Source organism: Lucilia cuprina, chromosome 5 (assembly GCF_022045245.1).
Source record: "Lucilia cuprina isolate Lc7/37 chromosome 5, ASM2204524v1, whole genome shotgun sequence".
Taxonomy (NCBI): domain Eukaryota; kingdom Metazoa; phylum Arthropoda; class Insecta; order Diptera; family Calliphoridae; genus Lucilia; species Lucilia cuprina.
The window spans coordinates 28,769,373-28,832,795 of NC_060953.1; the positions used below are offsets into that span (position 1 = coordinate 28,769,373).

The 63,423-nt window shown below is 32.3% G+C and overlaps 1 protein-coding gene across 1 annotated transcript; it reads right to left on the minus strand.

The window, feature by feature from the left end:
- Positions 1-43,250: 43,250 nt before the first annotated feature.
- Positions 43,251-44,647, minus strand: LOC124420167. The gene is made up of 2 exons (XM_046952311.1): positions 43,706-44,647; positions 43,251-43,638 (listed from the first exon to the last, which is right to left on the minus strand). The coding sequence occupies exons 1-2, from the start codon at positions 44,031-44,033 to the stop codon at positions 43,376-43,378; spliced, it is 591 nt and encodes a 196-aa protein (XP_046808267.1). The 5' UTR covers positions 44,034-44,647; the 3' UTR covers positions 43,251-43,375.
- Between the last annotated feature and the right edge of the window lie 18,776 nt (positions 44,648-63,423).

A 63,423-nucleotide genomic window follows, 5' to 3' on the forward strand; every position in this document is an offset into this window, starting at 1 on the left:
GTACAACTCTGTCAATACAACAGCTGTTTTTAAAACAGAGATGTTGAAATACAGATCGCAGTAGTATGTGTGTATACATGTGATCTCACACTGGTATAAAAAGCATTATTAAAAAACATATGTTGAGTTTTGCGGAAGCAAGATTAGAGGTAAGAACCGAATATGTTCCAAACAACAAATAAATTAATAGGTAATGTGATCTCACGCAGGTATAAAAGGCAGACAGAAATAAAACATATGTTGAGTTTTGCGGAGGCAAGATTTGAGGTAAGAACCGAATAGATTCCAAACAACAAATAAATTAATATACGTGGGCATATCAATAATTATATTTGATTGTTTGATCTCTAATCCAAATAGTTAAGTGTTCGTGTATTGTTAAATTTTGTATTCCCGGTTAATTAAATGTAATAAATAAAGACAATTTATACCGTTTAGAAAAATATTAATTATGTCATATTTAATTTATAAATGTTTGTGGCGGATCCTGGACTCGATTGAGCATACCCCAGCTAAGAGTAGGAATACATTTAACAGAATTAAAAACTGCTTAAAATACATTACTGATCAGAATTGGAATGTAAATATTTTAATTAGATTACCACTTAGGTACAATGGATGGTAATTTCTAAATGTGTTCTTGGGAATCAAATTGTAAATATTTCTAATTTAAATTTCATTGCATTTACTAGTTTTAATTATTTTTAAAAACATTTTCATTTATCATCATTTATACTAATGTGAAACCACATGGTTGATCCTAGTTCGTATATATTGAGTTATTCGTCACCAACGAACTCTTCGTAAACGAGAATAAAAACAGTGGTCACTTAAATGTACCCTACGTAAACGAGTGAGGGGACACTAAAAAATTGTTTTTGTTCATTGTACTTCATAATTTGGGCATTTTACACATCTATTAAAGACACGATTGTTATTTTTCACTATAGTCTAACCTGCTGGTAGTACCTTATTTAAATGTTTTTGGTCATTCATCACGAATGTATTCTTCTTATAAGGGAGCGAAGACAGTCGCCACTTTACTGTACACCAAGTAAGCAGTAGTCAACTAACAGTCCCCCGTGTAAACGATTGAAGGTGCAATGAAAAAGATCAAAGCATAATCTGTTTTATCTGAGTTCAAAGACAATGAACAGATATACTATTTACAGTTATATATATGGTTATTCAAGAGACATTTTGACCACATCAAATGATCAACACTTTCGATTAAGTATGAAACAAAACATACATATATTCTACTTCTAATCCTTAGCTTATACGGTTATTTTTGTGCAAAATTAGAAATGTTCACGACTGAATAATTGTGGAGCCAGTTAGCCCATTTAAACAAATAAGTGAGATTCGTGAAATAAATAAGTTTGTCATTCCGTTTGTAATTTCTATAATATAATTTTCCGACCCTATAAAGTAGATATTCTGGATCCTTATAGATAGCACAGTCGATTTAGCCATGTCCGTATGTCTGTCTGTATGTATGTTGAATTCAGTCTTCAGAACACCCCAGATATCTACGAGATCCGAGTTTTCAATCGGAAATACGATCGAAGAATCGCTCCATTAATAATGGAGATATGAGCAAAAATCAGAGACAAACTCAGAAAATTGAATCAAAAAATGAGATGTTTTTTTCATGCTCAGACAGTAATTGCAAATAAACAAAACTTGTTTATAACAAGTAATAGTTCTATATTCGGCTGTGCCGAATCCTTTATACCGTTCAATATGATGTTTTAAAAACAGTCAGTAAGAATTTTATTACAAAAAATAAAAAAATACCAATTGTAAAACGGTAAGGTACCAAAAAGTCCCCTTTTATGGGTTCTACACTCCTAATTTATTATTTCTAGCTTCAATATTATAGAAAATTCAAAAAGTACCCTTTGAAGAACGACAAAATGTCAACCCAGAAACCACTACTCTAATAGACAACCCTGACAATATGTATATGTACAACCCTGTTAATTTTACGTCTCTGAATTTTTGAATATAACCGCTAAAGTGTTAGGCGAGGCACGCAACATCTTGTCGTCGACGCATGAACAACACGAGTTGAACTAAGAGTATTTTTAATGTATTAGAGAATTATTTTAAGTTTTGGAAAATAAAGAAAGTTTTGTTTTAATTGAATAAACGTGCATCGGAAAATTATTTTAAATCAGTCAATCAATCAGTTGACAATTATTCAGAAGTGGGATCTGAATTCCAAAAGAAAGTGATCTGAATTCCGAGAAGACGCGATGGAAAACTTACGAACATTTACTGTGAAGAAGCTTCAAAAGTCACGATCTATTCCGACGGATTTGGACCAACATGTCCTACAACTGGAGGATCTTATGGCGAATATGCGAACACACACTGACGTTACCGAACATCCGATTTTGATCCAACAGAAGCTTCCTCGCCCCAACAAACATTTATGACGCCTGAGGAATCATCACCTCAACCGACAACTAATTTGTTTCATGGTGTACAAACGACATCTTCGTCTGATTGTCCTCAAGTACACATGATTCCGTAAACCTCGTCGCAGACAACGTCAACTGCTAATTTGTTTCATGGTGTACCAACGACATCTTCGTTCGATGTTCCACGGGTACAAATGATTCCGTCTTATACATCGTATCCGTATCCATTGGTCTCGATTGATGCAGCACCTCGATCTGTGTACAGCCATCAATCAGTTGAGTAACTGCTGGAGAACGTCGCTCAGCAGTGACAATGAATAATGTACCATCGTATCATAACGTTATACCCTACGTTCAGGGTATTCTACCACCTTTCAATTTCGTACAACAGGTCTCTACACCTACAACTTATCAGAACATATCCCGCAACACGTCTGGTCAACAAGTAACCATGGAAAATGCATTTGTCACACACGCGTCACATACTATGTCATATGTTCGTCAACGGTATACTTCGACAAGTGACTCGAACGTAATGCCACAAAATTTTCAGCCAACTCAACCGTTTTTTCGGCCCAGTGTTGGTACAGGCAACCCCTATTGCCACGTAAGGGAAATTATTTCCCTATTGCCCGATTTCAACCCCATTACAGAAGAAGATTGAAAAGGAAAATTTCCAACGAATACGCAACATGCAACAAGTTCCTGGGTGATATTAATTGCTATTGCAGCTACAACGATATAAGAACACAACCAGTTATTGCACACAAACCCAAAAGGAACGACAATGCCGTATAATCTAGTACAACATCTGTCAAAAACGAGAACAGCAATCCGATGGGTAAGATAAAATGCTACAATTGCCATGCCTATGGACATTATTCGGTAAAATATCCCGAGCCGCAGAAGAAGGATCGTTGTGGAAATTGTAATCGCACTTCTCATAAAACTGCTGAATGTAAATTGGCGAAAAGACAAACCGCAGATGTAAACAAAATTGATGATATAACTTCAAAGTCGGTTGAGCTTTGTAAAGCCGTCAAAATAAATGGTGTTGACATCTTAGCGTGTATTGATTCAGGCAGCGAACGCAGTTTGATGAGAAAGTCGTTCTCAGATAAAATTGGTAAAACGGCTTAATGCAAAATTATATTGAAAGGGTTTGCAGGCGGTGTGTTGGTGAAGTGATCGCACTCGTATTGATTGGTGACACTACCACAGAGGACGAGTTTTTTATAGTTGGAGACGATATGATAACGGACGTGCTTATTGGTCGTAATCTACTGTGTCAAAAGGGCAAACGTACAATTATACAGGGTGATGAGTGTTGAGTGCAGAACATAAAGAAAATTGATTTTCCGGAAAATTTTACGTCTGATGAAGGTGAACGACTTCAGATGATACTTGAGGATAATAGAACCTGTTTTTCAAAGAATATCGAAGAATTGGGAAAATGCAATTTGGTGAAAATGAACATTGCGGTAAATAAGACCGAACCGATATGCACGAAACCGTACGGAATTCCATTTGCAAAACGTCCAATAGTATCGGCCATGGTGCAGAAACTTCTTGATAACGAAATTATACGAAAATCTGATTCACCCTTTGCATCTGGTGTAGTGCTAGTGAAGAAGAAAAATAGAGAGCACCGGTTATGCATTGACTACCGACAACTGAATAAAGTCACTGTTAAGATAAATAAATGCCCCTGCGATGTTCCAGGCGGTGATGAATCGCATTGTTGGTTTAATGGAACCAGGAGAAGTACTCGCATATATGGACGATGTAATAATACCATGTAAGACCATAGATGAAGAAATAGATCGGCTTGATCGATTTCTGAAAATTTTTAAGGACAGTGGACTAACTTCACGTTGGGATAAGTGTAAATTTTTGACCGAGGAGATCTCTTTTTTGGGGCACAAGGTGAATATATCAGGTATTACGCCTGGAAACGAGAAAGTAAGTGCCATTAAAAACTTTAAAAGACCAACAAACATTACCGAGGTACGCCGATTTCTGGGGTTAACAGGATTCTTCAGGAAATTTGTTGAGAACTATTCGGAGATTTCGAAACCACTTACAGTCCTGTTAAAGAAAAATGAGGCGAACAATTTTCTATGGGACAAGCCTCAACAACAAGCATTTAACAAATTGGTGGAAGTACTTTGTGGAAAACCCGTACTGGCAATTTACGATATAAAGGCCAAGCATGAGGTACATACGGATGCCAGCAGTTTAGGGCTAGCAGGAGTTCTTCTTCTGTCAAGTGAAAATGGTAAATGGCATCCAGTATTTTATTTTAGCCGACATTGTTCCGTGACCGAGGCGAAGTATCACAATTATGAATTAGAGTTATTGGCCGTGGTGGAAACCCTAGAACGTTTTCGCATTTACTTGCGAGGCAAACCGTTTCGCGTGGTGACTGACTGTGCAACAATCACAAGAGTGAAATCGAACAAAGAACTCCAGCCGAAAGTATCTCGATGGTTATTGAAATTGTTAGAATTCGATTGTGAATTTATACACCGTGAAGGCTGCAGAATGGCCCATGTCGATGCTATGAGCAGATCACCGGATTTACCTTCAGTAGAACCAGAGCCAGCCGGTTTTGTTATGAACGTGAATGTGGATAGTGAAGATTGGTTATACACTATGCTGTTAAAGGATGAAAAGCTAAATCAAATAATAGGCGTTTTACGTGGCAATATAAAATCCGACCCACACAAACAAATTAAGACCGATTTTGTTTTACGGAATAATCGTCTTTATCGCAAAACAAGGCTGTTCGTTGGCTTATAGCCAAATATTCACATGATGGCGTGGGACATTATGGTCTCGATAAAACCCTAGAGAGGGTTAGGCAATAATTTTGGTTTTCCCGCATGGGAAAATACCTACGAGAGTATATATCCGAATGCACCGAGTGTTGCTACAACAAAGTAAAAGGAGTTAAGCCCGAGGGTTGAGCGAGTCAACCAAACTGTTTTATAATTCTTACGTACGAAGTTATGGGATACATCGTTACACATACTGCAGTGGTCGATTAATTCGCAGAAGAATGCAACTTCTGGGTTCAGCCCTAATGAACTAATCTTTGATTACAAGCCCATCTATTTAGTGCAGAATCGAATAATAGCTGCCGTACAGGACGATACAATTGATGAATCAACGTCTTCGACCCATGAGAATCGAACGATAGCTGTGGAGATTATCGAGCGTGAACGTGAAAAAATGGAAAAAAAGATTTGATTTGACAGCCGACCTACTATTTATGATGAAGGTGATTTGATTCTAATACGACACGAGCCTTAAGCAACGGGTGAGTCGAGAAAACTTGAACCTAAATATAAGGGTCCGAACATGCTTTCACGAATCCTTGGGAACGATCGCTACTTGATAGAGGATGTCCCTGGTTTGCAAATAAGCTCTCGTAAGTTTTGTTCCGTGTTTAACTCAGACAAGATGAGAAAATGGTGCGATGGTTCTCCTGAGCTTGATGATGTAGATGAAGAGGAAGTCGAGGACGACTTGGAATCAGGATTGGCCGAGCTGTCAACCCAGAGTGTTAAGCGAGGCACGCAACACCTTGTCTTCGACGCATGAACAACACGAGTTGAACTAAGAGTATTTTTAATGTATTAGAGAATTAATTTAAGTTTTGGAAAATAAAGAAAGTTTTGTTTTAATTAAATAAACGTGCATCGGAAAACTATTTTAATTCAGTCTACAAAAGTATCAAAAAGGACCCTTTAATAAGTTCTCACATGATCCAGGATCTACATACAATTTTATGTTTCTAAGTTCAATATTATAGAAATTTCAAAACGTACCTTTTGGAGAACGAAAAAGTACCAAAAAATCCCCTTTTATGTGTTCTCGCCTAATCCGGACTATACGTACTTAATTCATATTTCTAGGTTCAATATAATAGAAAATTCAGAAAGAACCTTTTGTAGAAAGAAGTAGCAAAAACCCCCTTTAACCCTCCGTCATGCGCATGTATCTGGCCAGATATTTTACGAATTTAACTGTGATTTTAATATATTTCTAATTTGGTTAGGGGTTTGAGTTTCCGTACCCTCTACAAATATTGTTAGATATCGTAATATTGTTACTAAAATGGCATATTTTTTATATAAATGTACTGAAATACATAGTGTATCTCGCCAGATACATGCGCTACGTACGTGACTATCGGAACATGTGCATGACGGAGGGTTAATGTGTTCTCGCCTAATCCAGGCTTTACATACTTAATTTTATGTTTCTAGCCAATAACCAACGTAACGTAACGTGATGTTTATTCTTTTCTTGGTGTTTATAAATAAGAAATCACAAAAACAAGAAAATTTGCTGCTTGATACTGTGTTTTGTTTTTGTTTATTGTTTTGTATAAGTATGTACAAAAATATAATTTTTCATAAAATGTTCAGAGGTGGCAAAATGTTTATACCCTTCTTACGAAGGTGAAGGGTAAAAAAAACAAAGCAGAGCAGAGCAAGAGCGGCACTAGTGTGTTGTTATAAGCTAGAAACATGAATTCATTATGTATGTGAATTCTGGTTAAGTTAGAACCCATAAAAGAAAACTTCTTGGTTATGTAAAGCCCAGATTAGGCAAGAACACATAAATGGTAACTTTTTGGTACTTTTTTGTTGTACAAAAGGTACTTTTAGAATTTTCTAAAATATTGAAACTAGTAACATGAAATTAAGTAGATAAAGCCCAGATAAAGTGAGAACTCATAAAAGGGGCCGGATTAGGTAAGAACCCATAAAGGGAATTTTTTGATAAAATTTCCGTTTTTCAAAAATGTACAATAGATCCAATGGTTTCAACTTTACAAGAAAAAGAAAAAAGACGTAAGTAAACATTAATGAATTTTGTAACAGCAGGTGTCGGTTACGTCTAAATTTTCTTTTAAAATATATAAAATTTGTAGAAAAATTTGAACAAATTAACGTATTAAATTTGTTTGTGAATGAAATGCCATTGCTATGCCATTGCAATTTATGTGCTAAAATTCTTAATTTTCTATAATTTTTTATGAATTTCGTTCATTCTAATTACTAATTACATTGCATTTATGTTATTTCCATTTAACCAACTCTTATATTTGGTTTTAATTTGTGGATTTCGGAAGGCGGACCTATATATGGACTCTTAATGAATCAATAGTCCCAGAATTTACTTATTTATTCGATATAACCGACCGATATAACCGACTTCTGCAAAATTTTATAGCGATTGCCACATAAACAATATATTTATTAATGTTTTAACTATTTCCCGGGAGGTACTTGTATTGGGGCTAAATGAAATCATGAGCCGATTTTGCCCATTATTAACACAAAACAATATTTGTCATCAAAAAGCATCTTTAGAGAATTTCATCACTCTAGCTCATAACGTTCGGAACCTATCCGGTTTTCAACAAAAAGACTGACTTACAGACATCGCTTGATGATCTTAAAATCTTATAAAAAAGTATTTATTACACTCTTAAATTTCAAATTTATACAAATTATATAAATCATTTTTTAAATAGAGAATTTATATCACAAAAATTTGTCTCGGCAAAAAAGACGCAAGCGACAAAAAATCGGATGTAGCGTCAATATCAAATCGAAACAAACTGCATTCCATATTTTAGATTTAATAGTATTTATTAACGGAGTTTTGGAGTAATGCTTTGTCCTACTTCGAAGATAATTACAAAAAAAACTCTCCTGTAAAATTTTGTTTTTGTCGGTTACGTCTTTTGTGCGATATATTTTCGGACATTAAATGTCTTTCTTGAAAAAAAAAAATATTTTAAATAAATTTTATTTTTCAATACCAAAATTTATATCGTCTGTGAAGAGAGGGAATGTTATTGTTGTAAAACAATGTCATAGTCTAACTTCTTATTATTCTTTGCTAAAGTTGCATAATAACCAAAATATTGAAAATCAACTGAATCCACGTTGGGGGAAATAGTCCTTAAAGTATTATTTTGGTTTTACGTTTTGGAATCCCTTATTAATTTGGTACAAACATCCAAAATCATACAAAAATGTCGTTCACCAAATATCATTGTCTCCGGCTTAAATGGAAGAACTGCAAATTCTGTTAAGACTGAGTTTATAAAACTATGTACGGATGTACTAAATGTCAATGTTCACATAGTAACAACTCGTTTGTTCTCCGAGGGGAGATCAGTTTGTTTCACATTAGAGACTAGTTTACAAGTGTACAATATAATTGCCGCCAAATCTAAATTATCTGGCCAAAGTATATTCATACATAAGGATTATACTGAGGATGAACAAAATCTACGTTATAACTTAGAACAGTTAATCAGAAATATTACAAACAGGATTAATTCGGTCAAAGTAAGACAGGGTGAATTTTGTATTTTCATAGACGATCGAAAGTATATATGGTCTGGTGGAAAGATAATGGCCTCCACAAAGATTAATGCTGAATTTTTAGAAAAAATATTGTCAGAAATCAATTATTCTGTAACGATTTCTGTCAGGGAGGATACACCTATGCAAGCCCCATCAACTCAACAGCAATTTAGTAAATGTAGTATAATGTAGCTAATTTAGCGAATTTAATAAAATTCGCTAATTTTATGCGAGAATTTCTGATGAACAATTTGTGAATGAACATTTTTTACAAAAATTTTCCAATATTCGAGAATATAGATGCTCTAAAGACAAAGTATATAATACTCAGGGTAAAAAACTTATGGATTTTGTGGAAAACGTAGGTGGTGTAATACTTAACGGTAGGACTGGTGGCGATGCAGATGGAGAGTAAAGTTTTTGCGGTGAATTGGGAAATTCTGTCATTGATTACTTTATATGCTCACATAGTTTTCTCCAATATGTTGATGACTTTGTTATTTCACATGCCTTTATGTTTGAAAATAAAATGTCCTATTAATAATATAAATAATGTAAAATTCACTATAAATAAATTACGCTTGTGAAGCAGTACCATGCACACGTGCCGCAGTACCATGCACACGGTAACTTCTAAACGTTTTGAATTTGGACCTTATTGGCCAACCAGGGGCCCGGCGGTGGGTCCTCAAATTAGGACATCTTGGCTATCCGATTTAAAAAAAAATCGTATATAGAATCTCCTCATCGAGCACTGTCGTGCATTTGAAAATTAAAATTTTAAAATTTTTACCGTCCTTACTTTAGTTTTTTGATAACAGCGGGTCCAAATATTCCCGATTTTCGCCATTTTTTTATTCGCTTAACAACAAGTTTATATATCAAGCAGTGAAAGAATTATGTAAAAATCATGACTGAGTCCAAAGTTATAGGCATTTTAATTTAAAAAAATTAAAAAAGCGATTTTTTGCCATTTTTTTAACTTTTTAAGTTAACATAAAAGTTTCTAAGAAGATGTATATAGAATTTATGCTTTTTGGAAAGCTGACTTTACATAAAATACGATAAAAGAAACAAAACCTAAAAATTTTTGATTCCGAGGGGACCAGGTCCATCCAAAAAACCCTATTTTTATGGAAAATTCAATTTTGAGCAAAAATTCTCAACTCGCATAGTCGATATCAAATTATAGTGACCTGTTTTATATGACCCAATCATTTTGTAACGGGCTTCGATAACCCCGCCCTGGTATGGATATAATAGGCAAAAAATAAAAAAAAAAACATTTTTGGGATTTTTTAAAACTTTTTTGGAAATTCCGGGATTTTTGATAAGAAAATTCGAAATTTTTATTTAATTTTGGATTTTGATTAAAAAAATCTACCTAACTGTAAAATTTCATCAAAAAATATTCATAAATAAATTTTTTATTGCAATTTGAAAAATTTGTATCTTCGCAAAAACTGAATAAAAAACATTTTTTAATTTTTTTTAAGTATTCCGCGAATTTTTTAATTTTCAAAAATTATGGACAAAATTACCTTTCCATTGATATATAACATGCCTACCTAATTTTTTAGGTGGCAAATTAATTAGGGAAAACACAACATCTTTTAGAAAATTTACCTAAATATTTTTAATTTTTTAAATTAAAATGCCTATAACTTTGGACTCAGTCAAATTTACCTAAATTTTTTTAATATTTTAAATTAAAATGCCTATAACTTTGGACTCAGTCATGATTTTTACATAATTCTTCCACTGCTTGATATATAAACTTGTTGTTAAGTGAATAAAAAACTAAAGTAAGGACGGTAAAAATTTAAAAATTTTAATTTTCAAATGCGAATATCTCCTAAACTATAAGAGAAATTTACTGCTACGACGATATTTTTTATAGTGCTCGATGAGGAGATTCTATATTTTTTTAATCGGAACTTAAATGATGAAATAGGATCGTTTAAAAAATTTAACATAGCCGAGGTGTCCTAATTTGAGGACTCGACAACACCTCCTCTTTGTGCATACCAAATTTCATTAAAATCGGATTAACCGTTTAGAAGTTACCGAATTATTTCCCTCTTTTTTTTCCTATACCACTGTGTGTCTCTGGTATCTTCTTGCCCAGAAAGCAAGGTTCAGTATACGTAAAAATTTTTTTCTTTCTTGTGAAAAGACAGATTTCCGTTTTTGCCGGGTTAACATTGAGGCCTCTCGGTTGAGCCCAGCTCAAGGCCGTATTCAGAGCCACCTCAGCTCTTCTACACAAGTAATTTGGATCCTTTTCCTTTAAAACTATTATGACGTCGTCTGCATAGCAGACAGCCTTTCTCAGTTAGGGTCCTTAGGAGGCTATCAATCGTGGTAACCCAGAGTAAAGGTCACAAAATGCCACCCTGTGGTATACCGCGAAATACCTTTTTCCTGATAGTTATATCGTACATCTCGCAGCTTATCCATCTGTTCCTTAGCATGTGGTTGATCCAGTTACGGAACACCCGATCAACATAAAATTGGTCTAGGGATTGGATAAGGGTATCAGTGTGCACGTTATTGAAGGCGCCTTTGATGTCAATGCATACCGCCAGTGTATACAGTTTTACTATCAAAGGATGCACCTATGTAGTGGACAACTTGGTTTAAAGCGGTTTCCACCGATCGTCCCTTTACATAAGCATGCTGCTTAAATTTCAGGTCTTTGTCGGGTATATTGCTTTTCACCTTACTATCAACTATCCGTTCCAAAGTTTTAAGTAGGAAGGACGTAAGACTTATCGGTCGATAAGACTTAGGTGTCGAATAGCTAGGTTTCCCTGGTTTAGGTATAAATGTTACCCTTGCATCCTGCCATTTAATGGGGGTATATGTGAATTTCAATCATGTATTGAATATTTGAGACAGATGTACGGAAACCAGTCCCGCTTCCATCTGTAAGAGGAAAATGCCATCCGGCCCTGCAGCTTTATAGGGAGCGAAGCTCTTGATTGCCCCTTTAATCATATCAGATGTAATTACAATTTCCGTGTTAGCCTCCCCTTCCTCCAATATCGGTACATCTATGTTATTCGATATACCGGGTGGAAAATGAGAGTCCATTAGAAGTTTCATTGTCTCCTCCATATCCACCAGCCTCCTGCCCGAACAAAAAGCGGAAGTGTTTTTAAAGTACATGTAAATATTTACTAAAATCTGCGAATTCTGTAGGTGTATCTTTTTTGTTTTTATTTCTTACACTATGGGACATATTTTGCATTAGTAATCTATTATTAATTAGGCTGTATGCCAAACAGTAGCAAAGTTCTATGGTAAAATAATATTTTCTTATGGTGGAAGATATTATTACTTTTACTGTGCCAAACGAAATCTTTTTGGATTAGATGAAATTTTGACCATTGTAACTTCTTTTACAAGAAAATCTGCATTTATTTTAATAAAAGAAACACTTTTATTGTTTTTTAATTATTAAAATGGATTTTCTAAAATTTCAAATGTATTAAAAACTTAAATTATAAAATATTTAATTTTTTGGTTTTTCAAATTTTTCTTTTCATTTGTCAAAAATTTATGTAGCTCTATGAGCTAGTAAAATTTTATTCACCTCATATCTATCAAATTTTACATTTTCAAGCAAATTGTTACCGATTGGCACACACTCTAAATAAAAAATTAATATAATTTTATAACAAATAATTTTAGTTATCGTATGTAACACATCTTATGTGACAGATTTTTCTCCTGATTTTTTTTTAGGTCATAAAATATATATTTTGGAAATATATGCATACACACACTTCAACAAATTAAAAGGAGTAGGTGAGTGCAGTCAGACATGGCCGACCTATATACATGTTTAAGCAATTTATAAATAAAAATATAAAAACTGATAGTATTATAATTAACAGAATTATGAGCTAGAAAGTGACATTTTCGGGTCCGTTTGTATGGCGACGAGGTGAGAGAGACCAATTTCTAAAATTTTTAACAGTCTTCGTCTTTGGTGCTACAAGAAGTTATAAGAGTTTTATTTTTTCAGTCGTAGTTTACCTTTTCATGGAATTGCCCATATGTAAAGATTATAAGTATTAAAAAAGTTGAAGACTAACTCACCACTTTTATTAGTTTCGCTGCTACCCCAGATTGTATGCCTTGCAGTAACATCACAGCCTAGGATTATGTCGTCAGATGACTCAACTACGGCCAGGAGATCGCTCACTTCGTCTTGTGGTGCTGTCTTCTCCTGTGCTATATAGCATGAGGCAATCATGAAGCTAATATTGTGCGGTCGACTTTTGCGACTGTTTGGTGCTCTGAGCTAAGCTGTGTACAAGAAAAATATTAATAGATTTTTTATCAATTAGACATGATCGTGGTCTACAATTACTTGCATAGAGTATGTTGTATGTAGAGGCTGGAAACCCTTTGACTTCTGAGTCTTGTAACAGGCCAATGTCAAGGTCTTCCTCGGCTAGAAGTACCCATAGATTATCTGAAGCACACTTTGAGTGCTTCAAATTAATTTGTACTATTTTTAGTGCCATTGTCAGGATTTTCAGGTGGCTCGGTGAGTTTCATGTCAGTGAACAGAGAGTGGGCATCTTCCATCTCATTCGTCTCTTCACTTTGAGTGCTTCAAATTAATTAGTACTATTTTTAGTACCATTGTCAGGATTTTCAGGTGGCTCTGTGAGTTTCATGCTAGTGAACAGAGAGTTGGCATCTTCCATCTCATCCGAGTTGGCATCTCCCATCTCATCCGTCTCTTTTGTTTGTCGAAACAATTTTATTTTGGAGCCCCTAATCCCAAAGAAAAGCCTAAAGCCCACCTTCTCTAGCTCAGCAGCCAGATTGTGTGATGGCGAGGGTTAGGCATGTGTGCCCTTCGCCTTGTTCTATGAGGATGATGGCTAGGGTGATCGATTATTCGAAATTTTCCGAAAACCAGTTTTCAAATAGTTGACATTTGAAAAAAAAAATCCGGTAAATATTCTTTAAATTCATAAAAACAGGTTAACCAGCTTTTCATTAAAAATAAAAAATCTATTTTAATTTGAAAAAATTAACGTTTGATTGTATTATTTCTTTAATGTAAAAAAATAAGATAAAGTGGTTCACTTCTGTTTAACATATGGAACTGAGCATTCCGACACTTCCATAATATTTCAGCCACAAATTAATTATTGTAATAGGAATATAATTTTAAGATTGATACAATTTTATCAAACCGTCAGTTATTCCAATCAATTTTACAAATAAAATTTGTTAAATATCCAGCCAAAAAAATAAATAAAATTCCAAAGAAAAAAAAGAAGTAGAATTTACTCCATGGAAGTACTTAAAAAGAGCTGAAGCAGTGATAATTTTAACACAAGTTTGTCATAGGAGGATCATATAAGGATGAATTTGATTCCAAATTCACTATTTCTGAATTCTCAAGAAGTAATTTCAATGCCCTTTTTTGAAAGTTATTCGGAAGTGAAATTGTAATAATATAGAATACAACTAATATAGAATATATCAGTTTCTCAGAAGGTAAAAGCATTCAATTAGTGCTACTTTAGTACTTCGTACTTCGTTTTATTTTTGCTGGGTATAGGGAAAATCTAAAAGTTTGACCAAAGGTACTTTAGAAAGATATACTCTAGTTCCTGTACTCCAATATTTTTCAAATTTAGACGGTAATCTTTGAATACAAAGCAAATAAAAGTATTCGGAACCGGTATGTATTTTTAGAAAATGGCCAATTGAATAGATCGGTAGAATTATTTTCCCAGGTTTAAAAAGGCGGTAATTTGAGGCTCCGATATGGTAGAAAATAAATTTTATAGTTTTCATGTTATAACAGTCGTTTATATATATTTTTATTGTATTATAGCTGCCATTTGTTTTGGTATATAATTTATTGCATAATATATTTTTAGAAAATGGCCAATTGGATAGATCGGTAAAATTAATTTCACAGCTTTAAAAACGCGGAAATTTAGAAAAAATCGACATTGGTAAAGCAGAAAAAACGGATTTTAAACCGGTTGAAAAACCGAGCCGATCACCATATTGATACCCCTCATCCATATGTATGTATATTTTCGTCCTTATTAGTGATCAAGTGACGAGCTCAATTAATTTAGACTCAATGGCACCCCATTCTGTTACTACAGGCTTGAAGGCCCCGTCTTTCTCAGTAGCTAGAGCCATTAAGGATGGTCCTTCGGCACTTCATTCTGGCAGTAGTCGCGGTGGCTACAGGTCCCGGTCACCTTAATTTAGACAAATGGAAATTTTATATTGAAATTCTATTCAAAAGAAATTATTTAATAAAATATAATGAAATAAGGTGACTTTATATTCAAAATGTCATAATATTAAATTATCAAATGTAGGGATTTTGTAATAAAAATAACCCAGCAAAAAATAATTGATGTCATACTTTACAAACGACATCTTAATCACATCTAAAAATGCGATTATATATTTTTCGCTTTTATAAACCAAATATTTCCTTACAAATGAAAACCCAGTTAAAAGTGAGGAAAGAGATGTAGAAAAGTCACTACAAATAACATTTTCGAAGTACATCAAACTTTGTTGGAAAACCAATGAAATTAACATAAGCATGTTATTGAACGAAATCGGTTTATTTTTGACATCTAAATATCGGATTTTTATTGCATCTATGAATAAGATTAGATGTAGTTCATAGTTGTCATGTAAAATTCATAGGTTTTTTACCAAAATTGGATGTACTTCAGATATGTTATTTGTGGTGAAAATTCTACTTCTTTTTCCTCACTTTTTTTTTTTTTTTTGCTGGGAATATGAACATTTAATATATTAAATTTAAAATAAATGAACTGCAAATTAGTGTACAATGGAAACTCTGGGTGCAATTTGGAAGTTTCATATAATATTAATTTTGTTCATATTACATTATAAGTATGTATGTGTGAATTTAAAATTGAGACAGCATTTAAAATGGCTGATAATGAAACAATTAAAACAAAATACAAGTTATGTTTGTTTATTATCCATCGATGTCAGCAGGCGCCGGATGACAGGTGACGGTTTATTATAACACTCACAATTATTATACTTATTTTATATGAGTTGGAGCATAGTATTATATAGATAAATATGGATGGATTTATGGATTGTATCAAAATTGAAGTTTATTAACTATTTATTATACTATCCACATTATAGCTAATGAATTGTGATTAAGTCTTAGTGTTTAAAATGTAACTTTAGTGTAGCACATTTGAAGCATTTACATTAATTAAAAAAAATAAAAAAATTATTCAAAACCGAGGTTAAAATTTCATTAAAGAAGAAAATACAAACTATATATTGAATATTAATGATAAAATATTTAGTTTAATTATTTAGAATTAAGTAAATTTGCCAAATTTAAAAAGAGAAATAACCGATTATAATGAAATCCGGTTACACTTTTTCTAATTCTAAATAATATTTAACACCACGAAAATTGAGCTTGACGAAGACTTAGTCGAAAAAAGTCGGAAAGAGTCGAAAAAAGTCGAAAAAAATCGGAAAAAGTCGAAAGTAGTCGGAAAAAGTCGAAAAAAGTCGAAAAAAGTCGTAAAGTCGACTATTTATAAAATATTAAAAGTCGAAAAATCGACTTTAATTAATTGAAAAAAGTCGAAAAATCGACTTTTAACTAAATGCAAAAAGTCTAAAAGTCTACTTTTCATAAAATGCAAAAAGTCGAAAAGTCGACTTTTCGTTTCAACTATAGAACCCTACCCACGAATATATAATTCCCAAGGTAATAACCAACACTAAGAAAAAAATCATATAAACATATAATTAGCTCAAATATTCTTATAATGCTTACCACGAACTTAAATTCAATAAATTCTTTGAAGTTTAATCAATACCTTTGACAAATCAGAATAAGAGTTTCCAATTCTTTTCTAAGTATAATTATTGTTTTTTGATCTTTTTATACCCACCGTCAAAAAAGATGGGGGGTATATTGATTTTGTCATTCCGTTTGTAACACATCGAAATATTGGTCATAGACCCACAAAAGTATATATATTCTGGATCGTCATTAAATTCTAAGACGATCTAGCCATGTCTGTCCGTCTGTTTGTCTGTTGAAAGCACGATAGAGTCCGAAGGGAAAGAGCTAGAGGGTTGAAATTTCACATAAATATTTCTTATATGCAAGGTTTATTTGGTATTGAAAATGGGCAATAACGGTCCACATTTTCGGATAGCCACCATACAAGTGGCCCCTCGAAAAACAGATTTTCATAAAATATTTAAAAATACGAATATAGCGATGACATATATTCGACATAATTAGGATTCTTATGATAGAAAATCACTGTGCAAAATTTTACGAGGATCGGTTCATAATTGACCCTACCCCCCATATAAGGTCCCCTTCAGAAAATGACTGCAACGCTCATTAATGGCTTAAAAATATTGATGAAATTCGACACAAATAAATTTAATACGAACCAAATTCTGTCTACCAAATTTTATGAGGATCGACTCATAATTGATCCTACCCTCCTATATCATTCGAGTCAAACGAGGATTGATGGTGGGTATATAAAATTAGGCATAGCCGAATATAACACTCTTACTTGTTCTTTTTTGTTATGACAATTACTATAAAAAAGAGAGTAATGATCCGATTGGAATTGGATTTCAGTTTTTTTTTTGTTTACTTAGGCGAATTCAGATAAGGTGGTGGCAGTTCTGCAACAACAACCGTGTCCGGTTAAATAGTTTGCGAAGAGTCTTAGTATGGTTCCCCGGGTACCCAAGGTTTCTCCTGTTCTGACATAAACGGTTCTTTAGTAAAGAACGGAACATTGTCCAATTAGTTTAAGGCGGCCGTAGTATTTTGAATCTTTTATACCGATGGTCAGAAAAGGATTGCTCGCCCGAAACTCTCCAATACTGAATTTCGTTTATAAGCTCTGAACATATAGTTACTTATAATACGTCTTCTCTGATTCTATTGACGAAGGTAGCTTTATTACCTAAGTTCGAGGTGATCAAGTCTTTACTTAGTATTAAGGAAATCCGTGATGGCTTGTCCTCTGCTATTGGTGTTTGTATTACCCCAAGCTACATGGTGGGCCATTGCATCACCTACCTATTACAATTTTTTTTCTTTGTGACTCTTCAACTAGTTTCATCAGCTCCGACGATGGTGGTAGTGTCGGACAATCGACATCTGCAGGTAAACAGATGCAAGGTATATGTTGCCATGACCTTGCTTCAGCACCGTTGCATCCGATGTGGATAATTCTGAGATGAGAAAACATAAGTTCTTGTGACATAAGATACATGTTCTCGGTCGAGACCCTGTATCAGCGTAGAAATGTTGGATTTAATCCAGAAACCTTGTTGTGTATCGTTCAAGGTTTCTGGATTACAGTAATATGTATCTTACCTGTATTAATTTTAGCCATCAGAGCGTTGGTAGCCGTCTCGCTCCGATGGAGGTTTATTTGGATAACCTCAATAATTGTTATCCATTTAAATTGTCTTCCAGCGAGTTAGTGATCACCACCCCGCTAGTTGGATTTTCATCCTCCGGGTAACATGAAGTGGCTATTAATGCAGTGGGTACCATTAATGGCACTGCGGTGCCCTTATCACTCAGTAATTTTAATCGAGACTCTTTTCGAGACTTTTTGTAACAGCCCTTCCAATAGGCGCCTTAGTAGGCGAAGTTAGCCCTACCTTTATTTTTGGCAAGATTATCCATAGATTTCTGGTCGATACTTATTACAAATAAAGTTCCCTCACGTTCTTCTTTCCTGTAAAAGATTTTTCCACGGCCAGCTCAGTATTTTGACCACCAAGAATTTCCAGTATACGTTCATTATCCAGTTTACTGCCCCATCCATTTATATAGACAGACTTTAAGAGCACCGAAAGCTCGCTCTTCTTTGCTAGTCCCAGCTTAGCGGCGTCCCAGGTAGGAGGCACATTAGTAAGATGCCAACCTCATCAGCATCACACCCATGCTGAACTTGCAGCTCACTCTTTCTATTGGTTGTTTGCCCTACCTTTATTTTTGGCAAGGCTATCTAAAGATTTCTGGTCGATACCTATTACAAATAAAGTTTCCTCAGGTTCTTCTTTCATGTAAAAGACTTTTCCACCGCCAGCTCAGTATATTGACCACCAAGAATTTCCAGTATACGTTCATTATCCAGTTTACTGCCCCATCCCTTTATATAGACAGACTTTAAGAGCAACGGAAGCTCGCTCTTCTTTGCTAGTCCCAGCTTAGCGCCGTCCCAGATAGGAGGCATACATTAGTAAGATGCCAACCTCATCAACATCACACCTATGCTGAACTTGCAGCTCACTCTCTCTATTGGTTGTTTGCCCTTTGAAGCGATTGCGTGATACACTATCTTATTGTTCATCAGATCTTCTACCTTACTCTGTTGGTCTATTGGAATTTTGCATGTCGTATAACCGGTATCGTAAACTACATAGCAGAGATCGTCCCGGAGGGTTCTTCTGGCAACTTTGGCGTAAAATGGTGGCTCTTTTCCTTTTTCCACTGTCTAGCCTCTCTTTCCTCACTTTTGGGGGCTTTCTTTGAGGTACCCGAACCTTCGAGATTGATTTCGCCGACGTGGTCGACTTCGGAATATCTTTCTACGTCATCGTTCTCTTTCACCCCTATGTTTTTGTCAATGGCATGCTGTACACTTGACGCATAGTCCGCCACGGGGGCCAAGGTAGGATTGTAGGATGACGACGACACAAGACTCGCGATTGGATCAACACTTACCGTCGGTACTACTCCTTTTTTTGTTTTTCAAAAGGTACTTTTTGAATTTCCTATAATACTGAACCTAGAAATATGAAATTAAGTATGAAGAGTCGAAATTAGGTGAAAACCCATAAATTTAACTTTTTGTGAACCTAGAAACATGAAATGTAGAGCCCTGATTTTATGAGAACCTGTAAAAGGGGATTTTTGGTACTTTTTCGTTTTTCAAAAGTTACTTTTTGAATTTTCTATAATATTGAACATAGAAATATGAAATTAAATATATAACACCATTTTTTTTAGCTGTATTTTATATACCCCTTGCCACAATTGTTTACAAAAACCATAGAAAAGCTAACTTTAGACTTTTGTAAATGTCAAAGATGACACCTCAGTATACTCTGTGATAGAACTCTTACTTGTCAAAAATTATATTTGTCAGTGTAATTCCATTATAATTTGTGTAAAAATTATTAAGCGTTCGGAAAGGGGTCTTTAAGTCCTTATTGGCTTCCATACTTAAAATATAAACTTTAAAAGTAGTAATAATGAGAATAAATCATTTATAATTTACTATATCGAGGGAATATATTCAATAAAATAATACAAGTTGTCAGGAGAGCACAAAACAGTTTACTTTGATAGTTCGTAAAAATGTTTGATTTTTTTTACAATATATTTTTAGGACCATATTCTACATCCTTATATAAAAAAATTTTAAAATGTTGCATTATTTTAAAAATTGTTCAAAAGTTTATATCAGATACAGCTTTTTTAAAGAAAATTGTTCTACAATCTTTAGATAGAGAGTTTTTCATAGAAATATAATTTTTTATTTCATTTAACATTTAATAAATATTAAATTTTATGTACAATTTAATGACATAATAGAATCCAAATTGTTAAAAAAGCAACAAATTATGGGTTTTGGTCCAAAATCAATGTTAAATTGTTAAACACGGTAATAAAAACAATCGCTTATTATGAGCGATATCTCGAAAACAATTAAACCGATTTTGAATTTGTATTCAGCATGTCCAAATTAGTAAAGGCAATTGTTTTGCAACAGAAAATTATCAAAATAATAGAGTTTAAAGCAATTTCTGGATAAGAATTTTAATTTTTTTAATATAAAAATTACTATAAAATTGCTAAAATAATATTTTTTTCTTCGAAAATTTTATCACTGATGGGAAAGTTTGCCGGATAATTTGCTATTAAATTCTTATTTTCATGAAAATGACATATAGATATATTGAATACTTACTGACAATTATCAATTCTTTTTTGTATTACTTAGTATTCCAGAAACGAAAATATAGTGTGACTAATGCTGTATGAACTACATGAAAGGGCATTCCAACAGCGAAGTGCTGAAGAAGTCAAACAACAACATGATTTATATGAGAAAGCCAACATAAAAGGTATTGTATAAGTATAGTCTTATTCGGTTTATTCAACAAATAATTATTTGAGGTGAAGTTTGCCGGTTAATACTCTTTTTTCCAATATTTTTCTTCCTATAACAAACAAAGTTATAATTTTCATTTCTTTAAATTGAATATATAAATGTTTAATTAAGTTTTTGCTCAAACCTTGGAAACTATTTCTTTCCCTGTTAAATCCTTTTCTGTGTAAAGGAAATAAGTTATTTAATTTTATGTTGTTGAGATTTTTCAACGACTTTCAGAATTCATACGTTCCAATGAACTATTGTATAACTATTGGTGAAGAACTTTTTTGAAATACTTAAAAAAAACACCATACTGTTGCTCAATATTGGATGTTGAAGTAGAGGCAATATCATTATTTCCAAGATTTCTTTCAGGAATCTGAATGTTTCTGGGTTTTGATTCTAGAAGCAGGTAAATCAGAATAAATTCTCACACGTCCTTAACATGGCCGACCACACGATAGCCTACACATGATGTTAAAAATATGGATTATACACTGTCGCGAAAAGCTCAGCTAATTTTGACGCGTCGTCAGATTCGTCGTCAATATTGTGTAGAATAAAAATAAATTTATTATTTATTTTTCTAATAATGAAGAAAAATATGGATACCATACACAGAAAAAAAATGAAATGAAATTGCTCATATTAATTAAAAAAATTTTGATTTTGCTCAAATCATCAAAATGATACTATTAATTAACTGAAAATTAAAGATGTTAATTGAAAAACGAGTGGCAACAAATTTAATTAGAAAATAATTATTGTAATTAAAATAAATAAATTACTCGAAATTATTATTTTTAAGTATTAACGAAAAAATTAATTATCCCGATTCAAGATTTAACTAAATTGAAATAAATCATTTCCAATAAAAATACAGATATTTTCCCACAATTATAATGTTTTATTGAATATACATATGTAAGTAAGGTAAGGCGAGGTCTTCGTGTGCAGAGCCTTCGCGCTAAGGTTCTCGCAGCTCCTAGGGGTAGCAAAACATTTTGGTCGTTCGTTAGAAGTGTAAAGGATAATGCTTTTCAAGGACAACCAAACATTCACTGACCCGGTTGATAAAGCTAACCTTTTAGCTGAGTTATTCGCAAACAGTTCTTGCTTGCCGGTTAGCGATCAACCACTTCCCGAGCTCGAAAGAGTATCAGTAACTGTGTCAAATATATTCTATCAAGCGCGTGCCGTTAAAAAAGGTTTTAACAGATCTCAACATAAACAAGTCTCCTGGACCAGATGTCATACCGGCACTGGACTTGATGCAGTGCTCTTCGACGCTAGATACCATGTCAGCAAATTTTCTGCGCGCAGAAAGATTGCAATTTAGAGACCAACAATTTACTTAACGACACCAGTATGGCTTTCGTAGAGGTCGCTCTACGGGAGATCTACTAGCCTTAATTTCGGAAAAATGGTGTCATTCCATTTACCATTTTTGTGAAAGTAAAGATATTTTTAAGGCGTTTGATAGAGTGTGGCATGATGCACTTGTACTATACGAGTTGCTATAGATGGGATCTCATCAAACGAGTTGAAGATTAATTCAGGGGTACCGCAAGGCTCCGTTCTTTCCCATATTACTTATCTTTTTAAATGACCTTCTATGTCAACTCTATCTACTATTTTGCGGAATACAGCAGTATCTGCCATTCTTATTCATTCATTTATAGGCTAAGCCCTCTAGAGATTGTGGCAATAAGGCGCAATATGAATGAATCGCTTATCCACGAATTGATAAAAATCTCTGAATGGGGTCGTTTTAACAGAGTCGATTTTAAACACATGGCAGATATTGTTGTTCCATCCATATATGTATATGGGTGATATAAATATTATGGAATCGGAAACTCTTGAAGTTCTAGACACATTTTTCATGTGACGATAGAAGCATTTAAGTGTCTTGTTTTTTTGGAACAGTGTAAGACATACTTTATTCTATCTGATCTTCTTATTATTTACACCACTTATATCCGACCGGAACTTCGAAGTCTATTTTGAAGCTACTCGACCACGTACAAGAGAGAACCTAAGGTACTTATCGGTGGGGGTGTGGGGTGTATTTCACTATTCTATCGATACTACAATAGAATGTGTTCCTTTGAAATTAGGGAACTTGTTCCCGATACCCGTATATTCTTCAAGAACACACCTATTTGTGGTAGATTGAGGAGTGGATCACACAACACACTACGGGGAAATTCATTCTTCAGCCGCACTGTCCGTATGTGGAATAAACTTCCTGCCACGTTCGATAAGAGATTTAAATCAAATGTCCACAAACACTACTCTATCCTCCTTCCCACAACCTTTTCTTATAGTTTCAACACAGTGCTCTTAGCCCCTATTAAAAGCCCCCTTCAAAATTTGACTTAAATGTCCACAGTTTTATTCTTCAAACTAAGTCAAGGTACAATTCAACTTAACATTTTACTTTTTGTAACAGGTGTAGGGTATAACGAACAAAAAATTTACAATTTAGAATAAAGAATAATTCGAACAATTTCTGTCGAATAAATAAAAAATAAAATTTTAATGTTACTTTTTACCCATATTCTTAAAAATTTTAAACAAAGAATTAAATTAATTTTTTGTAAAACGAATACTAAATCAAAAGATTTTTTATAATTGAAACAAATATTTTAATACTTTTTGCAATTTATAAAAATTTATATTTTGCAATGTTAAAAGTGGAATGCTTTCTGTTGTAGAAGTGATTATATGGATTTTTTAAATGCTTGCAAAAGGTGAAAAAGATAGTTCCTAAAGCACGGCATACACGATACAATGTGAGAAGCTTGGTTAGATTGCTAAGTGTTTAGGATTGCTTTAAGAAATTGTGAGTTGGATATACGAAAGTTCAAAATGTTTTGATATTTATGCTAGTTCTACTAACGGGTCGTAACATCAAAATGCTTGTCGTACAACATTATTCTATTTTACTCTTTATTTTGTGGTTGCCTCAGAGCAAAAAACATCGTGTGCGCGTAAAAAAAAAACAATAAAAAAATTTAAAATTAAGCTGAAATGCGTGTTTTTTACTTTTTAAAACCAGTAAAATTTTTATTTATTATATAAAAAAAACAAATTTTACAATCAAATTGCAATTACACATTACCTTCATTAAAAAATTTGTTTTATATAAAGTTATATTACGAGATTGTTTTTAAAATTGTAACATTTGTGTGCAATATACGTAAATTGGTCGTAAACAAAGGTGTTTAAAAGGTCGCATCGTGTATTGTTTGCATAAAAAACCTGTTTATGTAAAATTAATTACTATACTGGTATTTTTAAGCGAGTCATGTAAGTTAATGTAATTTTCTGATGAGATCTTTATATCGATTATTAACCGATCCTTATAATATTTTACAAAAACATTTTGGTTCCTTAAAAATTGTCCTATGTATTTGATGCTGCCCTGCCAGCAACTCAATTAACTTTAAATGCATTAAAAATCGACTTTTTTTTATCAACTAGTTATAGTTGATTCTTGGATTATTTTTAATGGAGCCAACTGACTATTTTAACATGGCGATGTTAAAGTTAGTTACTTACCGCCTTATGCAAAAACGATTATTAAGTTAACAACGGTTATTAAAACCTATTTTTATATGGAAAAAGTGTGTAGTAAGCCATTGTTAACTTTAATAATCGTTTTTGCATAAGGACTTAAAATATTAGCTTAAAGGTAACTCTTTATTAACTAACTTAAAGTTAGTTGCAGAAAAGTCAAGTAATAGTTTTCTTTTGTATTCCCTACTGTATTAATTAATTACATTTTAATTAAATATATTTAAAATTTAACTACAAGTTGTATCCATAAAATTATGAATGATTTGTTTATTATTTCCATGATTCCCATTGATCCAAATCTAAAATAAATTTTAAAATGTTATGTGTAATTTTAATTGTTAAAGTATTATATTTACAGTATTAATCAGCAGAATTTAGAATTTAGGGACCGAGTTTTGAAATATTTAACCTTTTATAATTAATTTTTCTAATTTACTGACTCTAATTCATTGGCGGCCAAACATGCCCTTGCGGGCGATGTGTTATTCTCACTTATACACACGCAATACAAATATTCTCAGTAACAAAACAAACTATACATAAAACAAAAACAATTTAATTTAGTGTCTCTCTTTATGAAATGATACACAGAGAATATTTTCAAAAGCCATTACAAATTAATATATGAATACTTTTTATAGAAAGATCTATTAGCCATACATATGTATAATTATTTATTTTTATTTGTTCAAGCAATTAATCGCTTAAATTGTAACGACTAAACGATCGACTGTTAATTATTTGAGTACCTTAGATACAGTTAATATATAAACAATCTATATACATATATCAATACATCAAACTATATACAATCATATGTACATACATCAACACATTTTTACATCAAAATGTTCATCAATAAATACTTTCATCAACGGATACATACAACAATACATACATCTCTTCCGTTATGTATTTATAATACTAATAATGTGAATAACACAAATATGTACAAACATAAAATTTTTTTTAGTGCAAAACACACATATTTTCATTTATGTTCTCTTTTATATTTTGCACTACACATATGCGTTTTAAACATTCTCTTTCTGGCCACCACGGCTCTAATTTCACAACGTATAAAAGAAAATGACAAAAATGTAAAACAAAATTCCAAATAATAAAGAAACAAGCGAATAGACTATCGTAACGAATAACATTTCGATACGTGTCGAGTAAGATAATCATCGTATTCGATTTGTGTCGAATCGTAATATTTTAAATAATTGTAATAGATTGACAACATATGTTTGCTAAATGTAAATAAGTTACAATATTGTTAGTTGTGAATTTTTATATAAAAGTGTAAATATTTAAAATTATCTATATAAATGAATCCCATTTTGTTACTTTGTTTGTCTTCATCAGACTCTGAAGAAGTAGAAAGTTGCCTCATTCGAATTAGAAAATAAATTAGAGATAAAAGTGATCATCTATCCTTGCCGGCAATTGCGTAAGATGTTTTTTTTTACAATTTTAGATCCATGTTTATTTAATTGTATATTTTAAGGTTTAATACTAGATTCAGACTGACAAAGTAGGCATTTTGTTACGTATTTGATCACCTCGAATTTATTGGGCATATGTCTACAGTAGTGCCGTCAAAGATTCAGTTAGCAGCCACACTTTCACTTTTGTTAAGTGGAAGCTTTCAACATGCAGTGGGTAATGACTATTTGGTAGGATTAGGTCAAAGCAATGTCTCTAAAATTGTCAGCCATGTTACTCAAGAAATGGAAACAAAACATTGCCCAAAATTTATAAAATTTTGTCCTGAACAATCTTTCCGCTGCATTGATTACTTTTTCAAAAAATATAAAATTCCTGGAGGTTGGTTATGGCATGTAAACATTAAGATATTATTTTATATTGCATCTCTTTTAAGTTATGTTTAGATGAAACGCACATCGGCCTCCAAAGACCAAACAAAAACGAGTATATATTTTTAATAGAATTATAATACCGCCATAGCCTTAATGCTATGGCGGTATTATAATTAAATGCTATTTATTGTATTTATTAAATGTAAATAATTTGTGACCACAAGCATAAAATTTTAAGTGTAAATTCAAAATATGGTGGAGCAACACATGATTCATTTGTGTGGAAACATTCTGAAAAAAAAACTTTGTTAGAAGAACTCTACAATAATAAAAATTTTAAAAATATTTGGCTTTTAGGTGAGTTGAACACTTTGATTTTGTTTAACATTAAATTCAAAAGTAATTTAATAATACTAAAGGAGACTCAGGATACCCGATTGAACCATGGTTTATAACTCCATACAGAAATCCAGAGGAATGCTTCATGTAGGCATACTTTAATGAAATACACTCCAAAGCCCGATGTATTGTAGAGAGATCAATCGGCATACTTAAAGCTCGTTGGAAAATTTTAGGTAGGTAGGGTAGGTCGATAGGAGGATGGAAAATTTTAAGTAATGACAAAAGAAGTCGATACAGCTGGCGTAAGTGGCATTTCCTCATAAGGACCTCCTCCAGTTTTTTCTTTGATGTCATGTTAAAAGACAATTTCTTTTTAACTTGGTATTTTTGGCGAATAAAAACCTAAATAAATATGCAGGAAATTAGAACACCTAAAACGTAAATACAATAAGTATGTATCTTACCTTGCGCCATGACATTACTTCTTTAATTGGCGGACCAGACGTATTTAACTTTGTTTTCATTATACAAAAACTAGATTAAATAAACTTCCCAGGAAAAAATTTAGAACTTGTTCTAAAAACAACTAGTTCTAGAACTCGCAACTACTATTGGAAACCGTTCCTCGGAACATTATTATGGTTCTAAAATACTTCTAAAGGAACTAATTCTTTGACATTAGTTATACATTGATACTACACTAGTTCAATGGAACACATACTAGTTCCGAAACAACTTCTTAGAATCAGTTGAAAAAAATGTCAAAAAATTAAAAATTCATAAACATATTTTTATTGAAATCTTAAACGCATTCATGTCTTTATTTCTGCATAAAATTAAACTATAAGGAATATAAGATACCCAAATTGAATTCTACCGGGACACGGGAAAGTTAGCTGCTGGTTTCTTATATTCTGTGCAAGAAATATTTTTAAGAGATGAATTTTATGTAAATATGTTTTCTAAAAAAAATTTGGTTCAATAATAAATCCTCAAAAGTTTCTCAAAATTAGACCTGATTTTAATAATTTCGAACAAAAAACGCTGAAAAAATGAACTATTTTTAAGTAAAAAGTGTACGTTCTGTAAACCTTCCCTAGACTAGTTCCGAACAAAAATCATAGATTAAAGAACTAGTTCTGGAACCGTTCCAAAGAACGAGTGTGAACACCATAAAGCTTCTTTAGAACCAGTTCCGAAGGTGACAATTTCGAACAAAAATCATTGGTCTCAACGCCAAAGTAGAACAAGTTCGGGCTATAATCATGCGTTCTAGAACTAGTTGAGAAACTAATACAATTTTTGCTGGGTTACATGCTTTTTACTTTTCTATGAGTAAACCTTAATTTTTTTCACTTTTACACTGATAAATTTTAAACTTTTTTCTTTGTTTATAAATTACGATTGACACTGAGGTATCGAATGACATTTTAAGAGTTGCATTTTACAGGTATTTGGCTATCGTATGTCGTCATCTCAAATTACGATACATTTTATTCAATATCGAATATCATAATGCAAAAATTAAAAATTTCGATTAATTTTAATCGATATCGAATGCCGTGATTAGACCCCAGATAATTTTGGGGTACTCCCGCATTATATGATAGTTAGCTAGTCTTTAAAAGTCGTTTGTTTACGTTAATACCAAATTTTGGAACATTTCTGCATTACAATGTTGTTCGTTTATAGTCAGTCTACAAATGAAACAAATAAAATCATAATAATAGAGAAACAAGAGAAAACATGTTAATATACAATTAATTCTCTCCAGATAATTTTCAGGCACTTCTGCATTACATTATAGTTAGTTTGTAGTTAGTATTTAAAAGTCGGTTCTTAACGTTGCCAAATACAAAATTTCGGGACAGCTCTGCATTATATTGTAGTTAGCTTATAGTCAGCCTGTAAAAGTAAACTAGTAGTGAATTTTTCTCGTAGTCGACCACAAAAATGCTGGCATTATATCCACCCTGCCATGTTAAGTAGCTGATGAAATGCACACATATCTCTCTTCTTAGGTTAAACATCGAACACATATCCTAATATATATTATAAATTTCTTTGTAAGTTTGTTTATTTGTTTGTGCGTCAAACACGCCTAAACGGATGAACCGATTTTCTTTAAATTTGGAATATAGAAAGATATATGTCTGGAAACGTCAATAGGCTAGAAGGGATAATCTTATAAAACGACGAAAAATAGAAAAATTTGTACTTTTGTGCATAAAAAAGTTTGGTCAAAACGGGTAAAAAGGAAGAAAATATAAAAAACGGGCAACGATTAAGCTTTTAAAGTGTCAGAAATATGTATTGGGAATGATTCGTTGCGAAAGTTATGCCAGAGGGGGAACATAAAACATATGTGTAGTTTAGGTACTTCTTCGGAAATATGCGAATACCTGAGAAGTATTTTGCTGTAATCAGTCAAAAGATATATTTTAGAAAAATTAGAAAAATCAACTTATATACTTAGCCCTTATTCACAAACAAAATTTTTATTTTATAAAAGGTTTATAAAACAAAATTACTGTTGTACTTTTCTGCTTAAAACTGATTTTTTCTGTTCTAAACCGAAATACTGTCTGTTTAGGGTTTTAAAGTGTCATAATTATTTTTTTTTTCATTTTATTTATTCTTTATTGAATCTTTCTTATGTAGAAATTTACAATAAGTATTAAAATCTTAACCTAAATTATAACTAACGTTGTTATTGCCAATGAAATTTCAACCAAAGTTCTCGATAATTTGATTTTCTGGCAATCCATTGTTTCCGTTCTTCTCAGTCGTCTATGACCCTCAAATGACAGCAACTCCCTGGCAAGGGGATTTGGGTGATCCATTAGTTTCGACAAGTAGGTTAAACAAGAGAATTGAATGTACCACGGGGCACCTGTTATTGACCTTAACAGTGCTGACTGCTTTCTTTGTAATTTTTCAACATTAGATGAGGAGGCTGTTCCCCACAGTTGAAAGCCATATAGCCATATCGGTTTTATAACTGTTTTGTACAAAAGCACTTTGTATTCCAAGTCTAGAGCTGACCGTAGTCCAATTAGCCAGTACATTTGAGCTGACTTCAATTTTATTTGTGTAACCTTCAATGTGGTGAGTCCATGTTAAGCGGCGATCAAGGTGGATACCAAGATATCTCACATGGCTTTGTTCAGGAATTTTTATATTGTTTATCTGTACGGGAGGACAATTTTCTCGTCTTAAAGTAAATGTAACGTGAGTACATTTTGTTGCATTGACCTTTATTTTCCATTTGTCCAGCCACTTTTCCAATTCGCCGATGTGAAGCTGGAGTTGTTCAGAAGCTATTGAAGGGTTATCATGTATGCTTACAAACGCGGTATCATCCGCAAATGTAGATGTGTGAGTCAGTGCGCTCGTTGGCATATCTGCAGTATATAAAATATATAGGAACGGACCTAGAATACTCCCCTGGGGTATTCCTACAGATATTTTTCGACATGAAGAAATCACTTCTTTAGATCTGATTTGAAAAGATCTTTCATATATATAATTTTTAAGCAGTTTGTGAACATTCGCAGGTAGTAATGTGAAAATTTTGTGTATTAGTCCATAGTGCCAGACTTTATCGAAAGCTTGAGGAATATCTATGAATAATGCTGTGCAATATTGCTTGCTCTCGAACGCCTTCCGAATAAGAGTAGTTATTCGATGTACCTGTTCGATAGTGCTTTCTTCTGAAACCAAACTGATGGTCAGGAATAATGCAATTATCGTTAAGGTGTAGTATAAGGCTTTCAAGCAATAACATTTCAAAAAGTTTTGAGAATATAGACAACAGGCTAATGGGACGGTATGATGTCACTTGAGTGACATCTTTTCCCGGTTTTGGTATCATAACAATTTCGGATACTTTCCATGAGGTAGGGAAATATCCAATACGTAGCATCGAGTTAAAGATGAACAAAATAATTCTCAGTGCTGAATTGGGAAGGTTACTTATCATCGTAGTAATAATTTTATCTATACCAGGTGATTTTCCTGCTTTTAGACCTTTGATTGTCGTCTTCACGGAAGAGAGCCGGAATTTTATTGGGCGTGGAACCACATTATTTATAATGTTAGCATTAATAGAATAATCTGTATCATTTTCAGTAAACAATCAGTAAAATTCGAATAATCGAATAATTTCTAAAATTACCTCGGCTACTTGAATAAAAATAATATTGTCCGTTTTTATTTGAATAATTTTTAACATGATTTTGTCTTTCCGTTTATAACACATCGAAATATTGGTCATAGACCCACAAAAGAATATATATTCTGAATCCACAGTAAATTCTAATACGATCTAGCCACGTCCGTTCTTCTGTCTGTTGAAATCACGATAGAGACCCCACGCGAGAACCCAGACAGTTGAAATTTTGCATAGAATTTCTCCATTGCTAAGGTTTGTTTGTATTGAAAATGGGCAATATCGGTCCACTTTTTCGAATAGCTCCCATTCAAATGGATCTCCAAAAAAATTCTAAAGCAGTCATAACTGTTTTAGAAGTACGAGTATAGCGATAAAATTCGACATAAATAATAAATCTTTCTACGAACGACAAACGTTCAAAAAAATAAATTGTACAAACAGACTTACAAGGAGTTAGTAAGGTTTATTTAAGTTTGAGTAAGGTGTATTTAAGTTTGTCATTCCGTTTGTAATATCTATAATATTATTTTCCGACCCTATAAAGTATATATATTCTGGATTCTGATACCGGCGTCGAATAAGCCATGTCCATCTGTATGTCTGTTGAAATCATATTTTTCTTCAATAATTCTAGGAGACATGATTTCGACAAGGTCTTTATTCAAAATCAGCAAAATCCATCTATAAATAATGGGGATATGAGTAAAAATCCGGAAAAAAAACTTATTATTGTACTTACGTTTTCATAAAAACAAAGCTGAACACGAACGTTACTTAACGAATCAAGCAGTGTGTGTTATTGGCTAAAAACATTATATTAAATATATAAAGGCCGTACTAACTGAGAACCATAAGAGGGGACTTTTTGGTACTTTTTTAGTTTTTGAAAGGTACCTTGGGGCAGAATCGAAATTTTTTGGAAATAAATCTGGCATTTCTAAACGGCTGATCCGATCGGGATAAAATTTGGCGTGAGCGTAGCCAAGGAGTATTCGAGTTTAAGTTTTGAAGATGCCAAAAATATGTCTTAACTCTTTTATTAATAAAATAAAATTTTCTTTAAGAACATATAACAATTTTATAGTTTTCTAAAAGGTATCTTTACGCAGAACGCTTTAGCGTAAAAAACCTATTTTTTTAAAATGTTGCCACTGCATCCCTCCGAATATGACCTATTTTTTATCAAAACTTCAACTTTGGGCGACATGTTCTAAAATCCCAAAGCTGGGATCAGAAAACTGAAAGCAGTTTTGAAAACCTCAATATGTTTTCTATTTACTCCAAAAGTATTTTCCCAGCCCTGAAAGAAATGTGGACCCTATGGGCAAAAATGTAAAATATCCCATTTTTGGGATTTTCATTCCTATTTTTGGGAATTGCGGGATGCCCTTTGACCTTCTCAATTTTTTCTGCATTTTCTTATTTGAAATGACAAATTTAACAAGCGTTGAAAATTTCATTGAGTTTTGTTCATAAATAAAGATTTTGTCATATATTACATATTTGTTTAATTTCTAAAACTATGATTTATTTCAAATTTTAATAGGGTCGCAGATAGCTACAACAATTTAGTCCATATTTATCCTTTAATATCATTTTTTAGTTAGATATGGAAATTCTCGACCCTTTACAAAAAATTTCAAGCCAATATCTCAATTACATTCAAAAATATGTTCATTTAAACCTGTGTCCCTCAATTTCATCTTTTTCATATTTTAGTATTAAATATGACAGAACATACATTTGATGTTGAATAAAATATTTGGACAATTTTAAAAAAATTATTTAGTTATTTATTAAAGACTATAACATTGTATATACAATAAAAAAATATAATTTTATTATGAGCCACACACAACAACACCTAAATCTCCCCCCACAAACCACCTTTCCCGCCCACCGAAATATAAAACACAATTTAATGCAATATCATCAGTTAGTATAATTGCTTTTTTATTTGAACTGTTTATCTTAAACATAATACAATTAATTCTTACAACCTACTTATATAGTTAATTCCTAACACTACTTATTTTCTATAAAATAATCTGTCATATCGGTATACATATCCATAAGGTAATATAAGTCCTTTAAATCTTCCTCGTTTTGAGATGATAGAGTTTCATAACAAATCCATCTTTTTCGCATAGTTGAAAGAACAGGATCAGAAGATAGAAGTAAACTATTAAAAATATCTTCATTCTGTGATTGCCTGGAGCATTTTCTTAAGCTGAAAAGTTGAACATGCTTAAAATCTCGATTCCTCGCTTCCTGGGCTTCTTCTGTTAACTCTCCAAGTGGACGAATATTCGATTCAATTATTATTTGACCATGACACAATACCTTGTGTACTGTTGGTGTTAGTTCCCTCCATGGATACAGAGATACAAGTAATTTAGAAATTTCAGATGTATATTCCCCAAATCGATTTCCATTAATTTTATGTTTACTATTCAGTGCCATTAAAATAGTGTTAACTCTTCGAAGCAACTCCTTGTCGATTCCAGTTATTTTTGAAGTAATTTCAAAATCACGAAAAAACTTTCTCGCCGTATTACCGTCATTTGTACTACCGCAACTTGGAAATGGTTTGTCGATGTTTAATCCCATCTGAACTTTAAATTCTTCTTGGATTCTGCTTCTTTCTGCAGCTCTCAGTTCTTTCAATTCTTCATTATTTTTTGTTGATTTAGTAAGATTCTCTGGCACACATCTATATTTGATGTCGTATGCTATGTGTAAAAAGTAATCCAAAAATCGTATTCTGGCATGAAGTGGTGAAATTCCGAAAGACAGAATTAATACTTCTGCTTTTGTTTATATTTGAGAATTGCGACTTTTTCTCATTACATATTGAGCATCTCCAGAAGGAAGAAGTTTCTGTTATGGCATTGCTGACCTTTCCATCAATCATTGTTAAGCTTAGCTGATATGATACGTTAATAGAGAATTCTTTTATTTTTATGCAAATTAGCTCCAGTGCATTTATTTCATCTTTTAAATATTCCACTAAATCTTTTGTTGTTTTCTTTGACTCCTTTATATATTCAAATCCAATTTTGAACCCGGAGTTGTATTGATCCATATATCTTCAAATGAATTTCCAATGCTTGACGATGATGGATTAAGGGAATATGAACGAATTCGTAATGGCACTAATGATGACATAAATACACTTTTGTAGTCTGCTAATGTCCGACTTCCACAAGCTTGTTTGTATTCTGGAAGTGCTGATAAACCGTCACATCCCCACTTACACATTAGACAACATCACAGTTATGAATTTTTCTTAGTTGATCTTCTGAAAAGTCTGACACAATTCTTGATGCTGTGTTTTCGAGCAAAGATGATATATCAATACAAGCTTCCACATCATTAACAGCAATAGGTGATGGTAGTATAGTTTGTTTTTTTTTCAGGATCGCCTTGCATGATAGTAATATATTGTGTCCTTTTTCATGCAGACCTTTCCTTAATATTTGGTACTTATTTGGACTTAGACATAAGCGCTATTGCTTCCTCTTCAGTAAAAATTGATTGTGATGTTGGAATACTTTCCACAATTCGCTTAAGTCGTTTTGGTGATACATTATGAAGAATAGTTGCAATATGTACGGCATCCATAGGTTGGTTTTCCTTTTTCAGCATTTCGTTAAATGTATCATTTGATATTGAAAAAAGTTTTTGTGTGAGTCTCTTTTTTTACCTTGAACATAAGTCTTCGTATGACTTGCAAGGCGCTCCTGTTGATGTGTTGTAAGTTGAGATTTCCGTAGTAGTTTCCACCCAAACACAAAATTTTAATCGAAATTTCTTTTGATTTCCATCCACAGACTTACTTTTTACATCAATCATCACTTTTCAATTTTTGATATGCCTGTTCTGTCTACTTTTCTACTAAATGTAGTTTTTATATAATTTGAAATGTCTTCAATTCTTTCTGGCCCTTTTGAAGATACACTCCATAAAACGGGACACCACTCTTCGTACTTTAATGTAATCTTCATTGAGAAGTTTACTTATATACCAATTCTTGTCACTTCCGATACAGGTATTCCAAAGTAAAAAATTACGAATTGTCTACCTATTAACATTTAGGACTATATTACTATAACCTGTAATTCAGTCATTGATATTTCTTATTAGTGAATGAAACGAAATTATCATTACATTAAGGAGTGAGATCGAAAAATTCTTAACATACATATATGTTTATAAAAAGAAACCACTAAACTTACAGCTTTATTTTTTTCTTTGATTCAAATTATTATTACAATGTACAAAAAAAAAAATATTTTTATAGTTTTAATCACTAGTGATGAAATTTTGAACCCTTTTCGGAAACCCTTCCATTAACGTTTTTAAAGTGCTTTCTGTCACTTTGCTCGAACATGTAGTCCATCTCCGTTTAAAAGCTACCACACTTTTGGACACCTTTTTTGTACTCTTCAATTCTCTTTTAACAAGAGCCCAATATCTCTCCACTGGCCTTAGCTCCGAGCAGTTTGGAGGATTTGCCTCTCTTGGTACAAATACCACATTATTGTTCTTGTACCACTCAAGGGCTTGTTTACCATAGTGACAGGATGCCAAGTCAGGCCAAAAATAAGTGGACACATTATGAAGTCTTATGAATGGAAGCAGCCTTTTTTGTAAACATTCCTTGATGTAAATTTCGGTATTTATAGAGCCCGTTGTAACAAATGATTGGCTTCTTTTGCCGCAACTGCATATTGCTTGCCATACCAAGAACTTTCTGGGAAATTTTGTCTGCTTTTGGGTCCTAAACTTTTCTTCAACATTCCCTCGAGCATCAGCAACATAAAACTTTTGACCTGGAAGTTGCGAAAAATCTGCCAGAACATACGTTTCGTCATCCATTATGCAGCAAGAATATTTTTTTTATAAAACTTGACTTCAATTTCCGTGCTCTGTTTCTGACCTCTAAATTTTTAGCAGCGTTCCTGTCAGGAACTTTTTGAGCCTTGTATGTTTTTAAACCTGCATTAGCTTTAACTTTTCGTACGAAATAGTCCGAGCACTGAGCTAACCGAGCTGCTTTCCTACCGGATGTGTTGGGAGCTATTTTGAAAATGCGTTCTATTTTTTGGCTTTAGAAACATCATGTGGACCATTCCTTCTACCTGAACCAGGTTTTCTATCAACTGACAAGTTCTCCCGGTACTGTTTAATAACATTGGAAACAGTTTGACGGCAGACCTTTGTATGCTTGGCCAACTTTTTGTAAGACCATGTTGGGTTTAGTTGAAAATATTTAATAATTTCAGTACGCACTTTTTTCTGGTCACTCATTTTAATCAGATTAACAAAAAAATTTATATAATTGACATTACACATAATAACTGACATGTTTTTCAAAGGTAACTTGATCAAAAAAAAAAAATCAAATAATACTTTGGTTGAAAAATGTAATGAAAAAACGTGTGTTAAGAATTTTCGATCTCACTCCTTATATTTTTACCTACATGATCATAAACGAAACAGAACGAAATGATCTGTCGAAAAAATTGAGGTAAAAAATAGTTATAAATTTCTGAAAATTTAAGCATAATAGGATATTTCAAATATAAGGATAAGCAAACAAGTAGAAAATAGGTAAATATAAGATTTAAATATGTTCTGTCATATTTAATACTAAAATATGAAAAAAATGAAATTAAAGGACGCAGGTTTAAATGGACATATTTTTGAATGTAATTGAGATATTGGCTTGAAATTTTTTGTAAAGGGTCGAGAATTTCCATATCTAACTAAGAAATGATATTAAAGGATAAATATGGACTAAATTGTTGTAGCTATCTGCGACCCTATTAAAATTTTGATATAAATCATATTTTTAGAAATTAAAACAAATATGTAATATATGACAAAATCTTTATTTATGAACAAAACTCAATGAAATTTTCAACGCTTGTTAAATTTGTCATTTCAAATAAGAAAATGCAGAAAAAAATTGAGAAGGTCAAAGGGCATCCCGCAATTCCCAAAAATAGGAATGAAAATCCCAAAAATTTTTCTACTTTTTTGCCCATAGGGTAAAAATCGGAAAATCGGTTCATAATTTCATATACCTCCCATACAAATATACATATGTTTATTGTTAATAACTTCCGTTACAATATCGATATCTTCACAAAATTTTACAAATTAAAGTTTTATGTCAATACAATTCAAATCAAGGAAAATATTTTTCCATCCGTCCACAATTGGTCATAGCTCCCATACAAGGTCCCCTTCCGAAAATCACTTAAACGCTAATAACTTGCTACCTAATTAAGATATTTATACACAATTTACTACATATATTACTTTTATATACATAAATGTTACCGTAAAATTTTCTTCCGTTCGGTCCACATTTGGTCATAGCTCCCATACAAGGTCCATTCCCGAAAATCACTTAAACGCTCAAAACTCATTACCTAATTGAGATATTTATACAAAATTTGCTACAAATATTACTTTTATATACATAAATGTTACCGTAAAATTTTCTTCCGATCGGTCCACAATTGGTCATAGCTCCCATACAAGGTTTCCTCCCGAAAATCACTTAAGCGCACATAACTCATTACTTAATTAAGATATTTATACAAATTTTTGCACAAATATAATTTTTATCTACATAAATGTTACCGTAAAATTTTCTTCCGATCGGTCCACAATTAGTCATAGCTCCCATACAAGGTCCCATCCCGAAAATCACTTAAACGCTCATTTTTCGCTACCTAGTTAAGATATTTATACAAAATTTGGTACAAATATAACTTTTATCTACATAAATGTTACCGTAAAATTTTCTTCCGATCGGTCCACAATTGGTCATAGCTCCCATACAAAAATTACTTAAACGCTCATAACTCGCTACCTAGTTAAGATATTTATACAAAATTTGGTACAAATATAAAATATAATATCATAGCTCCCATACAAGGTCCCCTCTCGAAAATCACTTAAACGCTCATAACTCGCTACCTAATTAAATTATTATTACAAAATTTGGCACAAATATAATTTTTATATACATAAATGTTTTTTTCCGATCGGTCTACAATTGGTCATAGCTGCCATACAAGGTGCTCTCCCAAAAATTGCTTCAACGACCATAACTCATTACATAATTAAGATATTTATACAAAATTTGGCAAAAATGTCACATTTATAGACGCAAATGTAACCGTAAGTTTTTTTTTCCATTTGGACCACAATTTGTCATAAATATAACTCATTATCTTGGATAGAATTGTTACTTTTATGCATTGAAAAGTCATTGTAAAATTTTGATCAATCCACAATTGGTCATAGCTCCCGAACAAGGTTCTCTCTAGAAAAACATTTACATGCATAAACTTATTGCCAAACAATAATATCCATGCAAAATTTGGCAAATATACTTGAAATTTGTTTAACGATCATCCATAATTGTTCGTTCATTTTCGAAAATTACGTAAACACTTTTTACTCATTACCAAATAAATTTTTTAAAAAATAAACTTTTTTACTTCAGACATGTTACTGTCAATTTCTTTATCCGATCGTTCCATCGAAAGCCATCATCATAACTATAATTATAAACAATTATCTCCTTATTCATGAAGATATTAGTTTGTTATTTTCTGTTTATTATGCAAATTTTCCAAGCAAAATTCGCAAAATCATATTTTAGGGCGTTAATAACATATAAAAGATGGCGTTTGTAATGTTCTTTCTATTAAAAAACATAAGAAAACTTATTTTCACAAATATTTCACCAAATAAAAAAAAATATTAATATAAAAGCAGCTGGTGGAGGGTATTTAAGATTCGGCACGGCCGAATATAGCACTCTAACTTGTTCGTTCTTCAGAATGTATTAGTGGAATTTTCTATAATATTGAACCTATAAAAATTAAATGAAGCATGTGGAGCCCGGATAAAGTGAAATGCTATAAAAGGGTAGTTTATGGTACATTTTTGTTCTTCAAAAGGTACTTTTTGAATATTCTATAATATCAAGCATATAAACAAGAAATTAAGTTTTTTAATTTTTGCATAATATAGAATCTAGAAATATAAATTTCTATATCTAGAAATATAAATATAGAACCAGGAGAAAGTGACAACATGTAAACGGGAATTCTTGGTACTGAATGTATTAGAATGTATCATGGTGAAGGGTATATAGTAGAGTTATCAGTAATTCGTGTTAAAAACTATTCGAATAACAACTTACAATATTTTTTTTATTCAAGTAATCAACTAAATTTTAAAATTTATAAAAAGTAATATAAGTTTTTATTGGAATAATTTAATAAAATATAAATAAACATTGCCAAACACATCCAATAACGGGTTTGAGTACATTAATGCACGTATAAGTCAGTAATTTAGTTAAGTTGCTCGGATGGCATTGAAACGATTTTTTTTAGGAACTAATATTGTTTTCGTAAAATATTATATCGGTCGATAATCGATCCTACCTCCCATATAAAGATCCCATCAGAATATGACTTTAACATACATAACTCTCTTAAAAATGCCTGTATAGTAACAAAATTCTACATATATATAGTTCCTAAACTATCTGCTTAACTTATTGCAAATATTTAAAAATATACTAAATAAAATGTAATTCTTTGTTAAATATTATAATAAAAAATGGGTAACAAGTAACATTAAAATATTATTCGATTATTCGACAATAATTGTTCGAATTATTGTTTATTCTAAATTGGAAATGTTTTATTCGTTCGAAAAAAAATTAAATTTTTTCCCGATTAATCGAATAATTTTTATTTGAATGACAACTCTAGTGTATCGGATTCGGCACAGTCGAATATAGAACTCATTCTTATTTGTTAAATGAAATTGTAAAAGTTAATAAACACTTTATACAATTTCAAACATATATAATATATAAACATAATGTATAACTTTATAAGAAAAACATAAACTTTAACATGGTGATTATAATATCTCGAAATTCCCGCGATTTTATTTTAAAATTCTCGTTTTTTTTTGCTATTTTTGAATCAAAATTTCCTAATTGACATGAGTAATCTGGGGAATTTCAGATAGCTTAATGTTTGTAAGGGATTAAAAGTCACCGAAATATCTTGTGCACTAAGCGAGATATTTTCGGTGACTTTAAATCCTTTACTAATTATGATAAGGAGAAGATATGTGCCACTTTTCATTTAGTTATTTAAAATTCCGTAGCAAAACCCTTATTTTCCTGGGCTATATATATACAGTGTCTCTCATAAGTATTCGAATTTAGGTATAATATGAAAAGAAACCAAATTTAATAACACATTTTGTATGCAAAATTAATAAATTAATTTGTTAAATTGTCTAGACAGTCCTTAGTTCTGATATCTCGCCTTTTAACACTAAAAATTTACATTTACTTAAATTAATTTAGCTTAATTTAAAAAAAAAGTATACGAATTTTTTTCTGTATTTCATATTTGACTATATTATACTAAACACAAAAATAAGAATCGAATGGTTTTTTGCTAAAAACTGTTTTAAGGGGTAACTATCAACCGAATGAATATATTTTTGGACCATTTTGTCCACAATTTTGGGGCATTTGTTCCATCTTTTAAATGGCGATTTTTGGCCATATATTTTCTTTTCACCAGAGATAAAACTAAAATTTGTTATTGTGATTTAATATACCTCTTGGGGTATCTAAAAATAATATTGTTTGTTACAAGAATCTGTATTTAAACGTTCCAAGATATATTATTGGAATCATTCTTCTATCGCTTATTCAATTTATTGGAACTTAAGTTCATTTTAATAATACAAGGGTTAAAAATTTTCGGGGAAACTTGTCTTCTATATATTGTTTTAGATATCAGCTGTTATATATTTTAAGTTTTCAATATATTGTGGAAGTGTATAACTCCAAAGCATTCCTCGAAGAAACGCCATTCAATATAGTGGAATCATTCTTTTTATAACCAATGGCCTCTATGCTGAATGTCACCATATCATTATGGTCTAACTCAAAAATATTGATATCTGTTTAAATATCTACTATGATCAAAATAAACCCAAAATTTTGGAAATACATTGTTGTTGAAATGGGAAACATAATCGTGAATGTTATTAGTAGTCAAAACTAAAATCTACTGTATAGGATGGCGTTTTGTTAAGGCATGTATTGGAGTTGTATACCGCTAGGATGTCTTGAAAATTTAAACTATATTACTGCTACAATAATATATACTAGCCAATTTTTTCGGAAAATATCGATCCTAGTAGAGATCTTAAAATCCAGATAATTCAATTAGAAACAGAAGAACGATACCAAAAATATATCTTGGAATGTTTAAAAACAGATCCTTGTAACAAAAATTATTATCTTTAGATACCTCAAGGAATCTATTAAATCTCAATATTAAATTTTGGTTTTATCTTTGAAAAAAGAGAAAAAAATGGTAAATATGGTCAAAAATTGTTATTTTAATGATATTATATGAAAAGATGGTACAAATGCCCCAAAATTGTGGGCCAAATGGGCCAAAAATATATCCTTTCGGTTGATAGTAATCCCTTAAAACAATTTTAAGCAAAAAGATTATTCGATTCTAATTTTTGTGTTTCGTAAAAAATTTTCAAATATGAAATACAGAAAACATCGAACACTATTGTGAAGTAATTTTATGGACTTTTTGTAAAAAAGTTAAAATTATTTAAATAAATGTAATTTATCCAAATTTTAAGGAGTGTGATATTAAACCTTAGAACTCTCTAGACAATATACCAATTTTAATTTTTAACATTTTTTTACACACAATAAATATTATTAAATTGTGTTTCTTTTAAAAGAACACCTAAATTCGAATACTTATGTGAGACACTGTATGTATCATTAAAACATAAATGTCTCTGTAATATGGAAACGAATGAATTAATTTAGCTAATCATATTCACATATTTTTTAAGATTTAGCTGATTTCCTGTGGTCATTTCGTTCTAAACTAGCTGCGTCTATTTCAAGAATGAGAGTTAAGTATGGTGCGCTTCAACTTTCGCAACTACTTCCTATACACCTGCAAAATGAAAAAGTAGCTATAGCTGCCATTAATCCCGTTGTAACTGGCTGGATAAATCCGTTCTTAATAAGGTAAATTATTATAAAAACAATAATGAAAATTAAGTTTAAAGGCAGTGTTGTCAACTATTTTAGATTAAAACGCGCTGTCTATACACTTAAAACGCGCTAAAATTATATTTAAATACAAAGTCCTAAATATATGTATATTTATACATTTTTTTTACAAAAACATAAACATTACTACATATTTGGTATTAATTCAGGTTCAAATAATAGATTTTTCATAAAAATAATTTTTTAGTATACTACATATGTATTTACTATATTAAGAATTTTAGTTCAGGTACAATACATTTGTAGTACAGAAATACAAATAATATTAATTTGTTTAAAACAAAAACGAAAAAGTATTTTTTATAGTTCAAATTCAGGTAGAAACGGTTTATATACATATATGTATAAAAAACTTTGGTTTCATTAAAAAATTACTTTTATTTTATAATAGCAATAAAATATTTAATTTATCAAAATTCTACCAGATCATCTTCCAACAAAAAGATGTCTTCATAGTTATTTTCAACTTCAGGCCATAATGTCGTTTTTATATAACATTTTGAAGTATTATTAGAATTCTTAGAATTAACTTTATTAGAATTAACTTTAAGGACACATTTTTCAATTTAAGTCCATATTTTATATGAATTAAAGAATTTACTGCTTTAAGAGACATTCTATTTCTGATTTTTGTTTTGAAATTATTCATATTGCTAAAAGAATATGGAAATCTTAACAGATTAATAACAAATGTTGAAAGCTAAAAAAAGGATTTTCATTTAATGAATTTTTATAGCAGTGTACCATTATCCAAAATGATTCTGTTTTATCTTTATTTTATAATTATATGCCAGTGGATAATTTTAAATTATTCAGACTATTTTCAATTTCATTTTTACAATCAATAAATTCTTTTATAAAATTTATGACGTCTTTTATGTCGTTAGAAAAAATATTTTCTATACTAAACAAAGATTTAAATTTTAAAATTTGTTGTTAATGTTGCTTTTATAAATATTATTAAATTATGGTAAATATTATTAAATTATTTTTAATAAATTGATTTTCACAATCTTCAATATTATTTTCATGACAAACTTTTTCAAAATTATAACCTCATTTATCAGTTTATAAATTTTACAAAACTTTTTCTGTCTAACAGATGAGTTAAAAACCCAATTATGACTTTCTTTTGCTATAAAGTTTTAGCAGGAAAATGTTATTATGCTGCCGCATACACAGCTAATTGCAAGGAATGACAAACACATCTAATTAAGACGAGATTTTTTTAATTATATTTTTCTTTAATTTTTCTGTTAAGACCATTATGGCAGCATTGTCCGTACCAATGGCTAAAAGTTTTGTTAAATCCAATTTAAATAATATTGTTAATCGTTCCAAACCTTTTAACAGATCATCAGCTTTTCCACCTTCTAAATCAATTAATCCCAGAAATGTAGTAATAAACTGTTCTTTATCTCTACTGTAATATCGTATTACAACGTCTAATAGTTTTTCCACTGGAATATCAGTACCTAAGAAAAAATATAAACAAATTAATAATTCATATATATAATTAAGATTTTATATATGTATATCTACCTTCATCCAATATGAGGCTAAAACTTGAATCACCAATTACCTCTAACAAATTGTCAACAAAATGCAGTGCCAAAACATTTGTTATAATATTGGTAGATTTTGTGCGATGCAAACTAAAATTTGCGGCCTTGCTGTCTTTAAATGCTGAATTGCATAAGGCCCCTAGATGATTTACTGATAAAAGGGAATTGTGAACGGCTATAAAAAGCGCAAGCATAGCCTGGCTGTTTTGTTTTTCCGTGGCAATTTTTGTAAACGAAATTTGGTTGTGTATTAATTCCGTTTCATGAAAGGGTTTAATCGTTTTTTGGTGCTTTGCGGTGTTCATGTGCCTTAACAGATCAGATCGTTTTGCATTTATCAGTGTTTTGCAGTAAATACATATGGCTCTTGTGTCATCCTTTAACAATGGCTTCAACCTTTTTTAAAAAGTGGATCAGACTCCCACGCTTTTCTGTATTTCTGCACATAACGTTCGGCCAAAATTGTTGTTTTTATTATTAATAAATTTCTAACAATAATTATAGAAATATTTACTACGTAAAACGACCTTTTAACTATGACGAGGAATTAATACAATTGGAATAAGTTGTGATGACTTTTAAGCCCAAAAAATTTTCTTTAATTATTACTGTTTTTTGTTCTAAATTACTTTAATTCAAAGCAAACAATTAATTAAAAACTTTAAAAAACACAAATGAAAAAGAAGTTGTCTCTTTAAGAATATTTGTTTTTATATTAATTACAAATAATTTATAAGGAACACAAATTCGTTGGCCTTTTTCTGAAAAAGCGCTAAGGAAAAATGCGACTTTTGGGCTATTAAAAATGATAAATCTAGCGCCAAAAGCGCTAATTTGGCAACGCTGTTTAAAGTTAAAGGGCCTTATGCAAAAACGATTATTAAAGTTAACAATGGTTTACTGTACACTTTTTCCATATAAAAACAGGTTTTAACAACCATTGTTAAGTTAATAATCGTTTTTGTATAAGGCGGTAAGTATATTAATATAAGTAATAGGGACGCACATAAAGAAAACAACCCGACGAAACAAACCGTAACAGCTGTTTTATCAAAATAAACTTTTTTTGGTGTGGTGAGTTATTTTTGTTTATAAATATGTGTTTCTGCACGTGGAAAAGACGAAAAAACTCGTTTTCATTATTTACATTTTCAATATGTGTTTATGCACGTAGAAAAAAATACAAAAAATTGATTTTCATGATTTACATTAAAAAATATATTTTTGATCAATTAAAATATGTATATAAATGTGAACAAATCTGATAAAATATAAATATATTTGGGATTATATCGTTACAAAATGCCTTTTAATAAAAAACATTCAAAAAATGTTACTATGGTTATATATAGAAAATGATATATAACTGCTATCGGACGATCTTGTGCACGATAAAAACCTATATAGAACTTTAAGTTGGAAGTGTAGAAATCGGATGGCATACATTTTTTTCATGATTTCATCGTTCTAGGGTGTGTACTACAACAACAAACTTTTTTTTACAAAAAAAAATGTTATTATGGCCGTATATATCAAATGATAGCAGTTATATATCATTTTATATATACGGCTATAGTAAAATTTTTTGTAAGTACAAAAAATCAAATACAAATAAGAGAAACACAAACCCTTTAGTGTGTGGGCTCGCCTTTAGATTTTTTTGTCGTAATTATTAGTTTTGACTACTCTTGTTGTAAAATCGCTAACAGGGACTTTTTTTGACCTAATTTTGATCCTTATTTTTATCGGTTTAAATTTTAAACAAAATAAACAATGGCACTCGATAAATTTGTAAATTGTACAAATGACATTTTGGATTTTGAGATAGAGTATACCCAAAACGCAGCCGAAAACAACATTTACTCTCTTGAGGTACTTCGGGTCGAACTTTATTCTCTATGTTCACAAGTCAAAAGGGCGTACGAAGAGTGTAGGGACACAAAGGAAGATTCAAAAGAAAAATCAATCTATAAAATTAAGTTTCCCGAACGTTACAAAAAGGTCTTTCTGCATACAAATCATGTTTAGGGTCAATCAACGCAGAAATTCAAGCAATATCAAACCCAAGCAAACAAGAACGGATTTCTGCTGTTGGAAATCAATCAATAGAAAATAATGACATTTCTTTTGTGCGGCTACCACCTTGTGACACGGACACATTTTATGGAGATTTTGTAAAAAATTCTAGACTTAGCAAAATTGAGAATCTTTTTCATCTGATACAAAAGACTGGAGGAGATGCTAGGAAAATAGTTTCAAATGACCCATTGACCAACGAATGTTTCGACATAGCCTGAAAAAATCTTGTAGCTCAATATGAAAACAATCAGATCCAAGTCAACGAACAATTGAAAATTTTATTAGACCTTCCGAACGTTGCCGTAGACTCAGGCTCATTAATTCAAAAACTACAACGAACAGTTAATAGTTGTATTCAAGCATTAAATGTTTTAGGTATAGAAACCAGCACATGGGACCCTTTTCTGGTATACCTTTGCTCAACAAAGCTCCCTCGACCCTTCTAAAAGAATTCGAAAATTCTCTTCAAGAAATTACAAATGTTCCGACTTGGGAACAATTCAACACATTCTTGACAAATAATTCTAAGACTCTAGAATCTGTAGCAGCCATCACACAAAGTCCGACCAGCATAGGAAACATAATTCGAAATCGTCCTCTAAGCCAAAACGAGTTCATACTTTTCAAATAAACACGATCCAAAATGAAACCGAGCCGAAAACTAGAAAATCGTTAATTACAAGCAGGTCACAGAAAAATGACTCAAACTTTAAATGTCAACATTGTAAGGAATTTCACCATTTGCGGTCTTGCCCTAAGTTCTTAGAGAAAAATGTTAATGACAGAATTCACATTATAAGACTCACAAATTCATGTTACAACTGCCTCCCTATTGATCACACTGTCAAGGACTGTAAAAGTAAATACAGTTGCAGATTATGTAAGCAAAGACAAAACACTTTGTTACATAAGGGATCAGAAACCCAGTCCTCAGTTCAAAATTGTGACGCGACCCATCCAAGCACGAGCATCGCAGCACAAAACCCCAACATACAGTCCACGTCAGCATTAAACGTTTCATTCCCAAATATCACTTTCTTGACCCTACAAGAGACCAAAAATTTTAACCGATCTCCCAACGAGAGAGAGACCTTATTATTAACTGCAATAGTACAGATCGAAACTAGAGGCGAAAGATATTAGGCCAGAGCAATCATCGACCCTGGTTCACAATCAACCTTTATGTCAGAAAAGTTGAAAAATAGACTAAATTTACCCACCAAACGAAATTTAGTTCACGTAACAGGCTTAAGTCAAACAATTTCAGAGACCTCAACCAAAGATTGTTTATTCAATCTTTGCTCTAAGGTGGAATCACAGTTTAAACTAGAAGTCTGGGCACCAGTCCTGAAGACACTTCCATCTAATTTACCACCTCAGACTTTAGACTTGCAACATTTCAATGAGACTGCTAAGTTAGAACTTGCAGATCCTCAATTCAATCAAAGCAGACCAATCGACTTGCTTATAGGCTTCAACCTGGGCCCCTCAATATTTTGCATGGACACTCCGATGCGGTCTATTGGATCCCTTTTAGCACAAAAAAACTGTATTTGGCTGGATTGGGGGGGAACCAATATTAACAACGACACAACCTAGAACAACCGTGTCACTACTCAACACTTCGTCCCTTGACCGAATCCTCACACGATTTTGGGAGGTGGAGAAGACCCCAAAACAGGTTTTGAGGTCAGAGGAGGACACATTTTGCGAAAACAATTTCAAGTCGACGACACTAAGAAATGACACAGGAAGGTATATAGTTACCCTACCCTTTAAAAATAGCTCATGCTTAGCCAGAAACCCGTACTCAAAAAACAATACGACCATGTAATTGTTGAGTATCTCGAGTTAGGACATATGAGGAAAGTCTCTTCCCGGGAAATCAACTCGAACCCAAATTATTACCTGTCTCATCACGCAGTAATAAAACCTGAATAGCTGACAACGAAACTTAGATTAGTTTTCAACGCCTCGAGTCCGTCTTCAATCAAGAAGAGTTTGAACGACATTTTGCATCCAGAACCCATACTCTAACAAGACTTAGTGCTTCTGATACTGAAGTGGAGATTCTTCGGTTTTGTGTACAATGCAGACATCACAAAAATATATCGACAGATACTCATTGAACCGACTCAAACCAAATATCAAAGGATATTATTTCTTCAAACAGCAAACGATCCTATTGAGGATTACGAACTCCTGACAGTGACGTTTGGAGTCAACTGCGCCCCGTTTCTGGCCATTAGAACCTTTCTTCAACTAGCTGAAGATCTAAAGTCAACTTACCCACTCACGTCAAAAATTCTTCAACAAAACATGTACGTGGATGACGTTTTAGCAGGGGGACACACATTAATCGACTCCATTAAATCAAAAAAAGAACTTACAACTGTTTTAAAATCCGCTGGATTTGACCTGATGAAATGGACCTCAAATGACTCACGAGTTATAAAAGACCTACCAAATGAGACCCTACTTGCTCTTGATTGTTTAAATTTGTCTGAAAACACCGGAACTAAGACTCATGGAATCAAATGGAACATTACATTCACAGCACCAGATGTCGAATTAAAAGAAAACTACACCAAAAGAGATGTTTTATCTACAATTGCCAAATTCTTTGACCCTTGTGGATGGATAGCCCCAATAATAATAGACGCAAAACTAATTATGCAACAGATTTGCTTAGACAAAGTCGATTGGGATGACATAATAAAACCCTTGACTTGTCCAAAGTGGAAAAAATTCATAAAAAACTGCCCCACAATAAATACATTGAAAATACCCCGTTGGATCCAATATTCAATGTGGAAATTCACGGTTTCAGTGTTGCTTCAGCAAAGGCCTATTCAGCGACCCTTTATGTTCGAGTACAATCGGAAATCTCAGTATTCACGTTTCTTCTGGCTTCAAAGACTCGTGTAGCTCCCATTAAGCAAATATCGGTACCCCACTTAGAACTGTGTGGATCCGTCTTATTGACAAATCTTGCATGTGGACTTATACCAAATCTTCAAATTCAAAATACCAAGACATATTATTGACCGACTCAACAATCGTGCTGTCCTGGTTAAAGAAACCCCCTGCTCTTGGAACACTTTTGTAGGAAATCGTGTCTCAGAAATCCTAGACAAGGTTGGAAATCAAAATTGGCAACATATAGACTCAAAAGATAATCCAGCAGATGTAACCAGCCGAGGATGTACTCCCCAAGAACTAGAAAACCACAACCTATGGTGGTTCGGACCCTCCTGGTTAAAATTACCTAAAAATCAATGGCCGATACCAACACAAACAGATGATACCAATTTAGAAGCTAAAACTGTAAAATCATTTACAATCACACGAAGACCCATTAAATCGCTTTTCAGATCTATCACGCTCATCGAGTACTCGCGTATATCATGCGATTCTGGATAAATACGGGAACTAACAGAACACATCTTCGCATATCTTCAGCAGAAATTATACGTGAAGAAATAGAATTCATCAAAAATCGAATCATCATATGGACTCAACAAAATCATTTCCCAGATGAGTATTTGAGACTCAAACAGAAAATATCCCCAAACAGCAGTCTTTTGACCTTAAACCCATTCATGAATCGCAATGGCATTATCAGAGCCAATGGTCGACTCGCTCAATCACCAGCATTGACCTATAATGAACGCTACCCAATATTGATGCCTCATAACTCGAATGAATTTATACACAAAATTACCCTTCATGGAGAAAATCAACTAATGACTCGAGTCCTAAGAACAGAATATTGGATATTCAGATTGACTCATCTACTAAGACAATGGAAAAAATTTTGTCGGAGCTGCAGAACTCCTCAGAAAAGACCATCTAGACTTTATAAATTCTCTTAAAAACCACGTGATTAATCATTATAGTCATCAAAATATCGACTGGAAGTTTATTCCCCCAGGAGCCCCACACATGGGCGGCCTTTGGGAAGCCGGTGCAAAATCATTTAAAACTCACCTCAAAAAGATAATACCAAACATGAAATTCACTTTTGAAGAGCTATCTACAATTCTTACTCATATAGAATCGTGCCTAAATTCTAGACTCTTAAGTCCTGCTAGCGATGACCCAAATGACCTTAACCCATTGACCCCTGGACACTTCCTTATCGGTAGCGCATTATTGACCCAAGCCGAACCCGATGTAAGCAGCGAAAATCTGACTTTCATCAACCGTTGGAAAAGCTTAAAGGTCATCTACCAATCATTTTGTCAAAGATGGAAGTCCGAGTACCTAGCTGAACTCAATCGCAGATACAAATGGAAGACACAGAGGGACAATGTTAAAGACAACAATCTGGTTGTCATCAAAAACAACAACTTGTCGCCTAACGAATGGCAAATGGGCCGAATCATCAAAACCTACCTAAAACCTGGTTTTTATTCCCACTGCATCTATAAAGATTACTGCAGAACATGTCAACACCTGGATCAGCATTAGAGCCATTGTTAATCGATCATCCACTATTTCAAAAATTTTGAAAGTCGTTTGTAAAAAAATACAAAATAAAAACGACTATGAAATATGGCCATGATTTTGCAATTTTTGAAATTAAGTCTTAAAACGACAGAAACAATTGGACAACCAAGATAACTGCTTTAATAACAGATGAGCTTCCCAGAAAACCATACACTGGACCCATCCTCGCAGACCCCACTGCTGATTTCACCAAGTCATGGGGGATTTCAAACGTTAACACTTGTTTTGAAACCCCTTTACCATATTAACGGCTCTTTTTTTATTCTCTTTTCCTTACTTCTTTCTTTTCATAAATTTGCTAACAAGCATCAAAATAATTTGTTAAAGATCACTCTAGTTTTGACAGTCAAACAAGTGTGACCCTTTTTTCAAAATAAGAAATAAAATTTGTGAACTCAAATAAAAGTGTTTTACTTAAAGAAAAAAGAACCAGCGCAACTTGTTCTTGTTATACCCACTTACCTTCGTGAGGACAGAACAGCATGTAAACATACAAAAAAATACACAGCTGAATAAAACCAAATACATCTCCACACGCACATGTACATCTTTATCCAATTCACAGTGTTGTTGTTACTTTTTTAACAAAGCATGAAAAAAATGTGGCTTTTTTGATGAAATTTTCAAAGGTTGTCTCGGATTTTTGCTCATATCTCCGTTATTTATAGACCGATTTTGCTGATTTTAATTAGCGATCTTCTCGAAAGCATGTCTAACTGAATTATTGAAGATTCGGATCTCGCCGATATCTGGGGACCCCTAAAACTGATTTCAACAGATAGACAGACGGACATGGCTTAATCGACTCCGCTATCTATAAGGATCCAGAATATATATACTTTATAGGGTCGGAAAATTATATTATAAAAATTACAAACGGAATGACAAACTTATATATACCCTTCTCACGAAGGTGAAGGGTATAAAAACATCAATGAAATGTTTCTTTAAAATAAAAGGTAATGTTATATTTAAATATAATTTTTTTTATTAAAAATAAAATTTTAATAAATATCGTATTTTTTCTAATTTTTCAATTAAATACAATTTCAAGATATGTTAGCAAAAATTAAATCCTAAATGTCAAAAATAGTAAGTATAAACGGTATAGATTTATAAAGAGATTTTAAATGGAATCTAGTAGATTTCGGTCATGTGTAAATGAGGTATAAAATAAATATTTTTATTACATTCATAAATGGCATTGTTTAAATCAAATCCACAGCAATATTATTGCGTAGTATTTTTTCGTAGCTTGATAAAGTGTTTGAACACGTTTGTCGCAGAAGTATTTCTTTGATTACATTTTTGTTAACTAATATTTCTTGGATTCTTGTAGGGTGTCATAACAAATTGTTCGAGTAGATAACCTGAATCAGTTAACAACTATGACCCGCGTGCTGGGCTCCTAATGAAAATAAATGAATCGTGATTACTTTCAAGTCGAGTTGCACATCTTGTAAATACAAATCTTAAATATAAATATACATAATATTGAGATAAATTTTTTATTAATACTAAAAAAAAAAAAATTAAGTCATACAAAAAGGGGATTTTTCGGAAAAAAGTCATTGTGAAATGAAATTTTTAACGAATAAAGTGTCAACGTATGTAAAATCATTCCACTTGTATTTAAATGTGCATTAAACTGGTAAATAAATCAAAATAATTAAACACATTTTATTTAGCAATACAAATATAATAATATAGCTCAGATGTAAAATTAAAATTCAGCCTATACTCCCACTATCAAATTACACTGTGCAACAAAATCTTTCCCGAATGAGACCAACGGGAAATGAAAATATACCAAAATACTTAAAGGGTTTAAAAAGTAAGCTCGAGTTTTATGTTATCAATTTTATGATCAATTTTCCCAAGAAATATCGAAACGACCTATACGTTTGTATATGAAGCCAGATCGCTTAGATTTAGCTAAAGAGTTCTATGGTCTCCACCAAAATCCAATGAGTTTTTTTGGTGATAAATCCAAATACATATGATTAATATGTAGAACTCGAAAAACAGTAACGCAGTACCGCATGCGGTAAAGAAATGTAAAACTCTCGAAGGCAGAGCAAAAAGGACGGCCTGATTACCCTTAAGAGATAATGGCAATGACGCAGGACGATCTTCCTTCACCCAGAGTTGAATTACGAATATTTTTTTGTGTTTTTATATTCTTTAAGTTTTATGCATGGAACACATTGAAGACTGCAGACTAAAAACTACAATTTGTCAAAAATAAAATATATACGTTTATAAGACATGTGGGGACAGCACAGCTGCACGACCACTCGACTGCTTTGTCGCTGCAGTCGAATTAATCTAATTTCTATTTTCGTCAACCACAAAACAGAAACAGTGTTGCTAATATAATAAAAAAATCGTTAAACAAATTAACAGCATATTTTCTTTATATAAAAGTAATATACTTATGTACATACATATGTGCAAAATTTTGTATGGATATCATGTTTTGGCAATAAGTTATATGCGTTTAGATATTTTTCTGAAGAGAACCTTGTACGGGAGCTATTCTGGACCAATCGGAAAACATTTTACTGTTTAATTTTTGAATATAACAGTAATGTGCAAATTTTGTATAAATATCTTAATTGGATCAATTGTGGGCGGATCGGAAAAAAATTACAGTTACATTTCTGTATACAAAAGTAATATTTTTGACAAATTTTGTATAAATATATTAATTAAGTAATGACTTTGTACGTTTTTGTGATTTTTGGGAGGCGTCTTTGTACGGGAACAGTGACCAATAGTGGACCGATGAGAAAAATAATAGTAACATTTCTGTAAACAAAGTAACATTTATTACAAATATCTTAATTAGATAATGAGTTATAGGCGTTTAAATGATTTTCAGGAGGAGACTTGTATGGGAACTTTGAAAAAGTATGGTTCGATCTCCCTTGTATAGAAGTTATGACTAAATATGGACCGATCGTAAAATTGTTCTCTGTATGAATTCTATTGACATACAACTTTAATTTGTAAAATTTTGTGAAAATATCAAAATTCTAACGAAACTTAACAACAATAAATACATTTTCCGGGAACGAAATTTTCGTTTTATAAAAAACGAAACTTTCGTTGACGTAAAAAATTGTATGAAGAATACGGGTAAATTTTTGAAAATTTTAATTTTTTCCATACAAATTTTTTTGAACGTTTGTCGTTTCGTTTTATAAAATGAGACCAGGCCTGCCAGATTTGCCGATTTATCGGCATTTTGCCGATATTTTACCTTCAAAATAGTAAACTGCCGATTTCCCGATTTTTGCTTCAAAAATGCCAATTTTTACTTAATCGAACAAATTAACGAATTTATTATAACTTTACATAAGCAAAAATTACATGGAGCTTTTAAAACAATTGGGAAAGGAAAATTTACAGTACGGTAAAACACAATCCATCACCAATGTCAATTGGATCGATTATGAAAAAGAAACACGATTTATGTATGAAAATCCTGAATAGGATCTAAAAATCTGATCTAAGGGTGCTAAAATTTTAAAATTTTTAAGAAATTTTTATGGTTCGAAAATAACTTTACACATTTTTGTGGAAAAGTTAAAAAATCTGGAGAAAATTTCCCATTATAAAAATGTACTCAGCAAAATCTTTACCTATCCGATTTTTGTTCGACGATAACCAATAACAAATGTGATAACTCCACTTTCCTGGATTTAAAATCGGCTTTGCAGTAATTTTCTGTGTTTATTATTCTATTTGATCGTGCAATTTGGAATGGTTTTAACAAAAATTTTAAAAACAAAATTTGAAAATTTTTTACAGGGTAAATGTATAGTATAATCCACAAATAATTATAGATTTACATTTTTCTGCAAAAGTGATACAAATTCTAATAGATTTTATTCCAGTAAACCAAAGTTTCTGTGTACGCTTACAAAGAGTTCTTTTATGTAAAAACAATATTGTGATTTTTTTTATTATTTGTGTTATGTTTCTTTGGTACAAAATAGTTTTTCTTTCAATTGTCGCTTTATTGCCGATTTTTAAAACGTAAGTGACGATAAATGCCGATTTTTTAGGAAAGAATTGCCGATATTTCTACAAATTTATCTGGCAGCCCAGTAAACCAAAGTTTCTGTGTACGCTTACAAAGAGTTCTTTTATGTAAAAACAATATTGTGATTTTTTTTATTATTTGTGTTATGTTTCTTTGGTACAAAATAGTTTTCCTTTCAATTGTCGCTTTATTGCCGATTTTTAAAACGTAAGTGACGATAAATGCCGATTTTTTAGGAAAGAATTGCCGATATTTCTACAAATTTATCTGGCAGCCCTGAATGAGACCCTTTGATTCTACTTTCTGATACTTTATATGGAAATCATACTTTAAGTTTTTTTATTATTTATTATAATAAGTTTTTAAATAATTTGATTTACATTAAATAATAATATGTAAAGGTTTTTGTTAAAACTATTGTTTTTATTTAAAATATTCGATTATATTTTAATTAAACTTTTATTTTGTTAAAAAATGGGTTTATTGAAGAAAGTATATAATTTGTATATAGTCCAAAATGTGTATTATATCAGGATTCAGTTATAGTCCATAAAGTGGCTTAAAAAAATCGGTTATAGTGCTAATTCGCTTATAGTCCACAAAAATTGTGCAACTGTAGTTGTGGACTATAAGCGAAAACTACTGTACTAAATTTTGTTTATCTAATAGAACTTGATTCTTCAAATTTTGAACAAATTACTTTAATATTTATCTAAACGTTTTGGCGAAAAAGAGCAGACTTTTACTTCAAATTTTACGAGAAGTACTTTGACAACATTTAGAGAATAACTGGCCGACTTAAAATGGGGACTTGGCCCACATTTATGAATACAAAATACAAAATTTTATATGTCTTGCAAATTGTTAGATTATTCAAATGTGTCATAGGTAGAAATGAGCGAACTTGTTATAATTTACGTGGCATTTTTTATATGTAACATATTGTAATGGAACAAAAATATAATATGAAATCGATCGTAATTCATCACACTACTGTCGATTTCAAAATATGATTTACTTTTTATTTTTGATTAACATATAAATAATTTCATATCATGGCGTGTTACAAAAGTGAGCTTAAATGCCGGAGAGTCAAACATTTTAATTTTGATGTTATTGAGTAGATTTCAGAGCATCTTTAGGATATGGTCTCATAGGGGCCATCAGTGGTCAAATTGTACTTTTTCACATTTAAAAAATTTAATTAAAGAACATTTTATTTGATAAACAACATTGTTCTGTCCTCTATTTCATTGTTCGTTTTTGTCCATGTGAATAATTATTGTTATACGATGAAGAGCTTTTTCTTCACCGGCAACGTTATAGAGCAATGCAGTGATTATTTATAAAACAAAAGATATTACGACCGTGATACCGACAAATAAAAAGAGCGATGTTGTTCGAATGAATTCAACTATGACAATGATTTCTTTATTTAAAAATAATTTCCTTAAGCATTACAATTGATCTTGTAAATAAGGGCTACACTGTTGTTGTACTATTATTTGTTTCTCACTTCCAATGTACAAACTTAACTTGTTTACTTATATTCAAAATATGCAAAAACAAAATACATGCAATAAGTCTCCAAATAAATAAATAGCATTTTTAAGAGCAACTACAATACGCTTGTAATAAGAATTTGAGTGAGAAACAAATAAAATAAATAACTAAAGGGTCATTACCAAAAATAAGTACAGTGATTAGTTTGAGCAAAAAATAATGACAAATTACAGTGGCAACAGTGAGCCAAAAATATGAATAAATTTAAATACAATAAAAATGGAAAATTTAAACAAAAAATAATAATGTTTGTAATTATTATACGGTGACCTAACATTCATTGAAAGGACACTGTCAAGAAGATAGAAGAGCCAGTCTATGGATAGGGCGACGTATAACTCCTTTTGTAGTTTTGACACGATCATCTCTTCCACGAACAATGTTGATGATTTTACCTATGAGGCAACGCTGCGGGGGTAAATTATACTCTTTGATGCTTACTAGGGAACCATTAGCAATACTAGAGTTGTTTATTTATATAATCATGGGACCACTTTTTCCAGAATTGTTGCTTGATGGCGCATATTTGGGCCCAATATTCAAGTTTGTTAATCTCATTTGTAGGGACATCACGTTCTGGCAAACTACGGAGGGGAGCGCCTATCAAGAAGTGGCCTGGTGTAAGAGCTTTAAAGTCACTGGGATCTGAGGATAGAGGCGAAATGGGCCTCGAGTTTAAAACTGCCTCTAACTCAATCATAGCGTTGCGAGTTCTTCGTAGGTGAGCCTTGCGTTGTCCAGGGTTCTGGTTAAGTGGCCTTTGGCCGATTTGAAGGCCGCCTCCCATAATCCGCCAAAATGCGGTGCCCTAGGGGGAATAAATCGAAAATTAATAAATTGATTAGCAATAATTTGTAATAAAATTTTAATTTTTTTTGGCTCAAAAATGAACGACTTTAATTGAGCCAAATTAAGAGTTTGCACCAACGAAATTTGTTGCATTTTTTGCTAACTGTGGGCAGACCTCTACGAGCAATCATCCGCTTTAGGGCAGCAATGAAGGCATCTGTCGGATACCACTTCAATATGGACAGCTTTGGTAGCGAGACAAACAAATATAGCGATGTATGTCTTGTATGGGACCATTCCTCTAATTCTTTGTGTGGACCACAAAAATCGACAGCATACCTTGCGAAGGGCCTTGACGGGTTGAGTCATTCCACTGTCAAATTTCCCATCATTTGCAACAACTTTGGGCGATAGCGAATGCATTGAAGGCACGAATTTACAATGCTGCGATACAAATTTGGTCAAAACGGGGTCTCTTTGATTCTACTTGACAGTTCGCGTGTAGTGAACTACCACGTAAACCAACCATGGTGGGAGCGTTTCGGCAACAAACACAACAAACACAATAATTTTTTGTTGTCTAGAGTCGGGTTTTGTCAAAATGAAATTTCTAAAATTGAAAAATAATAAACATTGGAAAGAAATAGTTCTTGTGTATTTAACAATATTACCCACAAAACCGTCGTTACATTTAGCTTGTATCTGCAGCAGGACAATGAAAACTTTTTATGAACATTTTAATTCATAATTTTAAATTTAATTTTTTTGCTTTGAAAACACAAATATAATTTTTTTTGGATTAAAAATAAATTAATTTATTTTGACACAACCCAAGCACTTTTTAAATAAACAAATAAAAATCAGCTGTCTTAACGATTTCACCTTACTTAGTCCATCCTGGTACAAGCTATATTTTCCAACATAATCGAGGATGTAGTTAGATTTTGTTTCAAGATGAAATACGGTTTTCCGTTTTCCTTTGTCGTATACTTGCTGATTTTCTTCGGAGAGTTTATCAGTTTTAGTAGGGGGCCACTGAACAGGATCGAGAGCGAGAATTGCTGATCCCTTGAACCAGATGGATGAGGCGAGTTCCTGCACAGTTGAACCACGAGAAACGATGTCACCAGGGTTGAACTGGGTTGGGACATGTCGCCAAACGCAGCCATTTCTGATACCCTATTGCCAACAAAAACTGACAAAGTAGATGAATGTTGCTTTAGCCAGTCAAGAACTAGTTGCGAATCTGTCCACAGAACGACTTCCAGATTTGGTATTGCGAAAAGATTTTTGATTTTGGAACACAATTTTGCTAGAAGTTGTGCGCATTATAACTCATGTTTGGGTAACGATTTTCGCTTTGTAGGAGCAACTATATATTTGGCAGTAAAGAGCCGAACAAAAATATTTCCTGAAGAAGTTTTAACACGAAAGGAAAAACTAATGAAAATAAGAAAACATGTTTTTGTTGGTCCCAAGTGATACCAACAGCGCTAGTTACTGCAGAATTTTCAATATTATGGTCTTTGACAGTTTTGTCGTCCTGAAAATCTCTATGATTAGAGTGCCACTTATCTAATTGAAATGAACCACGAATTAGAATTTCATTAACATCCTGCTTCATACGAGACAATTCTTCAAGCGTATCTGAGCCACAAAGAAAAACATCAACGTAAAATGATGACTTAATGATTTTTGCACCAAGTTCGAATTGGTGAAGACTTTTGATGGCAAGGTAGGGTGCAGCTGACATTCCATTGGTGACTGTATTTAGCTGATATGTTCGAATTTCTTCCTCTTCTAAATTTCCCCACGAAATATATTGAAATCTTCTATCTTGTTAGTCAATAAGGACTTGTCGATACATTTTTACTATATCGGCAGTAAGAGCGAAGCGATAATGAGGGAACCAAAGTAAAATTTTATACAGCTCATCTTGAATTGTTGGGCCAACCACAAGAAGATTATTGAGAGACTTCTAGGGCGATGATGAACACGAGGTATCGAAAACAACTCTTAACTTTGTAGAATTGCTACTTGGTTTGAAAACGTAATGGTGAAGGATGAAATAATGAGGCTCGTGTAGACGAGGCCTACGAACTAGGGATGCCAATCGGGAATAATTTTTAAAAGTACTGGGATTCGGAATTTTTAAATGAATCCGGAATCCCGGGATTTTCGAGATTTCTAAATCCCGAAAAATATAAACAAATCTTAATAATTTAGCGACTAAAATAACATTTTCTATTTCATAGTACAATAAGAATGCATTAAGTATATGTTTACTAATACAGAAAGCTTTCCCATAAGTATTTTATGAAATTTTTGGAAAGAAAATTAATTCAAAGTACTGAAAATAATAAAATAGTTATTTAATACAGTGCTTTCTAGATACACCACTCATGTGACCAACCGTCTTCACCTCAATATCGGATAAATTGCTTTTAATGGCCGGTAGGGAAACACTACAAAACTGGTCTATTTCAAATATAGCCATCGTAGTTCAAGTTTTTGCTAAGTTATCAGCAATACTATTTCCAGTTATATATCGTATCCTCTTACCCAATTATGTCATCTTATTAACAGGTTGACTGCCAGTATAGATTCTGATATACCCATATCCAATAAAGTCAATGCCTATTTATTGTTTTCTTATATACTACACTACTTTATTGGGAGTGGGAGTGTATATTGGGTTTGCCCCGAGTAGCTAATAATTATGTTTAATATACTCGTATATCGACAAAAACCGGTACAACTTAGTTTTATACTAGCTTTGAACTCTTTTGACCCAAGCCCCCTTACAAAATGACTTAAAAAGACTAGTGTCATAGTGAAATTTTGCATAAATACATTTTATGTAACGGTAAATTCATCCACCAATTACTTGGTTTTTTTAGATATCTGATAGTATCCATGCCTTTTTATTTTTGATATTTCAGCTTGTATATTAGTAGAGTCATCTTAAGTTATGAATAATGTAATTCAACATAAAAAAATGCTGAAATGTTTAAAATTTTATGATCCTGCTTATTTTTTAATCAATAACTATAAAAATTCTCTTATTTAATATTTTATAATGTATAAATTTAGCCGAAAAACACTTAAACTTCGGGATTTTAAAATCCCGAAAATCTCCAGGATTTCATTTTTAAAATTCTTGGTTTTCGGTACTTTTAAATCCCGGGATTTTCGGGAATCGGGAATTCCTGTTTTGGCATCCCTACTACGAACTAGACTCATATGTCCAAAGTCTTCATACTCCTTCATAAAAACAACATATTGGGATTTATGATTGCTTTCACGAACAAAACGTCTCTCTTGAAATACAAATATTTTAAGAGCCATATTTCGAGAAAGACCTAAAACGTCAGGCGGTTCCTTGAAGGGCAATTTAACAACAATCCTACCTGAAGATTCACGATGAACAGTATCATTGAAAAATGTTTCACATTCAGATTGTTCTGGTGAAACATTTAAGCCAGATTAAACTTCATCGATTTCCCACAATCGCTGTAATTTAAGATCAATATCTTCTTCTATCGAGAGCATACAAGAAGAGCCACAAATATTGGTTTGTTTTAATACATAACAATCTGCTACAATCCATCCGAAAAGAATCAATTCGTTTTGATTTGAAGAAGTTTTCATCCGCAAGTTGAGTATTTTGGGGCAAATTCCAGGATAAGACATCTAATTTATTATCAGGTTGATACGAAATGTGAAGTGTGACACAAAACGAGAGCGAAACTTCAAAATCTGTGACTCGAGATTTTACATTTGGGGACGACCTATATTTAGATTTGCTAAGAGTGTTACGAATGCTATAGACTTCAGTAGTTTGTTTTGTATGAGGCAAATGTAATTTTTGGAAAATTGATCGGTTATGAAATTCAATTGAGAGCAAGAATCTAACAATTGATAGCGACGAGTGGAGTCACGAACTAGAACCATGGCAGTAGCAAGCAGCACCTGTTCCGGCGAGAATTTTTCCATATGGGTATGGACCGAGGCAGAAGATTCATTCAAGGGAACATGAGAAGTAGTAGGTTTAGCGGCTGAGCCCGATGAAGCAAACTATAATGCGAGCGAGAACAAAATTTGCACTTGAATGTGGAGGAACAGTTGTTTACTTGATGCCCTTTGGACAAACAATTTAGACAAAGGCCTCAGATATATATAGGCAGAAGATTCATTCAAGGCAACATAGTAGGTTCAGCAGCAGGGGGCGAGGGCCGAGAAGTTGGCTGAGACCGATGAAGCAAACTATGATGCGAGCGAGAACAAAATTTGCACTTGAATGTAGAGGAACAGTTGTTTACTTGATGCCCTTTGGACAAACAATTTAAACAAAGGCCTAGTCGTTTAGCATTATCGAAACGTTGACTGACATCAATATCTTTGAACCGAGAACAACGAGTAATTGAATGGTCAGATTTGGAACAAAGCACACAAGAGCGTTTTGAAACCGAAAAAGTATAGCCAAGAATGGTTCAACCGATTCCAAAAATTGACAACGCCTTTCAAGGACCTTTCAGCAATCATCCCATGTTGGCAAAGAATCTCTCCACTTCCTTCTGGTATCTTCATCAACTTTTTCCATCACTATGTAAATCAGCATGGAATTTGCAATATCACTATGTGAGCCAAGAGACAGTAAGGAACTATAAAGGGCAGAAATATTATCGACGAGACTTCGTAATTGAGCAGTTCAAAAAGGGCGGTAGTATTTTCCATAAAAATAAGAGAGCTATTATCATAACGCGTTTTGAGACTTTCCAGAGCCTTCGGGTAATTTTAGTTCGTAATCTAGAAAGCCTTGACCGTTTCTAAAGCTTGGCCTTGAAAGCAGTTGAGCAAATTATTAAACTTTTCAATATTTGATAGGCCAAACTCGCGATCGATAACTTGATTGAACGACGTAATGAAATTTTTGTACTCACTGTACATACCACTAAAACTGGGCAATTTCATCTGAGGTAATTTGTGGCTGGGAGCTGGGAAACAAATGGTGGATTCGGACAATGTTGTATTATAAACATCTTCACCAAGCTGCGACTGGATATTCATTTTGGCTGAGATGTACAAATCCTCGATTTGGGTTTGTTACGTCAGTATCTGCTTAAAATACGACTCAAAAATCCCCAAACGGCACTTCAAATCGGCTGACGAAAGGGACTTACCTTCTCCCCATCCATTGGCTTCGATTTGGTTCTTGATGTGGGTAATGCTCTTCTTAGTGTTAGCCCGTTGCTGCTTAACCTTCTCCAGAGTCATCATAAAGTTTTAAAAATTTAGGTTAAGTGAGCCAAAAATGTTCAAAAATATTTTACAAAATGGATGACACTATGTATCGTAGAGCACTGTAACCGACGCCAAAATGTTTATATACACGCTTTTATGTATTAACTTTATATACATATGTACCGCAATCTTGAGAGCTATTTTTGTATATAAAAATTAGCGGTAAAATTTTAGACACACTATGTATTTAATTATTTTTCAGCAAAAACTGTTTCTATTTATCGAGCCGACAAAACGAATAATTTCTATAATGTTTGTAATAGGTTGTTTTTAAAAATTGATTTGTAATAGGTACGTCACCGAAAATTTGTTTAACAGTTTTTTATATATTTTTATATGTTTTCTCACAGTTTTTTTAACATTTAATTTTTTTGTTGCACGAAAGTTTTTTATTTGAACCACAAAGTTTTTTATTTCTGTAGCACTAGATATTGCTTTTATCATAGAACCACAATTTCCAGTTCACAATACGACCGTACACTTTTACTTTAAGTTGTACTTCAACGACAATTTTAGAATATACCACGGACTGAGGACGACAAATTTAGTAAGATTTAGATTAATCATGTGCCCCACGTTGCACGCCAAAATGTACGATGAAGAGCTTTTTCTTCACCGGCAACGTCATAAAGCAATTCAGGTTCTTTGAATTGTACTCCATAGGTTGCTGAACAAAAGATATTACGACCGTGGTACTGACAAATAAAAAGAGCGATGTTGTTCAAATGAATTCAACTATGACAATGATTTCTTTATTTAAAAATAATTTCCTTAAGCCTAACAATTGATCTTGTAATTCCACTTTTACATTGAGACTTTTTCTCAGGGGATGAGCACGCAAGTGTGTCGAGTTTGTAGGCAAAGGGGAGAAAGAAGAAAGGGAAATAGCAAGACACGCACGAATCGTAATTTTTCGACATTGCTTTTCCTTCATGTTCGTGATTTTGCTAGTTGCTTTATTTCTATTCTGCTCTTACAGCATAAAGATCGTGTGGTACTATTCTCACACATGAATTATTGTTGCCATTTGCAATAATTTAATTTTTTACTGATATGTATTACAACTCAGTTTCCCCCTTTATTAACTATGTAGATTTTATAATTGCTCTTTTTAAAGAGCTACAATATTTAATTATACAATTTGTTTTGCATGATCCCGTTATATCATATATATTAGGTTTAAGTCATTGTTTTAATAAAGACTAGTTTGAGTTGAGTTGTAAACAGCAACACTTGAGTTTCAATTTGTTAAAAAAAAAACATATCATTGGCGACGAGGATTAAAAGTGAAAAAAAAAATTATAATGGCAGAAGGCCCAGTCGCTTTAGTTGGAACTATAGAAATATATAATGCTGGTGAAGATTTTGTTCTCTATATTAATCGGTTGAACCATCTG

What these genes read in the sequence shown, in the direction of transcription:
- LOC124420167 (XM_046952311.1), bottom strand. Translation starts at nt 44,033, where the DNA reads ATGAACACCGCAAAGCACCAAAAAACGATTAAACCCTTTCATGAAACG. An exon ending in TAGCCTCATATTGGATGAAG is followed by an intron (nt 43,639 to 43,705) that starts GTAGATATACAT and finishes ATTTTTTCTTAG; the next exon opens with GTACTGATATTCCAGTGGAA.